This window comes from Budorcas taxicolor, chromosome 5, assembly GCF_023091745.1.
Source record: "Budorcas taxicolor isolate Tak-1 chromosome 5, Takin1.1, whole genome shotgun sequence".
NCBI lineage: Eukaryota > Metazoa > Chordata > Mammalia > Artiodactyla > Bovidae > Budorcas > Budorcas taxicolor.
In genome coordinates, this window is record NC_068914.1 from 119,442,532 (window position 1) to 119,513,020 (window position 70,489).

General features: G+C 52.9%; 1 protein-coding gene across 1 annotated transcript; it reads left to right on the forward strand.

Annotated features, from left to right (window-relative positions):
- Positions 1-7,391: 7,391 nt before the first annotated feature.
- Positions 7,392-36,343, forward strand: CYTH4 (cytohesin 4). Its single transcript, XM_052640135.1, has 14 exons — positions 7,392-7,491; positions 16,623-16,705; positions 18,581-18,645; positions 19,923-19,989; positions 21,486-21,604; positions 23,334-23,414; positions 24,993-25,105; positions 27,141-27,289; positions 32,169-32,280; positions 32,380-32,382; positions 33,660-33,736; positions 34,201-34,272; positions 34,801-34,955; positions 36,181-36,343. The coding sequence occupies exons 1-14, from the start codon at positions 7,473-7,475 to the stop codon at positions 36,251-36,253; spliced, it is 1,188 nt and encodes a 395-aa protein (XP_052496095.1). The 5' UTR covers positions 7,392-7,472; the 3' UTR covers positions 36,254-36,343.
- Positions 36,344-70,489: the final 34,146 nt, after the last annotated feature.

Consider the following 70,489-nt stretch of genomic DNA (forward strand, 5'->3'; position numbering starts at 1 on the left):
CCTCCTCCTTCCTGGGACCCTCTCCAGTCACAAACACCCTGGGTCCCTAACCTGGCCCAAGTAAAGTCACTCCCTTCTTTAAAGTGCCCTCCTCCACCCACCAGCAGACCCTACTCCCACTCTTTCCTCTCCAACAACCCTGCACTGCCTCCACTTCCTCAGCTCCCCTGCCTGCTGCCCTTGCCTGGCCACTTCCCACTCCAGCCACCCAGCCATAATGCAATGGACACTGAGGGACCTTCGACTCTGCCCCCTGACTCTGCTGGAGACACCCTCATCTCAGGGTCTCTGACCACACCCAGGTTTCCTTCTGTCTCTCCAGCTGCTCCTCTTCCATCCCCATGGTGACCTCTCCCTCCAAGGCCCCACAGGCCAACACGTTGGTTCCTACTGCAGCCCCTCCCTGGCTGGGAGAGCCCACCAACTACCTAGACGCTGCAGACACCAGGGGCTCAGTTTACCAGGATCCCTGGCATCCAGGTGTGAGCATGGGTCTGCCCTGGCTACATGGGATGAACAGAGCCCTGGTGGGCGCAGCCAAGTAAATATGAGATGCCTGGAGCTGCTGCAGCCACCTGGTGACCACGAGGGAGGGAGGACATGGGGATACACGGCCTCTGGCTTGTCTCAGACCTCAGCCCCATCCCACCCCACGATGCAGCCACCCAGGCCCACTGGAGACCTTCTGCTTCTTCCCTGTCCCCACTCCAGTGAACTTGGGAGGAAGGTGGCACCTGGGTCACCTTCTGCATGTGGGTTATACACACAGCGCCCTTGATTTGTGCACGTGTGTGTTCCTGTGCCCAGCAGAAACTTCTGTCCCGAAACTACTGCAGCCCAAAATGAGAAATCAGAGAAAATTATGAAGGATTGGAAAGGGGAAGTGGGAGTCAGGGAACCGCCAAGTGGAGGGCAGAGGCCTGGGAAGAGGAAGAGGGGCAGGGGAGGCGCAGAGCTCAGGCAAAACCAGATCCAGGCCTGAATTCATCCCAAGCCCCACCCTCCATTTTACCTCAGGCTTCCAAGCCTTGGCTTGTGCTGTTTCTTCAACACCCTTCCTTCACCTTCTCTGAAGCACAGACTCTTGCTTAAACTTCCAGAGGATTCTTTCCTTCCTTGTACACATACCAAGACTCCAGACCAGCATCCCTGCTCTGGGAAGCCCTCACTGAGTGCTGTGGCAGTGATTGGTCCAGGGATGGGCACGTGACCTAGGCCTAGCCAATCAAAGTCATTCCCTGAGAATCTTTTCAGGTACGTCCTCTTTCTGAACTCAAAGGTGACTTGATATGAACCTGGAGCTTTCTGTGGCCAGATTGGCTGCCCCACGGACAAAACCCATGAGACAGAAAGAGCTAAGACAGACAGAGAATGAGGGAAAGACAGAGAGAGAACAAGGATATTTTGAATTTCTGGCCCAAAGCCAATCCCATCCCTGACTCTCCAGAAACTGAGTCAGTATATTCCAGTTGAATCCAGACTGAGTTATGCTTACTTACAAACAAAAGATGGTTGAATTCTGCATTATCCTCACTCTTTTTAATGACTCACACTGACCCATCATCTGGGCACAAAATAATTTATTAAGCATTTAGTCCCTGATTTGCATTTTGACTCATCCCTGATTCCCTGGTTATCAGTGATACTGAGAGGAGCCTCTGTGAGCTCACTCACCCGTTTGCACATATGTGCAGTTATCTCACTAGAGCCAATTTCTAGATGTGACCTTGAATATGAAAGTGTGCTTCACTGCCCGTACACCTATACATCCACCCCTGTCTTTGGCTGCGCCATGGACCCTCCCACAAGTCTAGGTTCCTCTGTCCCTCTGTCCTATAGGCTCCCAGGAAGTCTTGTGGTCAAACCCAGATGAGGAGTGACAGGTCTGGTGGAAATCAGGCTTGTTTGGTGAGCCCATGGACTTTGAGAGCCCTGCTTGCTGCTCAGGTCTCACAGGGCAGACCCCCAGCAGCCCCCAAATGCAGGACTGCCCCACCCACCAGACCAATGCTATCTCCAGCTACGAGTCATGAGAAAAATGAGAAATCAGAGAAAATTGTGAAGGAGAGGGACTTCAGAGATGATTCATCCCAGATACTCACCCTACCCACCACATCCCACCCAGTCCAGCTGACTTAACCACTTGCCCCATGAAGGCCAAGACTTTTGTCTGTCATGTGCCAGTGCCCAAAACAGCACACAACACATAGCAAGTCCTCCATAAACACCAACTGAATGAGTGGACAAATGGATGGATGTATGGATGGGTGGGTAGATGAATGGATGGATGAATGGGTGGATGGGCGGATGGATGGAGGGATATATGGATGGATGGATGGAGGGTGGGTAGATGGGTGTGTGGGTGGGTGGATGGGTGGGTGGGTGGCTGGGTGGGTGGATGGGTGGGTGGGTGGATGGGTGGGTGGGTGTGTGGGTGGGTGGGTGGTGCGTCAGTGGGAGGATGGAACACTCTGTGCAGCATGAAGGGTTTCAGGGGCGGGTTCTGCCCCTTCCTCTAAGTCCCCTCCCTCTTCAGGTCTCAGTTACCTTATATGTAAAATGAAGTTATTGAATTAAACCACCTCTAAGCTCCTAGCAATCCACTCCAGTACTACTGCCTGGAAAATCCCATGGACAGAGAAGCCTGGTCGGCTACAGTCTGTGGGGTCGCAATGAGTCGGACACGACTGAGCAACTGCACTTCAAGCTCCTTCCAGGTCTCTTTCCCTGAGCCCACTGTGTTCAGATGCGGAATCCTGAGTGTTGTGGCAAACAAAGGTGTTACCCACATAGTTTTGCTACAATTTGATTCAAGTGCTTTTTGTCTTTTCCCTAAGGTGTGGACAGGATGCTGAATTTCATTCTAAATGTTCAAAATGATGCTCGCATAAATTCAGAGTGACCATGAAGTCAGCACAGGACTTGAATCTGAGTTTTGCCTCTTCCTGGCTGCATGACCTTGGACAATTCACTTAACCTCTCTGAGCTCAGTTTCCTCCAGTATAAAACAGGAATTGTAACACACTTCACTGAGATGTAAAAAGGATTAAATGAGATGATATGCACTCAGCACATCGCCTGACAAGTAGTGAGCCCTCCAGAAACGGTTGTGTTGGTTGTTTGGGGATTGCTGTGTGTTGTCCCATAACCAACTATGAACCTTCACCTAGTGTACATGAAGGAAACAGAGGCTTCTAACATCAGGTCAGAAAGAACTTCAGGAACAGCCCTTTAAGGGGAGCCCTTCTCATCTTCACTCTTCTTCCTAATCTCAAATTCAAGCATAACAGCTAGAGATCATGCGGCCACTTTGGACCATGAGGAAACCTCAAGGACAGAAGCAGTAAGTTAGAAGGAGCCTGCATCACTGATTACCAGGCTTCCATGAGGGTAGTCCTGTATTACCTACCTCGGGCTTCTTTCTCATAAGAGATAAATACCTCTGCTGCTGCTGCTGCTGCTGCTGCTGCTGCTAAGTCGCTTCAGTCGTGTCCGACTCTGTGCAACCCCACAGACGGCAGCCCACCAGGCTCCGCCGTCCCTGGGATTCTCTAGGCAAGAACACTGGAGTGGGTTGCCACTTCCTTCTCCGATGCATGAAAGTGAAAAGTGAAAGTGAAGTCTCTCAGTCGTGTCTGACTCTTCGCGACCCCATGGTCTGCAGCCCACCAGGCTCCTCCGTCCATGGGACTTTCCAAGCAAGAGTACTGGAGTGGGCTGCCATTGCTATACCTCTAGTTTCTTTAAACCAGTGTTATTTGGGTTTTCTGTTTCATGTAAACAAACTTAGTCTTAACTGTCCCCATTTTGCAGATGACTAAAAACAAGGCTCAAAACAAGGGAGAAGTTCACACAAGTGGCAGATGTTGAGTCGGGATTTGAATCCAGGTCTCCATAGTTCCCCTACTGTTGACTCTACCAAACCCTTTGCCACTCATAGTAAGAGAACCTGAGCTGCAAGAGACGTGGGTTCAATCCCTGTGTCAGGAAGATTCCCCTGGAGTAGGGAATGGCACCCGACTCCAGTATTCTAGCCTGGGAAATCCTGTGGACTGAGGAGCCTGAGAGTCGGACGTGACAGAGCAACTGAGCACACACACTCCGCCACTTCCCCTTTCGTAGCCGTATGTTTGTTTTCTGTGTCTATGATCTTCTTCTGTTTTGTAAATGAGCCCATTTGTAGCAATTTTTTTTAGATTCCACATATAAGTGATTGCACATGGCATTAGTCTTTCTCTGATTTACTCCACATAGTATGATAATCTCTAGGTCCATCCATGTTGCTATAAATGGCATTATTTCATTCTTTTTATGGCTGAGTAATATTCCTCTGTGTGTGTGTGTGTGTGGAACATCTTTATCCATTCATCTGTTGATGGACACTTGGGTTGTTTCGATGCCTTAACTACTGTAATAATACAAGCAAGTCTTTTAAAGGATAACATTTTCAGACCCATTGTTAACACTTTTTTGCACAGACAATGGTACCTTTCTCCCCATTTCTCTTTTTGAAGTGACCCAGGAAATTTTTTTTGTGCCTGAGGCCCCGATTTGTTGAGAAAGTTCTAGTTTATCATGAATATAAGCTCAATAAGTTTCCTAAGAGACAACCTTGAGTTAGGCAAGAACCAGTGGGCAAGGGGTGGTGGCATGGGGACAGGTCTGAAGAGTCCTGAGAGTTCTAGACCAGTAGTGAATAGGCCCAGCCACTGGTCCTGAGCTGGCCACTCACTCAAATTCCAGCTTGGCCAAGCATCTCACAGAAAGGAGCCCCAGTTTTCTCTTTTCCGCATGTCTCCATCCTCAACAGGCCACCCAGGGTGGCTGGGCCACAGGGCTTCTTAAAACCTTGCCTCGAAAATCATGTAATATCATTTTGCCACATTCTAGAGGTTGAAGAAAGACATAGCCCAGCCTAGATTCAAGGGGAAGAGAAGCAGACACCACCTCTTAGTGGGAAGAATGGCAGTGTCACAATGCAAAGGGTGTGGAGAGAGCAAATGGTGGGGATCTCAGCCAGCTTTTGCGTCAGCCAGGCCATCTCGACTGTGTGCCCTTCACTCACTCATTCATTCATACATCCATCCATTCAGTGTATACATGACCACCTACCAGGCTCCCAACACTTCCCAGACATGGAATACAGAGGGGACCTTGTCTTCATGGGGCCTCAAGACTGATGGGGAAACAGATAAGCAAGCCAACATGCACCACAATGTTACAAGGAATGGGTGTTTACAGATCTTTATTTACACCATACTTTTTTTCTGATAAAGGATTGAATCAGCCTATCAAAAAAGGCACAAGCAATAAAATTATGCATTTTAACCCCCAAAGAAAACTGAAACCAAAAGGAGAAAGAAGATTGTGTTTACTGAATAGCCAAGCACCTCACACATATTCTCTCCCTCCATCTTTTTCATAAGCTTGAGGAAAGGATTCAGTTCAGTTCAGTTCAGTCGCTCAGTTGTGTCCGACTCTTTGCGACCCCATGAATCACAGCACGCCAGGCCTCCCTGTCCATCACCATCTCCCGGAGTTCACTCAGACTCACGTCCATCGAGTCTGTGATGCCATCCAGCCATCTCCTCTGTCGTCCCCTTCTCCTCCTGCCCCTAATCCCTCCCAGCATCAGAGTCTTTTCCAATGAGTCAACTCTTTGCGTGAGGTGGCCAAAGTACTGGAGCTTCAGCTTTAGCATCATTCCTTCCAAAGAAATCCCAGGGTTGATCTCCTTCAGAATGGACTGGTTGGATCTCCTTGCAGTCCAAGGGACTCTCAAGAGTCTTCTCCAACATCACAGTTCAAAAGCATCAATTCTTTGGCGCTCAGCCTTCTTCACAGTCCAACTCTCACATCCATACATGACCACAGGAAAAACCATAGCCTTAACTAGATGGACTTTAGTCAGCAAAGTAATGTCTCTGCTTTTGAAAAGGATTATTATACCCCTTTTATAGTTAAGTAAACTGAGGTTCATGGCAGATAAATGACTCACTCAAGTTCCCATGGGTCCTGAATGGCAGGGGTGAGTCTCACTGCTGAGTCTGGCCTCAAAGTCTGTGTGTGCAACAGAGCAGCTGTAAAAGAGCTTCAAATTTGATGGAGCTTCCTAGCAGCCTGGGGGAAAAGGGAAACTGAACATATTGCCCAGTTCAGTTCAGTCGCTCAGTCGTATCAGACTCTTTGCGATCCCATGAATTGCAGCACGCCAGGCCTCCCTGTCCATCGCCAACTCCCAGAATTCACCCAAACTCATGTCCATCGAGTCAGTGATGCCATCCAGCCATCTCATCCTCTGTCGTCCCCTTCTCCTCCTGCCCCCAATCCCTCCCAGCATCAGAGTCTTTTCCAATGAGTCAACTTTTCGCATGAGGTGGCCACACTACTGGAGTTTCAGCTTTAGCATCAGTCTTTCCAAAGAACACCCAGGACTGATCTCCTTTAGAATGGACTGGTTGGATCTCCTTGTAGTCCCAGGGACTCTCAAGAGCCTTCTCCAATTCCACAGTTCAAAAGCATCAATTCTTCAGTGCTCAGCTTTCTTCACAGTCCAACTCTCACATCCATACATGACCACTGGAAAAAACCATAGCCTTGACTAGACGGACCTTTGTTGGCAAAGTAATGTCTCTGCTTTTGAATATGCTATCTAGGTTGGTCATAACTTTCCTTCCAAGGAGTAAGTGTCTTTTAATTTCATGGCTGCATATTGCCCAGTGGATACCTAGATGAGAAAAAACTAGGTATTTCATTGAGGGGAGGCAAAGCCCTGCTTAGCACTGAATTAATTTTTCTTTGCTCAAGGAAGAGTTGGTGAAAGAGAGTTTATGGGGTGGAATTGATGGGGTTCAGCTTGGACCATCTAAGTTGGATGATCCTTTTTTAAAAAAAAAATTATGTATGTATTTTGCTGTGCTACGTCTTAGTTGCTACTCACAGGATCTTTGTTCTTCATTGCAGCATGCAGAATCTTTAGTTGCAGCATGTGGGATCTAGTTCCCTGGCCAGGGATTGAACCTGGGCCCCCTGCATTGGGACTGGGAATATTAGCCACTGGACCATGAGGGAAACCCCCTGAATGGCCCCTAAGTTTATAGGCAGGGAGGTTCTGTCCTCCAGTAAGCATCTTCATCTGTGTGTGTGTGTTTCTCTGTGTCACTGTCTTTCTCTTTTCACCCACCCTCTCATCCCTCTTTCTGCCTCCTTTGCCTCTATTCCGCCCTTGCCTACACTCGAAATGCAAAGAATCCCTACCACTCAAACTGCTGGTTTTAGGAAGTACTGCTACGTCAAGAGCCTGCGCACCAGACCCCAGCAAGATAGGACTTCCTCCCCAGGCTGTGCTGGGCGGGGCGAACGGGAAAGGGCCTGGTGTGTCTGAGGTGACACAGCCCTGCCTGAGCAGCCCGAGTGGCAGCGGGGTCAGCGGGCTGCAGGAGCGCAGGCCACTCTCCCCCAGGGGCTTCAGAATGGACTTGTGCCACCCAGGTAAGCACCTGGGCCGACCTGGCTGGGCCTCACTTTCCTGTTCTATAGTATGGGGGTAATAGTGCCTGCCTCACAGGAAGCAGCATGTATAAATAGATATAACACAGGTGGGACATGTAGAAGCAGGCGACAGACCTTGATGAGCTCAGGCTAGGCGCCAAGCTGTGTTGCAAGTAATGGGAGTCCAGCAAACCAAGCAGGCATGGCCCCTGCCCTAATGAGCTTACACTCCAGAGGAGGCAGACAGTAAATATATGAATGTGCTGTCAGATGGTGACAAGCAGGATGAAGAAAAGTAAGGTGAGATAAGGAAGATGGGAGAGGGTGGCCAAGAAGGCCTCAAGAGGAGGCACTATTTGAGCAGAGACTTGTAGCAGAGAAGGGAGTGATCCATGTGAGTTTCTGGGGAAAGAACATTCCAGGCAAAGGAATCGTCAGTGCAAAGGCCCTGAGGTGGAATTGAGAAAGGTCGTTTGTGTTGAAGATGATGATGTTGGTGAGGATGATAACTGTCTGGGTGACATAATAACCCTGCAGCCCGTTTGGCCTCTGGTGGGCGATGATGGCCTTTGGGGAGGCTGAGGACACCAGCTTTGCCAGTGAAGGGACCGGCAGGGTTGAGCAGCAGGGGCTGTGGCTGAGAGTCTGCCTGGTAAGCAGGCAAGGAGGCTGAGCAGCTGGTATGAGAGCAGGGCCAGGGTGTGTTGCGTTGTGTATCTGTGATGCAGAAAGGATTGGGACTAAACCTCTGTGCCCTGCATCTCAGAATGTTCCAGCATGGCCTGGAACTCCAGAAGACATAGGCTGCCTGGAGCTGTCTAGTTCGCCAGGTCCAGATGACATGAACCCTGTTAGCAACAGAACCCTTTCTTCAAACAAAAACTAAGACAGAGCATTCTGACCCCGCCCACTGGGCCTCCCCTTGCCCCAAGGGTGCTGGGGAACACAGTTAGAGAACCACTGATTTGTTTCAACAGCCCTCCTTTACTTGTGTGCTCAGTTGCTAAGTCGTGTCTGACTCTTTTGTGACCCCATGGACTGTAGTCCGCCAGGCTCCTCTCTGTCCATGGGATTTTCCCAGGCAAGAGTATTGGAGTGGGCTGCCATTTCCTCCTCCAGGGGATCTTCCCAACCCAGGGACTGAACCCATGTCTCCTGAGTCTCCTGCATTGGCAGGCGGGTTCTCTACCCCTGAGCCACCTGGGAAGCCCTCATTTACACATGGAACGAAAGGGGGGACACAGTCTTGCTGAGGCAGGATGACTCCATGCCTCCCGGCTGCCTGTTCAGCACTCTCACCGCGGCCCCTGTGCTTCTCCTGGGGGCTTTTGGGGCCCGGTGGCTCATGGAGTGTATGTCTTCAGTGAACACATCTTAGTGGCAACTAGGGGGGCAAGAGGAGCCCCAGGAGGAGCAGTGCCAGGCTCAAGGTCACTCAGCAGCTGCGAGGGTGACGGGAGACAGTGAAGTAATTCCTGCCCCCCAACTACCTGCCTTTGCACCATTATTCCTGGGGTCTTCAGACACAAAAATCTTTAGGATGGTTTGTTTCCACCACGCGAGGAGGTTGTCCTCAGGAGACTGAAGCTCACAGAGGTGAACTGGAGGGCAGGATGGAATTGTTCAAAGTCAGGCAGCCAATAAGTGGCAGAATAGGGACAAGATCTGAGAGGAACGAGAGCCCCAGTTTAGCCTGGGCTGTGGGGGAGGGACGGGAGGGGCGGGGCCTCCCAGGGAGGCCAAGAGGTGAGTCTCTGCTTCAGGCTGGTCCTGGAAGGACAGGGATCCAGCGGAGTCACTGCAGGCAGTCTCTTGGGAGATCTGAGGATTCCATTGATCAGTTCGCCTATTCATTCATTCATACAATAAGCAGTCCTCTGGTGTGCAGGTCCTGGGCTGTGTGATGCTGGAGATAGCAATGACCAGGCCACAAGCCCAGCCCCGAGGGAGCTGCTGGTCTGGCATGTGGGGCAGAGGAAGAAAAATCCTGCAGGACGGTGACCCAGGGCAGATGTGCAGAGGGGCACAGACCTGCAGCCTGGGAGGGAGACACTTTCCACCCAGGGCAAGGGCGATCTGGGAGGACTTCCTGGAGGAAATGAAGGGAAGAAAGGTCATTTCTCTGCTACCTAGACTGGGTCTTTATTGGAGCTTCTTCACAGCCTGGTGACTTTCCCTCTCTGAGCTCAGGTGTGTCATCTCTAAGTGGGCACCATCATCCCAGCAAGACCTAGGGAAGCGACCTGGTTCAGATCCCACCTCTGCACCAACCTGCCAGTGGTCACAATGGGCCTCTTCCTTCTGTGGGTTTCAGTTTCCCCACTCGTACAATGGATGGGATGGTGGTGAAGGGGCTGCCTCCCCACCTCCAGCTGTGGGTGTTTGATACCCGCAGGTCCCCTCCCCCGGGTCTGCTGAAACGCTGAGCGGTCTGGGCAACAAAGCCCCGGTGTGACCAAAGGCAGCCGTGGGGCTGGTGCAGCAAGACTGCAGGTTAAAAATAGAGGCAGCTGGGCTGGGGGAGGAAGCCACACGATGCGATGGGCGCACAGGGCCTCAGGGGCTGGGGCGAGTGTAGCTCTGCTGGCCGCCCCCCACCCCAGATCCCCTTGCTGGATTCAAGGCCCGTGGATCGCACCCCCTCCTGCCCTAGAAAGGGGAAGCGGGTCCAGCTGTCCTGGAAGTGGGGCTATGAGCAGATTTCTAAAAATATGCTGGGAAAGAGGAAGGACAAAGGGGAAGTAGAGAGGAGCTGGGGAGCTGGTTGGGGTGGCACCTGGGCACACTCAGCCGGCCTGGGCCTGGGGCACAAGAGGCGGGGCGGGGGTGGGGGGACAGCCCAGCTTGGTGAGAAGGAGTCGTTGGCAAAGGCGGCCTTCCAGAGGTATGGATTTACAGCCCGGTGAAGGGTAAACAGATCTCATGGCAGCGGCAGTTGTTACTAATATTTTAATATTCTTGTGTTTTTTATCGTTACTGTCACTATTTTTATTATTATTAAAAATCCATCTGCCGCGAGCCGCGCCAGTGCCTGAAACTTCGTCATCACCTGAACTGCAATCAGCAGTGACCCCTCTCAGGCTGCGCCCTTGCCACCCTTTCTGAACCTCAGCGCCCTCGGCTCTGAAATGGGGAGAAATCCCTACCTTTAAGGAAACAGGTGAAGCGTCGGAAAGCCCCTGTCCAGCACGTGAGGAGAGCAGCAGGCTCTGGTGGTCTGCACTGCTTCGGGGTTGGAGGGGGGTTAGACGTGCTTGGCCAGCCTCCGGCTATCTGGGTCAGGACCTGACAGAAGGGGACGGTGACCTGAGAGAGTTCAGGGACACACCTGCCAAACCATGAAAGGCGCTACATGAATAAAAAGGCAAGGCCTCCTGGCGGCCGAGTGGTTCAGACTCTGCACTTCCAAAGCAGGTAGCACGGGTTCGATCCCTGGTCGGGGAACTGAGATCCCGCATGCCATGTGGCCAAAAAATTTAAGTCATTAAAATAATATTGAGCCTTAAAAGAAAAATTTTTTAAATAAATAACCTCTCACTACCCCCTTGTCATTCCACTCTCCCAGGTGGAAAAAAATAGCACTTTCCCCAGCTCTATAATGTTGGCCTCATTTTATTTTTTTTACCCCAAAAGAGAAGGGGCCTTAGACTGCGGCCATCACCCTGCACCTTGTCTTCATCCTCCTTGGTGGTCAGCAGTTCTGGGTCAGAAGATCCACACTTAGAGTCTTGTGGGGGTTTTGACGATCTGTACAGAGATGCCTGGCTGCAGAAGATGGGTGTCAAATTGGGTATCAAAGCTGTGGCCTCAGGGCCCCAGATGGGCCGGGGTGTGAGCCACAACTCTGCCACCTTCCAGCTGTGTCCCCTTGGGCAGGTCACTTAACCTCTCTGAGCCCCCAGTGCCTCATCTATAGAATGAGATTTAGAAATACCCGGCTCCAGAGTCAGGGTCAGGATCAAACAAGATAGTGGATGGCAAGAGCCTGGAGTGCCCAGGGCCTGCAACACAGTAGGAGCTCAACCAGCATGTCTTTCCTTTGCCAGCAACTTGGCTTGTTTGTGGAGCAAGATCCCAGATTTGCAGTGGGGATAGAGGGGGTTGGTGGTGCACAGATGGAGGGCCCCAGAGGAGATGGAGAGAATGAGTAGGAGCTGCCAGGCAGGGAGGAGAATGAAGGGCATTCCCGAACCAAGGAACAGAATGTGCAAAGACCTGTGGAGGGAAAGAGCAGCCAAGAGGCCCTCAGGCCAAGGGCAGGGGTGGGTGCAGTGTGAGATGAGCGTAAGACTTGGGGTCTTCTTTTTAAGATTGATTTATTTGGCTATGCCAGGTATTAGTTGCTACACGAGGGACGTTTAGCTGCAGCATGCAAACTCTTGGTTGCAGCATGTGGGATCTAGTTCCCTGACCAGGGATCAAACCTGGGCCCCCTGCATTGGGAGAGCGGAGTCTTAGCCACTGGACAATGGGATGTCATGGGAGACTGCATGGGAGGGACAGAGTGGAGGCAGGGAGGATTCAGGAGGCTCTAAGTTATCTGGAGAGAGTAGCCTAGGGTCTGGGTGAGGGTGGAGGCTGTGGAAACAGAAAGAAGATAAACAGGGCTTGGTGATGAAGGACACACGAGGCTGAGAGTGAGGTGTGTCAAGGTGCTTCCTGGGGTTCTGGCCAGGGTATCTGAGGGGCCATTCCCACAGCTTCAGAACTCAGGAAGAAGGCCAGGTTGAGGGGACATTCTAGGAGTTCTGCTTTAGTCGCAGAGACAAATGAGCTGATGGTCAGAACACAAGAGGGGTGGAAGGGTCTGAAGCTCAGGGCAAGGAGTTGGAGCTGAGAGTATGGGTGTGATTCCTTGGCCCAGGAGGAGAGGGGGTAATAATGAGACCCCACAGGAAGAGAGGAGAAGTCAGCCTGGGCCCCAGCCATGGGATCTCCATGGCTCATCCTTTACCATCTACCGTGGGGAGCAGCCACAGGAACATGGAATTCCTTCCTGGCTTCTATCCAGCAAGCAGCCAGTCAGGAATTTACTTGGCCTCCACCAGCAGGTGTACCCTGGGTGAGAAACGGGCCTTCAGGACAAACCCCTGCCAACAGGAAAACAATGAAAAGCAAACAAACACAAAAGTTGGATCTTTCACTCCAAAGTCAACTTGAAGTGAGTGGGTTTTTCCACCGTGGAACTCAGCCTCCCTCCACTCCTGACGGAAGAGTTCCAGGTCCCAGTCTCTAGCACCGCCTCCCCGCTGTGGCCCCGCTCCAGTCTCCATGAAGATGGCCCCTCACTCTGTTCATCCCTGCATGTTTCCAAAGGCATGCAGAATCTACCTCTCCTGGGATGGAAGCTCAGGTGTGGGAAAACTAGGGTTCTGATGCCAGCACTGCCACTTCCTGGCTGTGTGACCCAGAGCAAGTCACTTCACCTCTCTGAGTCTCAGTGTCTTAAACTGAGAAAGATCCATTTAGAGGTTAATGAGACGCTTACTTTGTCCCTTGGTATAAGTGCTACCTCCCCTCACCTCCACCCCACTCCCACTTGGAAACCAGGATCTCTAGACCTCACAGTTGCAAGGAGAGAAAGGAAATCTCCCAAGGCGGTCACTAGAAGGGTGGTACCACTCCTGGTTCCTGAATCCCAGTAGATTACCTCTTGGGAACAAAGCACCATCTAATGGTTGTTGATTTAAGGTGTGTAGTACATCTTCAAGGATGGTGCCCCATCCAAGCAGTTTAACACCTCCAACTGACAGCTCAGCTGCATCTTCAACAGGCTGCTCTGTGGCTCCATCAGGCCAGCATCTTTCAGTGGTGAAATGTGTGAGAGGACCATTGGGTCCTTAGGCCGCATGCTCCTCCCACACCTTCTTCAGTGTAAAGAGGGCTCCTTGGTCCAGTGGGATGTTTTGCTGTATTCTGGGTCAGCAGATTGAGCCCTTGGATAATGGTGCTGGCCCAGGCTCTGTGGGCAGGAAAAGCCACCATAAGCAGAATGAGGGATCCAGTTTAATAGATTTGCTGCCAAGTTGCTGGCTGCTCTTGTCGAAAAACAGTGGGTCTCTGTTGCTGGCAGGTCTGAAATGAAATAGTGGCAGTAGCTTGGGGACCCTGGATGAGTGAGTCCACACAGGGCCTCCAAAGAGGCCACATGGCTGCTTCATCCATGTACCATGGTACAAGCATTGGGCTATCCAGGCAGAGACTGGCTGATGTCAACTGGCTGAGTCATTCTCTCTGCCTGGTGATTTAGTGACTCCCTTGTGGTGGCTGTTTCCTGGGGAACATCAGTGTGTTTACAAAAATCTTCACACTCTGCCCACTGCCATCAGGCCACCGGCTTGCCTCTTCCCCAGGCCTTTTTGTTCTCAGTCTTCTTTCTTTCTGAACAGTCAAGGCACCTTCTTCTACTCATGAATGCAGGTATATTCTCACTTCACACTGCTTCTCTTTCCACATGAAATAGATGCCTCATCTTGAGCAGGGTTGTAGTTCAATAGCTATTCGGTTTTACTTGTAGCCAAACCCTGAGCTATCCATCCCAGAACTAAGTGCAGCCTTTTCCTCCTTTGTCATAAGGTCGCAAGGGACCCATCCGTGAAGACACAGTATGAGCTGGGGGACCTGGTGTAACAGCAGTGGATGACATGGGGGTCTGGGTCAGCTGTCCCTGGGGCTTCCTGGATCCTTCTGTCTCTAAGGACTGCTGTTGGGCTCACTTGACTTTATCACTTGGTGGGTCAGACAGACCTATTCGGCTGCTTGATGAGGGGATCATTATCGTATATTCTTGATACAGTGTTGCAGAAGCCTTCCTTCTCTGGGCTTGGCCTCTCCTTCAGTCAATAGGGCTTGGGTCTAAAAACTGGCTTGGGCCCTGACTTTTTATATAGTGACTGCCCAATGGGAGCAGTGTATCCTTGGGTGAGGCAGCTCCATTTGGGCTGAGGTAAGTTCTGAGGAGGGACTCAGCTGCGAGTCCTCAGCAGGTCACACACGCCCACACCAGCCACTGGGGGAGTGGGTGCCTTGGTCCTGCAAGGGAGAACCAGGAGGCACAACGTGGCATCCATTATATGTGTGTTGTACCCTTACCATATGCCACATACTCACAGAGTGTTTGGCCAAAGTCAGCATTTTCAGTCCTGACAACCACCCTCTAGGTTGTGGTTCATGTTTCAGAGACAAGAACACTGTGTTAGCTGTTTCACGGTTGGCTAATGTAACAAAAAGGCTCAGAATAACAGAGAGTGAGACATCCTCAAAACTTCTCTCTCTCATTGAAAAATGATTCTTCTCCATATGGATGCCTGGAGCCCAGATTCCTTCTAGCCTGATGCCCTGCCATCTCAATACCCAGCTGACATCTCAAAGTCCAAGATAGCTGCTCAGTCGACAGAAGGGGGACGTAGGGAAAGGGACCCCTTGATATTCTCTCTGCTTTTATTTGGAAGAGATCATGTCTGTACTCGCAAAACCTTTAAGAAATGTGATCAGGCGCTTCCCAAAGCGAAGCCTTGAGAGTCGAGAGGATTTAGATGAGCAGACAAGAAGAGGCATCCTAGGGTGGAGGAGCTATAGAGGCCAAGGTGGGGAAGTAAGACTGTTAGACCATTTGAGGGCAGGCTGCAGTGGTGGGCTCTTGTTGAGAATGGTGGGGAACAAGGCTGGCTGGAGAGGCCTGGGAGACTGTGGTGGCCTCAGGACCAGGACAAAGACTTTCTCCTCTAAGGAATCAAGATTCCATGGAGATTTTGACCAGGAGAGTATTATGGGACAGAAAGCACAGCAGGGTGAATAGCAGTGGGTCAGCTGACCCAGGCAGGGAAACGGTCATAGCGCCTTGCACAGGACACTGGAGCACCCACGTCTCCTTTCATTCCTTTCCAGGTGAATTGTAGTCACCCCCACCCAAGTCCCACCCTGGCAGCAACTTGCCCCTTTGGAACCCTGGCCAGTCCCCCTCACCTCTCTGAGCTTGAGTGAAATGTCCCCCCAAATCCAGTTTCCTCATCTTTATAGTAAGGATATCAGGACCACCCTACTAAAGGCTCATTACCTAGCCTCTCCTGAAGGTAGCTGTGGCCATGTGACAACAGGTGGCCAATGGGATGTCAGGGAAAATGATTGCCACTTCCTGGTCACACAAATACATGAATAGATGAGAGATACATGATCCAGTGAAGGAATGAAGTTACGGTGAAGGATGAATGCCTCTGGCAAGTATGGCACTGAGTGCTTGCTGTGTCAGCCTCTTTCTAGGTGCGGTGTGTGTGCTCAGTCATGTCCAATGTTTTGTGGCCCTGTGGACTGTAGCCCACCAGATTCCTCTGCTTGTAGAATGTTCCAGGCAGGACTGGAGTGGGGTGTCATTTCCTCCTCCAAGGGATCTTGCCGACCTGGGAATCGAAACCTCGTCTTTTGGGCCTCCTGCATTGACCGGTGGACTCTTTCCTTTTCTTTTTAATGTATTTATTTTGGGGCTTTGCTGAGTCTTGGTTGCTGTGCAGGCTTTTCACTGGTTGTGGTGAGCGGGGGCTGCTCTCTAGTGCTGCTCAGGCTCCTCACTGCAGTGACGTCTCTTGCTGTGGAGCGCGGGCTCTAGGGTACAGGCTCAATAGCTGTGACACACAGACCTAGCTGTTCCGTGGCATGTGAGATCTTCCCAGATCAAGGATTGGACCCGTGTCTCCTGCAATGGCAAATGGATTCTTCGTCACTAGCGCCACCTAGGAAGCCCCTTACTAGGTCCTGAGGATATAGCAATGAGCAAAATTGTTGAAACGCCTGTTCTCACGGGGTTGAGTGGAATGAGTAGAATACAAACGATGCAAGTGAACAGATGGCTGAGCAAGTCTGAGTGAGTCTGTACCCAGAGAGGCAAAAGAAACAAAAAGCTGGTGGAAGGCGAGGGTGGGGCAAGAACTGCTTTAGACAGAGCAGTCAGGGAAGGCCTCGTGGAGGAGGTGGCGTCTCAGCCAAGGCCTGAGTGAAGAGGGCAAGCAAGTCATGGGTTTCTGGAGGGAGAAGAGCCCTGGGGAAATGAGAGCTAGCTGGGTGGCTAAGGATGGAGCTGAGGGATGGAGGGGAGGGCTGGGAATGAGCCAGGGAACCACTAGCTCTTCTCTCTCCAGACCCAGGGGAGCTGAGCAGCGGAGAGGCGGAGGAGCTGCAGAAGATCAAATGGCACCGGAAACAGCTTCTGGAGGATATCCAGGTGTGTTCACACTCAGCTCACAGTACACACGCTTTTGTCCACACTCATGTTCATGCCCTCGAACTGCACCCACACATGAGCGAACACCCTTACTCACTCCTGACGCAGCCAGGACCAAGAGCAGGCCTAGATTCCAGCCCACTCAGAGCCTTGGCCTTGGCCCTTAGGAGTGGGAAGGACAGAATTCCCAAGGGGACTTCCCACTCCTGGCTCAGCTTCCAGGGCCTAGAGATAGCCACGAGAGGAAGGCAGAGAAAGGGAGCAATTGATTAAGCACCTACTATGTGCAGAACCCCACCTTCGTGGCCTCTATCTGGTCTCATCCCCACCCTGAGCCTCAGCTTCCACCCTCCTAACATGTAGACCATTTAGTCAAGATAATGCCAGTATCTGCCTAGCGCTTTGCCACCTCATCAGCTCTCAGACATTAGCTCATTGATTCCCAGAAGCCTTCTGAGGCAGGCGCTGCTTCTGCTCCTGGAATGGGCCATGCAGCCCAGTCCTGCCCCTGGGCCTTTGCGCTCACAGTTCCCTCTGCCGGATGCTCTCCAAGCCTCCTTAGAGCTCCTCCTTCTCCTAGTTCATTCTTGGCTCAAATGTCTCTCCTCTTAGGGGCTGCCCTGTCCACCCTGGCTGTAGCTGCTGGAACCCTACCCTCCACCCCACCACGCATATACCTAGGATTCCAGAGAAAGACAAAGGCACAGGCTCATTCCCTCAGCAAGTACCTACCACCTGACAGGCTCTTTCTAGACCACTGCTTTGATCATGTTCTGTGTGGTCATTTCAGTTGTCCCAAGATCCCAACCCCACTGGACCGTGAGCTCCATGTAAGGGGAGCCTGGGTCTGTTTCCTACCACTGCATCCCCAGCCCAATGGTAAGAGCATAGTAGGTGTTCAATTAATAATTTTGCATGAACCCACCCCTCATTTTATTTGTGGAGAATTCACTCAGTGACTGGGCCAAGATCACATGGACTTAAAAGCTCTAGGTTCCACGCTGCCCCTAGGTCCCAGGACAAACCCCTAGGAACCACCCCCCCTTCCAAGGTCTTGGTGGAGGAGAGGCAGGGCCGGGGTGCCTTCAGGGGCTATTTCCAGGTGCTCATGCTGCAGGGATGCTGGACAAGCTGCCACCTCTCCCCATCTACCCAGTGGTGGTTGTCGGCAGAGTTAGGGGGTCTCCTGGAGACATGTTGGACAAATGATCTCATCTCTCTGGGCCTCAGTGTCCTCTTCTGTAAATTCCGCTGGAATTGCAGAGTCCACGAGAAGAGAGCCTAGGCTGTCTTGTACCATAGTGCACCCAGAGAATCTGGCTTGTAGTGGCCACAGAGTCTAGGGTAGGGTAAATGGATGGAGGGAGGGAAACCAGAGAGGAGTTGGGCCCTGATCACAGGGCAGGAATTTGTCCTTCCTGATGTGGAGGTAGTAGGAAGCCATGGACAGAGTTTGAGCAGAAGAAGGGCCGGCACCAAACCCTGCTTCAGAAAAATGGCAGCTGGGTGGAGGAGGGCGTGTATGGAAGGTTGGACTCAGGGCGGGACACCTTACAGCGGCAGAGGCAGGAGATGGGAAGACTGGAAATAGAGTGTGGACTGGGGACTCCCTCACCCTGAGACAGGAGCCCCGGGAGAATTAGATACAGACAGAGGCAGTAGGGTTGGCTTGGGGTTTTGAAGATAAGAGACATCTGGAAAAGGGGTCTTCCTGGGGAGGGACCCTTAGTGACCGCTCAAGACAGAGGTCTGGGAGTCATGCCCAGGGTGAGAGTGATTGTGTTGGGGGGGTGATGGAGAGGGCTGTGAAGCCCACTTTGTCCTGGCCTCCACCCGCTGACTCTCCCTCTTTGTAATGCCCCTGCCACTACACAGAAGCTGAAGGATGAGATCGCAGATGTGTTTGCCCAAATTGACTGCTTCGAGACAGCAGAGGAGAGGTGAGGGGCCGGCCGGGGACCCAGGGAAGCTGCCACAGTGGTTTCTCAAGGATATCACATGTCAGGAGTGAGAGTGAATGAGCCCAGGCCCTGGTGAAACTGGGGATCAGACCCCCAAAGGGGAGGCTTCGGGGTGAAATAGGAACACGGCAGCTCTGACAGTCCATCCTCTGGTCTGCTCTGGTCCTTGCTTCCAGACTGCCCCCTCTCTTCAGTACCAACCCCCATTCTCCTGCCTCCTCCATCCCAAGTCTCTCCCAGCCCACCTGACCCCACCCCTGACCAATCACTGGCCAGGAGTATCCTGGGAAAGGTCAGGGAGGAGGAAAACTCAGCCCCGAGGATGAGGACTAGCAAGCCAAAGGCCTTATGGGAACAAAAGCCACGCCTGTGGTCAGGCCGAAGCTGGTCCATCCCACCCCACCCATGGGTGTCATCCACTCTGCCCCTTCTGTGGGAAGATGCCCTCTGGCTCTGAAACCTGCGGTTGGTCCTCTCCTTTCTCTGGGCTTCAGTTCCCCACTTGTGCAACGAGAAGGTTGGTCTATACGTAACCCCTAGGGCCCCAGGGCACTGACTCCTACGTTCGGTGTCTCAGAAGATCCCCACCCTGCCCCTGCCAGCCTCAGTTCTCTGATGCCTCTGATCTCCACCTTCCAAGCAGGACACACACACGCACACACGCATGCACACTGATGCACACACACACATGTGCACAGCCCGCATGTCTCTAGATCCCCTGCTCCAGCCCTAGCAATGACAATAACATAATAGTTACGCAGCTCCTACCTCCTACCAGGTTCAATGCTTTAACCTCTCAACAGTGCTTGGGGTGCCGGAGGTGGAGTCACCCCCATTTTACAGAAGAGGAAACTGAGTCCCAGAGAGATGAAGTGACTCCCCTTGAGTGGCATCTGCACCAGGAGTCTGGCTCCAGAGCTTATGCTCTCCTCACCCTCCCCCACCCTACCCACCAGCCTCCTTGTTATGTTGCTTCCACTCCAAGCCCTTCTAAATCCTCTCCCCAGGAGCATCTCTGGCTCCCGAGGTCACAGCTTCAGAACTGGTTAAAATGCTGGTGCTGAGCCCATTGGAAATTGGGTTTCCTGGCTCAGGAAGCGGTCCAGACCCTGCATTTCTCACATTCTCCCAGGTGACTCTGACCCCACTTGGAGGTCCTTAAGGAATACTGGCTCTAGCCAAGGAAAGCGTCCTTGGGGATTGGAGGGGTGCCCTGGGGTCTAGGGGCGTCCAGGCTGATGTCTTTCCATCTACAGCCGCATGGCCCAGAGGGAGAAAGAGCTGTGCATCGGCCGCAAGAAATTCAACATGGACCCCATGAAGGTGGGCAGTGTGGGGGCTCGGGCTGGGGGGCCAAGGAAACTGCACGCTGGGCATCTCCACAGTCTCTCCTTCTTCCCCTCAACTGACACAATTACCTACTTTCCAGAGGAGGAAACTGAGGCCCCGCTGGGCTCAGCATCTTGTCCAGTGCCCCACGCCATCAGGGCTGGGGGCTCCCCCACCCCACAGCCAAGTAGCCCCGGGGCCTGAGGTGGGAGCCAGGAGGATGATGGGGGCTCTGCGATGTCTATGAACTTGGGGTCCTGTGACTCTGGGCCCCTGTCTCCCACTCTGTGAGTAGGACTTTGGTTGGTCAGGCCTTTGGACTCTGGGGCTCAGTCTCTGGAAGTGTCTTTTAGTTGCTCAGCTTAGGCAGCCTGTCCTGAGATGCTGGCATAGAGCCCTGAAAGCTCAGATCTCAGCTATGGTTTAACCCCCATCCCCACTGGTCTCAGAGCAACCCCAGCCCCCACCCCTCGCCCAGCTAGGTGGCAGCTGGGCTCCTTTCCTGCAGGAACCGAGACAGGAGGAAGCCACAGCTGACACAAGGAAGTGGGGTCAGGGCATCCACGGGGTCCCTGGAAATTTACTGCTCTGGTTTAGAAGGCTGCCTCCTGTGCATCACAGATCTCCTGTGTTCCCAGACACAGAAATGGACCCCTGCTCCCATCCACATGGACCACACAGACCACACACACACACACTCACATTCCTTCCTGAGTGCCCCTCATGGAGGGGCCTCTGAGGGGTTTCCCGGACCATCTGCCTATCACACAGAGCCTTCCACAGTCTATCCCCCCTCTTCCAAGCAGCCTCTTCTCCAAAAGAAACAGGGATGCAAAGGCATCATCACAGAAAACCAGAGCCCAACCCCTCCAACTCCTAAAATTAGAATGACAGACTTTGAGTGCCTGGGTTGTGAGGTAAGATGTTTTGATACTGTCAAATCTGAAAAGTGGGGCAAGGCACACTCCCATTTTCATGTAGAAAGGGGAGGAAAGGCACTGCCGGGGAAAGTGTCTACCTCTGAACCATAGCAATTTCCTCTCCTTTTGATTGAGCTGGGATTTTTTTCTAATTTTTATACAATGGACGTAGATTACTCATGAGACAAAAATGAAACACTATTTTTAAATAATACAAATAATAAGGGGACAAAAGGAATAGCTGAATCATTCAATCTTAAAATTATAAATTCATCAAATCATCAAAGCATATGATCAGAGAGTGGCAGACTGAGGGGGACCTGGGGGAGCAGCTGGCATGAACCTGGTTCATGGCAGGCACCCATGTTTGTTTGCACACCTCTGCTGATGGGGAACTCATCACCTTACAAAGGCAACTTCAGTTAAGGAGGGTCACAAATTCCCAGAACAAGCTGAGCCAATGCTAGAATTCCAGGCCCCAGGGCTCTGGCCACAGGCGCTCCCTCTCTCCCCATTCCCAGGCCGGCTGCTGGGTGGGGGCTGCTTACAGGCTCTGTGTACCACCTCCAGGGCATCCAGTATCTCATTGAGCACAAGCTGCTGACCCCCGACGTCCAGGACATCGCCCAGTTCTTGTACAAGGGCGAGGGCCTCAACAAGACAGCCATCGGCACCTACTTGGGGGAGAGGTAAGGAGGGTGGAGCCTTAGGAAGGCAGGGAATGAGGATGTGCAGCTGTGCACAGCTATGTGTGAGGGGTGGGTTGTGTGTGCAGGTAACTAAGGAATGAAGCATGTTAGGAAGGTCGTAACTCCTGAGGCTTGAGCAGGTTAAGCCATCACTCTCCTTCCAGACCTTGAACCAAAGCATGTCTGCCTTCATTCCTTCCTTTATTCACTTAGAAAACAAGTAGATATTTTTAATATCTACTGTGCTTCCTGCATAGCTTAGTCGGTAAAGCATCTGCCTGCAATGTGGGAGACCTGGGTTCAATTCCTGGGTTGGGAAGTTCCCCTGGAGAAGAAAACGGCAACCCACTCCAGTAGTTTTGCCTGGAGAATCCCATGGACGGAGGAGCCTGGTAGGCTACAGTTCACGGGATTGCAAGAGTCGGACACGACTTAGGGCTATCTTTACTCGGCTTATTAGATGCACCAGGCAGTGTTCTAAGCCCTGGATTTACACCAGTGAACAAGACAAAACTACCAGGGTCGGGGAGTGGGGATAAATTGGGAGTATGGGATTAACAGATGCAATACCATACATAGCAGATTAACAACAAAGAATTACTGTGTGGCACAGAGAACTATATTCAATATCTTGTAGTAAACTACAATGGAAAAGAATTGAAATAAAGAATATATATATATATATATATATACACAAATCATTTTGCTGTACACCTGAGAATAACACAGTTATAAATCAACTATACTTCAATTAAAAAGAAAAAAAACTTCTGCCAGCAGGGAAGGTACATTCTAATGGGGAAGACAGGTACCAAAATATGTAAAGTAAGTTAGAAAAAATTAAAAGTTCTTTGGAATACCAACAAGCAAGAAAGGGAGATGAGAAAGTTCTGGGAACCGTGCTTCAAAGGTGTGACTTTAAATAGTGTGGACACAAAGGGTCTCACAGAGAAGGTGACCTTTGGCTGAAATTTAGAGGAGGTAAGCAGTGTGGCTCTGGGGGAACGGCATTTCGGGTAGAGGGAACAATGCGTGGAAAGGCCCTGGGGCAGAAGCCGGCTGAAGGACCAACAAGCCATTGACACAGGAGCAGAGGGATGGAGCATGGGAGGAAGTAGTTGGCGACAGGTGGGGACCCCTGAGAGGGCCCTGGGCCAAGGGGCACTCTGAGGGGATCCCTCTGGCTGCTGGGGGAAGGCACAGACTGTGGGGGGCAGGTGTGGAGCTGGGCCAGCAAGCCAGCACCCCCTCTCCCAAGCACCTCAGAGAACACTCTCCTTCTCCTAAGCAAGCTGGGAATGCAGCTGGCAGAAGGGCAGGGCTTTCTGATTTCAGATCTGAGACCACAGAGGAAGTGGGGGTGGACATGGTTCTCTCCATTTTACAGATGAGAATACTGGGGCTTGGGGAGGTCTGGTGGTTTGTGAGGGGTCACCCAGACAGGAAGTGACTCAGGACAGGCCATTCCGAAGCCAGAACCCCACTCCTGACTGAGGTCAGTGCTGGTAAGCCAGGAGCGTGTGGGGGTCTGCTGTGAGTGGGAGGACATGGGTGTGCAGATAGCGGTGGGAGGATGGTGATGCAGGTCAGACATGTGAACAGACCAGAGGGTGGCTGGATTCAGAAGGAGGATGTCTCTCCTCTCCTCAGCCTCCCCAACCTCAACCCCCTCTAGAAGGGGGTACAGATGCTCAAATGTGTCCCACCCTCCCTTCTGTCTCCTCTCCAGAGACCCCATCAACCTGCAGGTCCTCCAGGCCTTTGTAGATTGCCATGAGTTTGCTAACCTCAACCTTGTCCAGGCCCTCAGGTGAGTGGTCCAGGGGGCAGGGGCCTGACTCCCAAGGGGCTGGAGGGGTGTTGGGGGCACCATCATCCACATGGCTAACAGCACAAACAAAGCATCAAGAGCGAGAATTAATTAATGAGGGAATTCCCTGGGGACCCAGTGGTTCATACTCAGTTCTTTCACTGCTGAGGGCTTGAGTTCAATCCCTAGTCAGGGAACTAAGATCCTGCAAGCTGTGCAGTGCGGCCAAAAAATTGTTTTTAATAAATAAATAGAAGCAATTGATGACAGTATCCCCAAAGAGAGCTGAGGTTAGATGAGAGAACAGGCATGGACTGCCTGTATCAGCACCTGGTTTGTTACTACTACTACTAATTATTATATTACATCATTATTGTAATAATATTTAATCACTTTAATCACTATTACTATTATTATGACTGCTATTCCCACTGCTTTTTAAATTAGTGCTTATTTTATTTATTTTATTAATACAGCTTAGTGTGTACTACTTTTATTATTACTTATTTTCTAATTAGGATATTATTTTTGCTACTCAGTTTTACAATGATGGGAGGCATTAATATGTATGGGTAAGGAGCCCAAACTCTGGAGCTAGACTGCACAGTTCATACCCTATATCTGCTACTCACCCCTGGGGAAAGTCACCAAAAAAAAAAACAACACAAAACAATAACACACCTCTCTGTGCCTCAGTTTCTTTATCTGTAAAATGGGATTACTAACAATACCAACCTCATAGAACTAAGTAAGAAAGTGCTTAGAATTGATCCATAGTAAGGGCTTAGTAAGTCTTGCTGCTGCAGATGATGTCTGGAAAACCACCTCCTGAGTAGGGGCATTTGATCTGGGTTTTGACAGATGATTAGGAGTTTGCAAGGGAGAGAAGGAAAAAAATCACCATTATCTAAGCAATGTGGCCTTCCCTCCAACTCTCATGTTTTTTAAAGGAGAGGGGTAGGTTGGGAGTCTCCAAAATTCGTTCGTTCATTTACTCATTTCTTCATTCTCTCACTCACTTAACAAGCCTTCACTAAGCAGGCACTGGCTCAGTAAACACAGACCCAGTGTTCAAGGCTCAGCGGGAGACGTGAGAGGAGCGGGCATGGTCCTTGACCTTCGCGAATCCAGTTGGAAGATGTGGATATCATTCAGTTCCAAGAAAAGGAAGCTCAGCCAAGGAAAGACAACCTCCCTGGGGTCCATGGATCCCAGGGCCCAGTGGCCAGGCACAGAGAGGCCTTAGAACCTGAGAATCTGCATTGGTCCCCTTATGGGCTGGGGTGGACTGGCCCACAAGTCTGGGCCGCAGATGGGCAGAGAAGAATGTCCACTAAGCTCCTGTTTTCTAGAAGGCATTTCTTGGTGCCCTCCTGCAGACTTGGTGCTCACAGCACAGATTCCACTGACCCTTCCCATGAGTCTAGATGTCAGGTGCGGAGTCTCCCATTTATAGGATAAAGAGACTAAGCATGAGCGAGGCAGAGCGGTTTCTTGAAGGGGAGGGACGGGGGCCCTCTTGCCCCCCTCCGAGAGTCCTCCACTTCCACGGCCCATGGCTCTGTTCTCTGCCCCCAGACAATTCCTGTGGAGCTTCCGGCTGCCAGGCGAGGCCCAGAAGATTGACCGCATGATGGAGACCTTCGCCTCCCGATACTGCCTCTGCAACCCCGGCGTCTTCCAGTCCACAGGTGCCTACGTGGGAGGGGACCCTGCCAGGTGTGAATTTACCTCCTGAGGCACCAGGTCTCTCCCAAGCACCCAGACCCTGGGAGCCAGATCCTGTCATCAACCCTCACTGAGCACCATATCCATGCCAGATCCTCTGCTGGGTGTGTGTCAGGCAGAGCTGCCTACATACACATCTCCCAAGGGTATGATCCTTGGGAGAGAAGGCAGGAAATAATGGCATGGGGTGCTAAGGTATCAGTGTCTCATCTGAGGGTGAGGATGGGGGATTCAGCATGTCCAGGCTGGCTTTCCTGAGAACCTGATTTCTGAATGGGGTTTTGAAGGATGTATAGGAGTTCTTCAGGAAGTCAAGGGGAGAAAGGGCCTTTGGGAAAGGGGTTCTAGTTTGAACAAAGGCACAGAAGCATGAAACAGACTGGGCAGGATGCAGGGCGCCCGGGTGGATAAGAAGGATATCAGCAAAAATCGGTCCTCCACACTTCCCAACAGGGTGGGAAAGAAATGATGGCAGGCTTGTCTTGGCTTCTTCTCTGGATCTGAAGGTAGCATAGCAATAACCAAGTCCAAGTACTAAGCACTCCCCAGATGCTAAGTGCTTTACCTATGCAAGTCATGCAATCCTTACATCTACTCTGCGAGGTCAGCAGTGCTCTCATCCTTTCAGATACAGACTCAGAGAAGTTAAAGGGACTTCTCAGCAGTGCATCCATGGACGAGTCCTACAGAGCATTTGCCCACCTTTGCTTGCTTATCATCTATCAGCCCCACAATTTTAAACAACCCACAAGGGTGGGGACCATTTAGATTTTTTCACCAGTGAATCCCCATTCTGTGGCATTTATTAGCTACTCAGTAAAAATTTTAGGAAGGAAGGAATTTTAAAGCACCAGATTTGAATCACTGTTGAACTATTTAATCTTGTGACCTGAGACATGTAACTTACTCTCCCTGTGCCTCAGTTTCCTAATCTGTAAAATGGGTGGGGGCAGTAACAGTGCCTCATTAGTGTTGTCAGGGGATGTAAAGAGCTTAGCATAGGGCAAGCACCATCAACATTAGAGCCACTGTTACCAGAGGTAAAACCGCTAATGAACATGAAGCTTTGTCAAAGTTAAACCTTCTAAAATATTGCAGGGGCTTCCCATGTGGCACTAGTGGTAAAGAACCTGCCTACCAATGCAGGTTAGACATAACAGATGCAGATTCTATCCCTGGGCCGGGAAGATCCCCTGGAGAAGGTCATGGCAACCCACTCCAGTATTCTTGCCTGGGGAATCCCATAGACAGAGGAGTCTGGCGGCCTACAGTCCATGGGGTCACAAAAAGTCAGACACATCTAAAGCGACTTAACACACCTCATATTGCAGATGGGGAAGCTGAGGCTCTGGGAACTCAAGTACTTTTCAAGGTCAGTCGGAGAGCTGGGGTCACAGCTGAACTTCCCTGGCTCTGGACTCAGGGCTTTAAAATATCACAGAGTAGCGAACATCTCCCTCCCAAACGCTCGCTCAGCCCAGCCTGGCTCCTGAGCACAAACACGTGAAAGTCTGAATAACAGAACAGGAGCTCGGCTCTGGGAACCCCACAATGCCAGCAAGATTACCAAGCAGCACGTGACCAAGCCCTGAACAGGGTAACAAACAATGAGCATCCTCTGAGCTCCAAGGAGGCAGAGAACAGAGTGGGCAGGGGGGCGGGCAGGGGGGCAGGCAGGGCTCCGCGGGGAGCGGGGCTGGAGCAGGAGGGTTTAAATGGGTAGAAAGGGGAGAGGAGGGCGTGCTAGGCAGGGAGCCCAGCAGGAGCAGAAGTGCCGGGTGTGAGGCACACAGGGGCTCGGGCAACTGATAGTTGAAGCTTGTTTGCAGCAGGGGGCTCCGGAAGAGTGGGAGGTGAGGCTAGGACTTGAATGCCAAGCCGGGAGGACAGGGTGCACCTTCAGGGCATTGAGACAGCCAACCCTCCGCCCCTGAGGGGTTAGGGTGGAGGAGGGGGCGTGGCCAGGCCCAGGACTCTGACCGCTGTCGCGTCCCGCAGACACCTGCTACGTCCTGTCCTTCTCCATCATCATGCTCAACACCAGCCTCCACAACCCCAACGTCCGAGACAGGCCGCCCTTCGAGCGCTTTGTGTCCATGAACCGTGGCATCAACGACGGCAGTGACTTGCCTGAGGAGCAGCTGCGGGTAAGAGGGGCGTGGCCCCGCCCAGCAGGTCTCCAGGCATCCAGGAGGAGCCTGCCTTTGGGCGGATGACCCAAGAGGGGCTCATCTAAGAGAGAGCTCTCCAGGAGGGGGCCCTCCCAGGTCAATAACTGTCTTGAGATGTGCTAAATTGCTTCAGCTGTGTCTGACTCTTTTGCAACACTATGGACTGTTGCCAGCCAGGCTCCTCTGTCCAGGGGATGGACAGTCACAAAAGAGGTTGGTCCTGAAATGGGCTTTCACAAGCAGTCCCATCTTAAGAAGGAGGTCCAAGACTGAACACCCAGGAGGGTGTTTCTGCCCAGACCTCAGCCTTTGGGGAGCCCTAGACACCCATCACTCACACCTTCCTCGAAAGGGTGCCTCACCCCACCTAGTCTATTTCTTGGAATCTCAGAGTCTTAGACTCTCAGTGGGTCAGAGGAGAAAATTCCCAGTCTCTGCTCAAACCCCTCCCTCTTCCAGAGAGGAAGAAACAGGTCTTCCATAGGCTACACATCAGCTCGAGAGTTGAGCGGAACCCAGGCTTCCTACCCCATCCCAAAAAGCCCCCACACCTGCTACACTGCACCAGGCTCTGGCCTGGCATGGGCCACCCAGGGATGATTCAATCCAAGTTCAGGGTCTGGTGAGAAGATAAAACACATGTGAATTCCAGCCCTGTCTGATTCATGTTATGCTGACCATAGGAACCTAGCTATGGAGACCCAGAGGACAATATTATCAGTCTCCCAGAGGCAGGGAAAGGGTGCCATCCTGGAAGACTTCACAGAAGAGGTGACTTTTGAACTGGCCTTGAAGGTTGAGTGGGAGTTTGCCCAGAGGAGAAGCAGGGAAAGGACATTCCAGAAAGAGGAAGTGGCCAGCACTTGACCTGGTAGGGAAAGGGAGGGGCAGCTGGAGTAGCCATCTGGGTACATGCAGACAGTGATGGGCACCAAGGTGGGGCCAGAGCGTCCAGGGCTTTGAACAACAGCCTCCAGAGTTTACTTGCTTCCTATGGGCAACGTGGAGCTGGGAACTATCTTAGAAAGACAGGAGTGAGATTCAAAGCCCGGCTCAGCAAAAATGAACGGACAATTCATTTCTAGGATTAGAGGTGCCCAGAACTCTACAGAGTTTCAGTTCCCTCTGGGTCAGAGTCTGGCAGGAGGGGAGAAGACTATGTGAACTCCACCCTGGCAGCTTAGCACCCTGTGTATGTCCTGCAGCAGAAGTCTGGTGGGGGCGGGGGAGAGCCTGGATCTGGAATGACTCCGGTGCTCTTCAGTGTTTGAAAACAGCCATGCCCTTTAGCCCTTCACCCTCCTTGATCCCCAGAGAAAATTTATTTTGATTGGGGGCATGATATAAAATGAGGGCTTGAGAGTAGATTAGAGCTCAGGTCAAGTCCCATCTCTCCCCCCCGCCCTGCCCCACCCCCGTTGTTCACCTCCTGGATGACCTTGAGTAATGACTCACCCTCTTGGGGCCACCATTTATTTCCTCAACCAGGAGAATGGGAATAATGACACCTGCGTCACAGAGCTGCTGTGAGTAGTAATTTTTAAAAACGTAAAGGGCATAGCCCATGCCAGGTACATAGCACAAGCTCTAAACGGTAGCTTAGGTCGCTATTAAGAATCATTAATAATTATTTAAAATCCGCAGCCCTTAGTAAACTGCCTGAAATGTGAAAGGCTTTTGAAAACTCATCTCACTGTGGTACTTGGAGCAGGAAGCTGGACACACCTGGTCTGGCAGGTAATGAGTTAACAGCCTGCCAGCACCAGTCCTGTTGGATCTCCCAGGTGCCACTTTTTTTGCTTCTGTCCCAGGAGAGCCTCCTTCAGCAGCTCCCTCCTTAGGCATTTTTCCCAATTCAAGTCTTTTGTTAATAACAATGCGCTGCATTTGTATAGAGCTTGTAACTTTCTTTTCATAGGGCTTTTGGGTCTATTATCTCAATTTAGCTTCAAACTCTGCCTGGGAGGTCTGGAAAGGGTTTATTATCCTCCTTGGCAGCCAAGAGGCAGGGAAAAGAACAGAGCGTTGGAGTCACAGCCACATCCAAGTGCTAGCGCCTCCATTTTCTAGTTGTGTGACTTTAGGTAAGAGGCTTGACCTCTCTGAGCTCCCAGCTTATGGGATTAGTGTAGACATGTAAGGTATTTAGCACAACACCTATGTCTCTGGGCTGGTTAATTAATCCAGAAGCTTTCAGGGCACAAAGTGAACCACACTGGCCTAGTCTTTGCTCTTCAAGGCTTTTACAGAAAGCTGCTGTGGACTGCGGGGTCTTCTTGCTTTCTTCTGGGGCTTCATCTTCCCCATGTGTAAAGCAAGGACTCAGCTTTAAGTATCTTTAAGTATGTTTGTGGCTTTGCGGAAGGATATATAACATTTTTAAGTGACCTGCTTTATGAAATTAAATTGACACAGACACATCACCTAAAGAGAGGTCACTCTGTGACCATGAGGGTACGCAGGTGGGAGAGGCTTTGGAGAGGTGCATGATGGGAGCAGGGGCTCAGGCAGGTTGAGCAAGTCTTGCCCTGGCCATCCTGATGGGGACAGGACAGAGTGTCTAAAAGACTCAGGGCAAAGGCACAGGGTGTGGACCCAGAGGACAGGAGAGCAAATCCCAGCTCCGCCTTTATGGCTGAGTGTCCTTGAGTGTGAGCCTCAGTTTCTCCATCTGCAAAGTGGGCTGATGACACTGACCTTACATTGTTCTCCTGAGAAGCAGACAAAGCACCTCAAGTGCCTGGCTCCACTCACCATGACAGGGCTGCCCAGAGAGGGAACTGGGGTGGAGAACGGAAAGAAGCAGAGGGGACCTCTGGTGTCACAGGTGGAGAAACCAAGGTCCAGCAAAGGAAACAGTTAGTTCAGGGCATCTTCTGCTTGTGGGTAGGGCCAGACCTCCTGGGTTCTTGTCCAAGCATCTCCATCAGAAATGAGTGTATATTGGGCTCCTTAAGTTCTCCTGACAACCGCAGGCATCAGGTACCATCCCCCCGCCCCTGCCAGTTTACAGCAAAGGAAACTGAGCTCCAATAGAGGTAGCTGGCCAGGAGGGCTCAGTTTGTGAGGAGTCCAGGTTCAAACCCACGTCTATCTGAGCCTTTCCCTCTGCAGAGACCAGAAAGCAAGATTTGGCAATGCAGATTTTGACTTGTTTCCCAGCTTCCAGTTTCTTCCTTGGCTGGAGGAATTCTCAACTCATGTCAATGAAAAGATGGGGGACTGATGGTCAGCTTAGGTTTGGCTAGATCTGGGTACTTCATTGAGGTCAGGGCTCAATCTGGTCTCTCCATCTCTGAGCAACCTCCTCTTCCAAGTTGGCTTCCCTCTTAAACAGGCTTTCCCCCAAGTCCCCCAGAGAGGACCTGGGCAACTCCAGGCTTCCATCTTGCTTAACAGTGTAGAGTCCCAGAATGAAGGCTTATCGGCTGGTGTGGGTCACAAGTCCCTCTCTGAGTCAGTCGCTGTGGCCAGTGTGATGAAATGCTCTAATTAGCCAGCTGGGAGTCATTCACTGTCTCCTGGAGCCATGAGGGGTGCTGAGTGAGCAGTGTCAAACCCCTGAGCAACCTGGACAGAAAGTAAGGGGGTGATTCTCCAGAGGAGAATAGAGGGGGTGGGGAAGGATGGACGCAAGGCCAGCGCAACCACTGGTGAGTGGCTGTTGTCTTTCTGACCGCGTCTACCCAGCCAGGAGAAGACAGCCTGATTTGGTGGTGCAGGTGCAAGGGCGTTTTCTTACAGGGGGTGGGGGGAGCCTGGTTTTACAAGGTACAGGAAATGTGGGTGAACAGAGCTTCTTTCCTTGTGGGGGCAGAATGTGTAGGCTGTAGAAGGCCCTCAGAAGCTGCCAGGGGGCTCCCCGTAGGTGTCGTGAAGGATGAGGACCTGTCTGTCCCCCTGCTTGCCCCCTTGGGCCTTCAGAATATTTGTATGGGCTGCCAGCTTTGCTGACATAGAACAGGCCTTAGAGAACAGAACTCCTTCAACCAGCTGGCGCTACTAGGGAAACCTCAGGGCCAGGCTGGGCCAGAATGGGAGAGACAGTAGGTCTCTCTGGCTGCTCTAGGAATGTGGGGGCTCCAAAAAGGGAAAGTGGTCCCTGCCCTTCCCCACTCACCCTGCCTCAGCCAGCTGAGTCCTCTCCATCAAACCCAGGAAAACCTGCTACAGGCCAGCACCCTCCTCCCCTACTCTCTTAGCCTACCACCACTCCTAAGCTCCTGGATCAGAAAAGACGTTTAAAAACCAGCAAACACCATTTCTAAAACTTTGGGGAATCGAACAGTATTTGTGAAATTTTTCATTTAACATTTCGAGGAAACCATCTGAACAGCAGCACACACAAGCACAAGAGAAGGAAATGATTTCATTATGTCGATGATGGAGACCCAGCATTGTGCCTGGTTTTAATCAGCAGAATTAGACAATTTAGAATGTTTTTCCCAAACAGTTGGAAATCTGGGCAGGTTGTCCATGGAAGGCAGTGTCCCACAGCAGGGGGTTCAAAACAAAGAGGGATGATCATTGCCAACATCTATAACTCTCCCACAGGGAATTCTCAGCCCTGGCTTGCATACCTCTGGTGACAGGGAACTCCTTGTCCTACAAAGTTGCTTCTTCCATATTTCAGCAGCTCTAACAGCTAGAAAGTCCTTCACAGAGAACTGAAATCTGCTTTCTGGGAAATTCCCATCCCCCAGAAGAGATCTCTGGTCTCTGCCTAGGAGAGGGGCCTGTAAGAGGCAAGATCAGCATCCCACTTTGAGGCATACAGAGTCAGAGGCCACATAGGCCAGACCCAGGCCCTGGGTGAACATCACAGCGGATCTTTCCTTGTCTTCTCTTGGGGCAGAACCTCTTCGACAGCATCAAGAGCGAGCCCTTCTCCATCCCAGAGGACGATGGCAATGACCTCACCCACACCTTCTTCAAACCCGACCGCGAGGGCTGGCTGCTCAAACTGGGTGAGACGTACACTTCTGCACTCTGGGGCATGTGCACTGATGTGCCTGCAACACACGCAACACAGCTGACACACGCACCCATTTGACCTGAAGCCTCAGGTGGTGGAGTTGAGAGTCTCCTGAGCCCCAGGGCAGCCGTCTGCTTGCCCCAACCCTCCCTCCGTCTGTCCTGGGGATGAGGGGACAGTGAGGGTTGGAACAATGAGCAGGAAGGGAGACAGAAACCTGACAGATTCATAGATAAGCCCTTCAACCGCAGATCTTTCTTTCTGAAGTGATTCTGAGGAAGCCCAGGCCCAGTGAGGTTAAGGGACCAGCCCAACCCACATAGCCAGCCAGTGGCACTGGCTGTCCCTGAAAGAGGGGGTGGGGGGGGGTGCGGGAGTGTGAGAGGATGTGGCTTGGGGAGCCTCTCCTCAACAGGACTGGGGGCAGGGAAGGCCTTGGGCCTGCAGAGGGGAGCTGTGGTGGGTGCCTCAGCAGCAGCCGCTGCAAGTTCTAGCAGCGGAACTATAGGACCCGGCCATCTGAGCCTGCCACCCTCACACATGCTGGGCACCTCTGGGCAGGGGCAGCCAGCCAGGCACAGAGGCTTTCCAAGTCAGGGGAGGACAGACGCTGTATGTGGGAGCAGGGCCTGGCCTGCGGGCCCATCCAGACCCTCCATCTCTCCAGGCCCACCTCCCAGTCCATCCACCTGCAGACCGCAGCCTCCTTTTCTTGCCCAGCTGATAGTTCTCAGCCCCAGGGCAGCTCTTAGTCACAGGTCCCAGCTCCTCCATCCATCCTTGGCCTCAGTTTCCACAGCTGTGAAATGGTAACAGTCATCCCTGGGAGGATTAAACATGTGGGGAAATGACCATGCACTTGGGCTCTGGGGCTCAGACACTGGGGTTCAAATCCCAGCTCTGGTACCAGACCTTGAGCAGATGACGTACCCTCTCTGCCCTGCAATCTCCTCATCTGTAAAACAGGGTTAATAATGGTCCCCTCCTCATAGGTAGTCATAGGGATTAATAAGTGAATGTTTCTTGAATCCTCTTGAACATTGCCTGGCAAATGAAAGGCTTAGCATAACACCAGGCAGGGAGCCGGCCAAGGGATGAACAGAGTGGTGGGGGCAGGAGGAAAGTGCAGGAATGGCCAGCCTGCCCCTGGTGCCGGACTAGGGAGGAGCTCTGGGGCAGCCTGGAGGTGATGGAACCCCTCAGGTTTTAAGTGGAGGAGAGATAGATAAGGGGGAGGTGTGGCAAGCTAGGGGCTAGGGGGCTAGGGTGGGGGCCCAGAGGTGGGCATCGGAGGCCCAGCTCTTCCGTGGAAAGAAGTGCGGGAGCCCAGGGCAGAGGAGGGTTAACTGACTCTATCCCTGGTTCTCGCAGGTGGCCGCGTGAAGACCTGGAAACGACGCTGGTTCATCCTGACGGACAGCTGCCTCTATTACTTCGAGTTCACCACTGTGAGCCTTACTCTACCCTGTCCCTCTCTTCAAACCCTTTCCAGATTCTCACTAAGCAGTCCATCTTAGAGCTGGGGCCTCTTTGAGATCATTTGGTCCTCCTCCACACGCATCTTACAGATGGGGGAAACAGCTACAAAGAGGGAAAGAGGCTGGGCCAAGGTGCAAGGCAGAGCTGGGGCTTAAAGTCCGGCCTCCTAACTCCCAGCCAGGGCTCTTCCCATGCTGCTCCCTTGCCCTCTCCAGGGCTGCTCAGAGTCTGGGGAAGATGGGCACACTCCTCTTTGGGGTCTGGGGTGCTGCTGAGTTCAGACAGAGGAGCCTGGCAGTCTATAGTCCACAGGGTCACAAAGAGTTGAAGGCAACTTAGTGTCTAAACAACAACAAAACTTCCAAGTTCACTCCCTGCCCTTGACTCGAGACTCCCTTTGCTGATCCCGGTCTTTCTTCTTATTCTCCTGCAGGACAAAGAGCCCCGGGGAATCATACCCCTTGAGAATCTCTCAGTGCAGAAGGTGGACGACCCCAAGAAGCCAGTAGGTGTCAGCGAGGTGGCCTCAGGCCAGAGCAGCTGTAGGAATTTCCAAAACAGAGTGCAGGGAGAGGGCGGCTGTGCTGGGCTTCTCCAGGAGGCGAGGGCATGTCCATGACACCTTCCAGTAGCTCAGGCTTGCCTCAGCCTCCCTTTTAGGGACGGGGATCCTGGCGTGAAGAGGCATCGAGAGGGCCTGGCCACAGTGTCTCTCAGAGCCTGGCCCCTGATACTGGCTCTGGGACCTTCAATAAGTCTCTGCTCCTTTCTGAGCCTCCATTTTTCCATCTGTCAACTGGGGATTTTAAGAGGAATCATGGATTTAGGTCAAGTCAGGCACATAGTAAGTTCTTGACATAAGGAGCTGCCCATTCTCCTCTCGCAGGAGGGCCTGGCAGTCAGGTGTGTCCTGCTGCTTTTCTAGATGCTGGTCTTGCCCAAGTGTCTAGGCCTCTCTGAGCCTCCCTGAGAGCCACACAGCTGCCCTTTCCTCCCACCCCTGCCCTGCCCTCACCTGGCCACTTCCCCACAGTTCTGCCTGGAGCTCTGCAACCCCAGCTGCCGGGGCCAGAAGATAAAGGCCTGCAAGACTGACGGCGATGGTAAAGTGGTGGAGGGCAAGCACGAGTCTTACCGGATCTCAGCCTCCAGCGCTGAGGAGCGGGACCAATGGATCGAAGCCATTCGGTAACGGGTGGCTGGGCTGGTGGGGAGGGGTCTCTGGTTACCTTTCAGAAGTCCCTGTTCCTCTCAGGGTCCTGTTTCCTTGCCTGTAAAAAGGGCTAACTCCAGAACTTCCTTCCTGTTTCTGGCATGCAAATCCCTTCCACCATGTTCCATGACCATCCTCTCTGGGCCAGGCCCAGAACACAGAGGAGCAAGGCACAGAATTCATAGGGATGGTGGAGATGTTACGAGTAAAGCTCTTTGCCCAGTGTCTGTTAGCATCAGGATCCTAAGTGGTCCTGGAAAGGCCTGGTACAGGTGGGGAGGAGGACTTTCTAGGTGGAAGGAGCAATGCAGGCCGAAACAAAAGGGCAGGTCAGGCATAGGGTTGCCTGGACATCTTCCTGGATAGCTGGTCCTGGGCAGCATGGAACCAGGCAATGCCGGGCAGTGCAGGGGTAGGGCTATGTGGGGACCAGGCAGCGTGGGGGCTGAGCCTTGGGAAATGAGGCTGCAAAGGATGGCGAGGCCTTGGTGGCCTTGGTGGCCATGGCAGAGAGCTCAGGTTTCTCCTGAGTGTGCTGGAGAGCCACAGACAGGTGTGATCAGGGGAGAAAGACCACCATGCAGGGGCTGGGGTTCGACAGGTGTGATGGGCAGTGGAGGGACAGGAGGAGGGAAGCCAGGTGAGGGGCAGGATAACACCTTGACTCTGAGTCTATGGGGAGATACCAGTGAGGGTGAGTCCTCTTAGACAGAGGGAAACACGGAAGTGGTCAATGGGCCGGGGACCAGGTATGTCCCACAGACTTGTAGGGTCTTTTCCCTTCGATCTTGCAACAGCCCTGTGAGGCTGCCAGGTCAAACCCACTCTCACCTTCATTTTACAAATGAGGACTGAGGTGCAGAGAGGGAAAGGACTTGCCCAGGGCTACACTGCCAGAGGAGCAGAGCCAGAACTGGCAAGCAGGTCTGCTGGTTCCATCTGGGCTCTTGTCACCTCCTTCCAAGTCTGACGGGGCCTGGGCAGGCGTCCAAAAATACGTGGGGGCAGAATTCCCGAGGCTCTCAGGCCTGCCTGTGGCACACCCTGGCTCGGTCCTTGTTGGGGTCATCAGGCTTTACCCTGCAGTGGGGCAGGCCAACCCTGCCCTGGGAGAAGCACACCCTTGTTACAAGCCCTGGGAGATGAGATCCCTCTGCCAGCCCATCCAGCCCTGAAATCTTTTCACTACCCTCACTCCAGAGCCAGCATCACTCGTGTCCCCTTCTACGACCTGGTCTCTGCTCGGAAGAAGAAGATCGCCAGCAAGCAGTGAGCTTCCTTGGAGGTGGTGCCCGGTGTCCTGCGAGCCCCATGACCTATGGTACCTGGAGACCCACTCCCACCCCAGGGCCCGCACACATCCTCCCTCAACCCCCTTCACTTCGACCTGACAGTGGGGGCGAGGGTGGGGGAGGCAGGGCTCAAGAGCTGGAGTAGGTGGGAACCACCAAGGGCTCAGAGCCCAATCATGAGGCTGCTGGCCCTGGCCATCCAGGAAAGGCCCCACCCTTGCCCCAAGTCCACTACAGGAAGGGGTAAGGAAAGCGGCCATAGCCTGGCACCCTGCCTTCTCTCTGGGCCTCAATTTCCTCTTTTGTTAGAAGCCTCCTTGCCCTCTGAAATGCCATCAGCCTTCAAAGCAGGAGGGGCCTGAGTGCTTCCTACCCTCCACCATGGCGAAGCCTCCTCCTTCTGCTCAGGGGGTTCTCAGCCAGCCCCTCCCCATCCTCAGTGGGAGCTTGGCCCTCCCTGCCCAAGGGACACAGGAGACACATCTCAGATCCATGGACATGACCTCTGGGAGACCCAAGAGCACTGGACTAGGAGCCTGGACATCACAGTCTCAGTCCTAGCTTTGTCTCAACTTGCTGTGTGCCCTCGGCAGAGTCACACTCCTTCTCTGGTTCCTGGAAAACTGTGGTGCTTGGCTAGGAATGTCCCAGCCCTTCTGGTTCTGCGCACTCCACCCCTCAACCTGCCAGCAATGGCCCCTCTCAGACTGCTTCCTGTCTGTGGAAGGATAGGAATGTGCTGGGTCTCCCAAGGAGCTTCTGGCTGGAGATGTCTACACCTGTTTACTGAGCTGGAAGGGACTCTGGACTGAAGACTGCTGGGAGGCAGAGAGCAGAGTGGGCCCATCCTCAAGGATGTTCATTTTAGAGAAGGGACAGGTGGGACTCCTCAAGCAAATGGCAGAGACATACAGACATACTCAAGCAGAAATGGTGGTACAACCAAGAAACCAAGATGAGAGCTTTGTGATCTGTGGTTACCAGGAGGGCTGCCTGGAGGCAGCAGCCATGCCATGAGTGACGTACACCCTTGTAGCAGAGTCCCTGCCACAATTTCCCTGCTGGACCACTGCCCAGGGCTCCTAAGGTGATGAGCAGCTGCCCCAACTGGGTCCTAGCATCCTGAGACTCTCTGGCATAGCACCATCAAGCGTGAAGCTGGCTTCACTACGCACAGGCAGGCAGTTCCGTCTCCAGGGAGGCCCCAGCCTGGAGGAGCATTCCACAAACAGGTTTCTTCTCAGTAGCATGACTTACCCTGCCACACAGGCCCTGGGGGAGTCCCTAGAGGGAAGTTCCCTTGCAGGAAAACAGGATATGGGGTTACCTCGGCTCGACCGTCAGCCTGCGTAGGTGAGCCAGACAAGGTGAATTTCCCCAGGGAGGGGAAGCAACCTTTCTTCCCCCACCTCACAACATATACACAACACAACACACACACTCTCTGTGGGGTCAGGACAGAGTAGCTGCCTTGCAAGTGGTGAGGCCACTGTCTCTAGAGGTGTTCAAGCACCTCATAATGATACTGCACTGAGGTAGATCTGTTTGGGTGTGACAGGAAGAAGATTTACAGGACCTTTGAGGTCTTCCACAGGCCCCATGGCAACATGGGAGCTGAGTGCCACATCTGCTGCCTTTTTTGGCCCTGAAGGGGCAGCCAGGCGTCAGGGGCTCTGAGGTCCTCTCCTGCCACCGGCTGTGCAATCTTAGTCCACTCTCTTCCCCTCTCTGGTCCTCGGCTTCCTCCCCTGTCACTGAGAGGGTGGAATGGGGGATTTTCTGGGCATGAGTGGCTGTTCTGGGAATCACTCAGAATAGAGAATAAAGCTCATGAGTCAACTCGTGGGTGGGGCTCTGTCCTCTCCATGACCACATCTGCCATCCTTGAGGCCAGCGTAGACCCTTCACCCTCATCCCTTTCCCAGCTGGATACCAGGAGGGCCAGATGGGGAAGAGTGGGCACTCAGCAGACCCTGGACCCTCATCCTCTGGCCACTGGGGGCTGCCACCTGGACAGAAATCTCCAGGAGCTAAATTTGAAGCAAGGGTCCCTCTAAGCAGGGATAAGAGTGCGCTGGTTCTGCCAAGGCCAGAGGAAAGCAAAAGAACTTCCCAACAGGCCATGCTGTCTGAAGACAGAAAGGATGCTGCTCAGAAGATAAGTAGTGAGTTCCCTGTCCGAGAAGGGATACAAGTACAGATTGGACCCAATGATCACTTGGGGAGTCACAGAGGGTCTTGAGTTTGTTACTCTTCATTCATACTTTCCGCAGTCTTATATTAAGTGCTTTGTTTCAAGCACTGGTAGAACAAGACAAAAGCCATGCCTGCATGGGGCTGACGTTCTGGTCGTCCTGAGTTCTAGGCAGCCCCTTCAGATGTGCAGGCCACTGAGATGGCCCCCACACCTTAGTCCAGCCCCTTGTCTGAAATGCCACCATTGCGTCACTCTTTGAAGATTTTAAGGCGTTGAATTTATCAACTTTCATTCGGCCCAGGTTTTTGAAGCACCTACTATGTGCCAGGCTCCACACACAGAACCGAGGATCCAAAGATGATCAAGGCAAAGCCCTTGCCCTCGAAAGGAACTCAAGTCTAGTGGGGAAAGACAGCCCATTTCAACTCATGCTGTTACACAGAGTGGAGCACATGGGCCGGTGGAGGGCTGAGCTGGGCAGCCAGGCAATCCTGGGGGCTTCTCGAAGGAGCCGTACTTGAGTGTCGGCAGCCAGGTGGGAGAGAAGACACACACCTGACACTGCGGTGAGCTCACTTCAGCTCTGCCCCTTCCCATCACACACATCCTGACTGCGAATTCCTCACAGGCCAGATTGTCACTGCTCGGTGCCTGGCACACAGGATGCGCGAGAATTCTTTGACTGAAGTCAACTGAGAAGACTCTCTGGGCCTCAGCGTTAACTAGTGCAAGTATCTAGAGGCGCAGGGAGCTGTGGGAACGGTGAGCCGGCTAGGTGGGGGCGTGGCTAGATAGGTGGGCGGGGCCACATAGCAATCTGGTCCAGCTCTGCCTTGCTGGCCCAGGACTCACCAGCTCCGGTGGCCTCTGCCCTCCTTCCCGTCCTTCTGCCACTCCTCGCTCTGGGCAGCAGGGGGCTCCCACCACTCGTGGATGAGAGGTTCCACGACGCAGCCAGCCGGGAGCTGAACTGGCTGCCCCTTGTAGGAATGAGGCCTCGGCCCAGAGTAGAGCCTTGACGTCGGCCTCCTGGAGAAGGATGCACCCGGTCGACTAGGACCTGTGGGCTCCAGCAGCCCCAGACACCTGAGGGCACAGATGCCCATCGGCCTCCCCCCTCTCTTCATCTGGGGCACAGTCACCCTGCTCAGTCTAGGAGTCGGGATACCCTGGCTCTCTGAGGGCTTTCTGGTTGTGTGACCCTGAACTAGTAGCTTGCCCTCTCTAGATATGATCTTCCTTCCTGAAGGGTTCAGACAGGTGAGTTTCTGGACATAAAACTTTAATGGGCACTTCCCTATACGTGTCAGACATGGGTACCAGGTGGCCCCTGCCCTGAGATGAAGTGAGGCTGGTGTGTGTGGTGGGGTTGGGTGGCAAGTGAGAAGGTGCCACAAAAGCCCCTTACTGTGATAGGCCACAGGGGGCAGTAGTGAGGTCATGCTGGGTGGCGGGGGTCGGGGGGCGGGGGTCGGGGGGTGGGGGGATGGGGGGATGGGTTCAAAGCCCAACTCTACCCTGCGTCTTAAGCAAGTTTCCTAGGCATTCTGAGCCTCAGATTGCCCATCTATAAAATGAAAATAATAGACTATATGCAAAATACTTAGAACAGTGTTGAGTACCTACTCAAGATTAAGTGCCATTATTATTATTATCACTTCAAGGCAAACTATATACATGCTTTGGTGAAGACACAAAACAGGCTGGACCATTGGAGGAGGAACTATTCATCCAGAGGTTGCGGGGGTTGTAGATCTGGGAAAGCTTCTTGGCAGAGGTGCCCATGAAAGATAAAATAACCGGAGGCCTGGGTTTTCTAGCCAGGAGGAGCCAAAACAAGGATGCTTATTCTGGGACTCCCTTGAGAGTCCCAGAACAAGCCCCCAAAGCAAGAGGGTGCAAGGTTGAGGGGCTAAGCTGTGTGCCCCAAATGTAGTCCCTTGCATCTCCAAGGCTATTTTGCCCTTTGTCATGAAACTCTGACTGGGGATCCAGTAACATGGCTGCTGAATGAGGCCATCACAGAAAGAGAGAGAACAAGCTTGGCACCGGATGGCCTGAGGTGGAGTAGGAGTGGGTAAGGAGGACCCCTGTCCAGAGCCTGGAAGCGTGGAGCTGGTCCTGGGGCCCTGCGCCCCGCTGCCTGGGGCCAGGAAATGGGGAAGGGGCGGGTGCCAGGAGTCGAGCGGCGGGTGTGAGAGACCTGGAGAAACCGATTTCTTAGAGGCTGTGAAAGGGGCTAGATATGTTTGCCAGCTCAGCGATGACTCAGGCTTTCCCCGGGGGTCCACAGAGTGTGAGCATCAAGGAATCAAAGTCAGGCCTCCTCCCACCCAGGCTCTGCCAGCCTGGAGCCTGTCCTTTGCAATGGAAGGACCACCCAGAGTGCCCTGACAGCATGGTCCTCAGGGGCAGCAGAGACCTCACCCCTCCAGCCAGCATCCCGTACCTGCCCCCTTACCAGCCAGACTTCTCCAGAATGGCTGAAGAATGAAGCTTCAAAGTGAGACATATCTGGGTCAAAGACCTAGCCTGGCCCCAAATTGCTGCGTGATCTTAGACAAGTGACTGACCCTCTCTGGTCCCACATTCACCAGGAAGGACAGATCCCCACCAAGTCAGGGCCCTTCCTCCATCTCCCTGTCTGGCAGTGTCATTCCTACCCAATTTGGCTTCTTCCAGACAGCTGTGAACACAGCCGTCTCTGCCTGAAATCTACCAACTTCCCTCCAGGAGACAAGCCAGATTCCACAGGGCCTCATTTCCAGAGAACTCGCTCTTCCGGTGCCGGGTTCCCGGCTGGTGCTGGGCTCTGGGAGAAACAAGAATGAATCAGAGTCAGAGGCTGGAGGCAGGGCAGACAAAAGAGGAAGGAATGGTCTCCTCGTGGGGCGAAGGGCTGGGGGGCTGCGGTAAGGGGGTGGAAAGGGGACCTGGGAGGACCAAAGGAAGAGGGGCTGTCAGGGGAAAAAAGGGTCAGTTGAGGGGGCGCTGCAGGGACTGCTGGGGGAAAGGCGTGGATCCCCTGCACAGCAGTGAGCATGGATGGGGCAGACCAGGCGCAGTGAACTGTTCATCCAGCATGGAGGGGCCTGCGCCTGGAACAGCAGAACCAGGGAGCCAAACAGAAGCGGGGAAAGACTGGCCAAGGAGCAGTTAGCACCAGGGGCTGGGGAAGGGGTCACAGCAGGAGACAGGGGAGCTAGAGGTTGTTTCCAGGTGGTCCCTCTGGCTGCTAATAGGGACAGATTAAGGAGGTACATGAAGGCAGGGGCATGGGATGCTGGGGGAAATGACTAAGGGGGCTACAGCATGGAACCAAGACCATCTGACCTGAGACCTACGCAGATTTTAGTCATCAAATTACCAGCCAAAATGGGGCCCCTTCTGAGAGCACTGGAATGCCAGATGAGAGTGGATGGTGGGACAGCAGTAGCAAACGGGGACTGTCCCCGGTCCCCAAGACATATGATCACCATGGATACTGAACATACCTACTAGGGACCAGCAAGGAAGTGGGGACATACAAGGTGGACCAATGGGCTGGAAGGAACATGACCCAGGGTTGCTTAATCATGGACGAGCAAAGGCAGCTATTTCATCTAGAGCAGATGGGGCTCTACCACCACCTAATTCCAAGGAACACTTCCCCCTTATGAGTCTTCCCAAGTCCTGTCCCAAAGGGGTGTCATATGGAAGGATCATGAATGTAGCAAGCCTGCATTTGTATACCAGACACCCTCTGCAGAAATTTGAAGCCACTGTTGTATGAGAGTGGAGTCTTTCTTGCAAGACTGAGAATGGGGATTCTGGACAGAACTGCCACAGGTGTCAGGGGCTGCGCATCCCATCCTCCCAGCCCAGCTGAAGACCCCCTCCTGCAGAAAGTTGTCTCCGACTACTCCAGCCTTTAGGGCTCCTTCAAGATTCCCAGAAGTTTCAGAACACAGGACCCCTAGCCCCAGGACCTACGAAGGGCACTCAGTACCTACTTCTGTCTCAATCTTAAGTATTCACAGTTGTGGCTTTTGGAGAGCTGGCTTCATGGTCTGGTTCTTCCAGGTTCAACAGAGGGTATAAGATTTGATTCTGCTGCTGGACTCCAAGGCTCACAAGCCCCTTCTCCCCATCTCTCTACTTCTGCACAGAGAGCCTCCAGCTTCATTCACAAATGCCTTGGCCTGTAAAACCATCTTTCTTCTTCATGAGGAAACTGAGGCTCACAGAGGTCAAAGGGCATGTGCTAAGGGGTCACCCACCATTGAGGCTCCATGAGAAAGACAGAAGCAGAAAGTACCAGTATTTATTGAGCATCCTTCATCTCATCTGATCTTGTAGCTCACAGGGTAGACAGGATTATTTCCATTTAACAGATAAGAATGTGTAAGCTCAGTGAGTCTGTGACTTGCCCAGAATAACATGTTCAGGAAGCAGCATCTGATCGGATTGTTTTTGTTGAGCTGTTGAGGCCGGGAGGACCCAGGAACCTGCAGGGAGCTTCTAGCAGAAGTAGAGGATTAACTCTGTGACCTTTACAGTCCCCTTGATTCTTTGAAACTAACGCTTAACTTTCTTCTCTTCCTGCTGCCTCCAAAAGATCTTCATTTAATAAACAAGAGCCCAGAAAGGACCTAGCTTTGACCCAAGGAAATTATGTTTTGAATAAAATGTCTCCTATGAAAAAGGAATAAAACACGCTCATTGGAGAAAATTGGGAAATGCAATGATCAAGAAGAAAAAAGCTTAGATGAAGAATTCTTCAACCTGATATCATGAACATTTCAGATTATTTCTACCACACTTATACACTTTATGTGTCAAATCTCTGCAATGCTTCTACTGCATAGACAAGTTTGTAAAATCCTTAACACGACAGAAGCAATATTTCCCCAGTTGTATCAGTCAGCTCAGGCTAGGTTATGCTGTAATAACAAATAACCCCTAAACCTCAGCACCTTCACACATAAGAGTTTATGCCTTGCTCACACTGTATGCTTAGTGGGGGCTGGACAGGGGCCTCTGTTTATCACAGTCACTCAGGGACCCAGACTGGGGCAGTGCCATCCTAACACGGTCCATCCAGAGTACTGTCGGGACATGGTATCACTTCTGCCTACATTTCATTGGCCAAAGCAAATCACACAGCCACTTAACTTCAAGGAGCCAGTGAGTTACCCTCTACCACCAGCCTACCAAGAAAGGAGAACAGAAATACTTGAATTGCAGCACTAATGCCCATTATAATTAGGATGACCAATTGTCCTCATTTGTCAGGACCAAGGGCTTTCCTGGAATGCAGGACTCTCAGAACCATAACTGAAAAAGTCCAGAGCAAACCAGGACAAGCTGTTCACCCTCCCTATGCAGTGTTACATATTCTTTACAAACTCATTTCTCAATGACTGCACAACAGTCCATCTAGTAGATGAGTCATGGTTTTTCTCCCTAATCCCCTATTGTTGGAGACTTAGATTGTTCCCAGTTTTACACGTTTATAAATCCACTGTCTTAATAGCTTCATGAATAAAATCTTGTTCATACAGCTTCTCAGAAGTGCAATTACTGGCCATTTTTCAGGCTCAGAATACTCACTGTCCCTCCATATTTCAAAAGAGTTTGGAACAACATGACTTGCCTTCTACAGCAGAAGCAAGGTCCACTCCTGAACACTCACCCGGAGCCCTGGGCAATCATTCTCCAACCTTTGCAGCAGAATCCCCTGGAGGGCTTGTTAAGGAGGGCTTGTTAAAACAAACTGCTGGGCCTCACCCCCAGGGTTTCTGATTCAGTAGTTCTGCTACTGCTGCTGCTAAGTCGCTTCGGTCGTGTATTTCTAGCAAGTTCCCAGGTGATAATGGGGGTCTGAGGCCACACTTTGAGAACCATTGCCTTAGTGGTTCAGTGTCCCTGCTTTGTAATCTGACAGGTGATGCTACTCAACTACACACCATCTGTAATTGGGGAAACTGTGTAACTGATCTCTCTCAGCTCAGTTTCCTCATCTGTGAATTGGAGCCATCGTGAGGATGAGTATAATCAACATTTGGAGAGGTTTTAAAAGCATATTAGGGACTTCCATGGTGGGTCCAGTGGTCAAGACTACAAGCTCCTGATGCAGGAGGCATGGGTTTGATCCCTGGTTGAGGAACAAAGATCCTGCATGTCACTCCACGAGGCCAAAAAAAAAAAAAAAAAGCTGTTAAAGATGGTTATAGTTTTCAGCAATAGATTGAATAACTTCATGTTTTAAAATATTTGTTAATTTGAATAGAATTGCAGTTATTAAAGTCTTCGTGCCTTTTATGTCTTGAGTGGGAATGAATTTTTTTCCATGCAGTGATGTAGCGTTTGTATTTCCTTTTGAATGTGAATTGTCAGCTCCTGTCCTTTGCCAACTTACCCTCAGGTTTCTCTGTCTTTCCTCATGGTCTGCCCTAGCTCATTATAGAGCAAAGATAACAGACGGACCCCATGGCTGAGCTTGTTTGCTACAAAAAATTCTCCAGGGTTGCTGCTTGCCTTTCTACTGAGGTCATTTTTCTGGTCATTTTACAGAGTGGCCAAATCCATTTGACTTTTCCGTTTTTATTTCCTCTATCACTTTTAAGCTGAAATTGTCTCCCTTCCCCTGAATGTGAAAAATATAAAGGAACTGGATTGTGAATGATGGAATTTGGTGCACACTGACAGTTGGGGGTGGAGTGGGGAGTGAGAAGAGGGTGCCCTCCTGGCCCATCTCAAGCCCTCTGGTTTATGCCTCTGGGCATATTCAGAAATCCAGGGCTTCTCAGCAACACCCACCACCGGGCACTCTCAGTTATGCCCCAGATATAGCCATGTTGTCTGTCTGCCCAACGTCCCCCCCGCCACCCGCTAGAGAGGCACTGGACAGTTCAAGTTTGGATGGAGCCACTGAAAACTGTAAACTGCCCATAGGCCTTCGACAGCTTCGGGTTCAGATCCCTCAAGTGTTTGCCCTTAAGCTTTGCCTAAGTCTCTATCTTCTCACCTTTAAAATGGGATTGATAATACCTGAAATTGATGGTAAATTTCAAATAGATCACCAGCCACGGCGTGCTTAGCACACTGCTGGGTGCAAAGAAAGTGCTCAAGTAAATGGGACTCCTGCTGCCCAATTCTGTTTCCAGGGCGGGGGCATGAGCCCCACAGCCTTTCCACCCCAGCCTTTCCTCTGTGTGGACTGAAAATACCCAGCACTGCGAGCCCCAAGTCCCCAGGTCTCTGCAGAAATGAACCTCAGTGCCTCGAAGCAATCGCGCGCCCAGCTTCCAAGCGCGACCCCAGACTCAGCCCATCAGCCCTGCCCACGCCCCCGGGCTCCCGGGCTCGGATAGGCCAGGCGGGTGCCGGGAGGGCAGAGGCAGCTGCGCGCCCACCCATATCTCCCCCGGGGGGCTGAGCTGGTCTCGGGAGCCCAGCCGCCGGCAGATGAGCCTCGCGCGCCTCCTGCTCCCGCGCCACCGCCACCAGGCGCGCTGCTGGGGCCTGATTTCCATAATAATCAGCCACAGATCTTCCGAAAAGGCCTGGAGCGGCAGCCGCCGCCCACCAGGGATGCTCCGGATGGCGGCCCCCCCCACAAACATACCCCCTCCCCGACTCCCCGCCCAGGAGGGAGCCTCATTTTTAAAAGCTTACAAGAAACCGTGCGCGCGGGAGGCAACTGCGAGACACCAGGAACGTCACTCTCTCCATTAAAGGGGGTGGAGGTGGGGGGCAGCAGAGAGGACTTCGAGCTAGTGTAGACCAGCCCCAGGGACAGGAGCAGAGGTGGGAAACTGGGGAGCCAAGGGCGGAGGCAAATCTTCACTGCGGCCTCACAGAGCCTCTGAGAGTGGGTTCTCTGCTGCGGCTGCTGCTGAGTCACTTCAGTCGTGTCCGACTCTGTCCGACCCCATAGACGGCAGCCCACCAGGCTCCCCTGTCCATGGGATTTTCCAGGCAAGAGTACTGGAGTGGGGCGCCATTGCCTTCTCCGGGGTTCTCTGCTAAGACTCACTTTACAGATGGGGAGACTGAGGCCTGGAGAGGTTTCAGGTCTTCCCTTTGATGAGTGGCTGAACAAGGACCCGCTTCGGGGCTGGCGGATCCAGAGCTCGAGACTTAGCCTGCGGTCTCCTCCAGAGCAGGGTGCGTGTGCGCTTCCCAAGATGAGCCGACCTTGGAGACAGACTGCACAGAGCCCACAGGAGGAATGCCGAGATCCTGCACTGCACCTGGAGCTGATCTGGTCTGGAAGTTCACGGGCTTGCCGAACTGAATTGAACCTCAGCTCTATCACCTACCAAGCAGGGGTAAGCAAACTGCAGCCCGCCAGCCAAATCCTGTCCACCACCAGGAACCAAGCATAATATTTACATATTTTAATATTTTAAAAAATCAAAAGAAGAATAAGATTTCCTGACACGTGAAAATAATATGAACTCCAAATTTCAATGTTCATATATACAGTGTTATTCAGTTCAGTTCAGTTCAGTTCAGTTGCTCAGTTGTGTCCGACTCTTTGCAGCCCCATGAATCCAGCACACCAGGCCTCCCTGTCCATCACCAACTCTCAGAGTTCACTCAGACTCACATCCATCAAGTCAGTGATGCCATCCAGCCATCTCATCCTCTGTCGTCCCCTTTTCCTCCTGCATTAGAGTCTTTTCCAATGAGTCAACTCTTCGCATGAGGTAGCCAAAGTACTGGAGTTTCAGCTTTAGCATCATTCCTTCCAAAGAAATCCCAGGGCTGATCTCCTTCAGAATGGACTGGTTGGATCTCCTTGCAGTCCAAGGGACTCTCAAGAGTCTTCTCCAACACCACAGTTCAAAAGCATCAATTCTTTGGCACTCAGCTTTCTTCACAGTCCAACTCTCACATCCATACGTGACTACTGGGAAAACCATAGCCTTGACTAGATAGACCTTTGTTGGCAAAGTAATGTCTCTGCTTTTGAATGTGCTATCTAGGTTGGTCATAACTTTTCTTCCAAGGAGTAAGCATCTTTTAATTTCATGGCTGCAGTCACCATCTGCAGTGATTTTGGAGCCCCCCAAAATAAAGTCTGACACTGTTTCCACTGTTTCCCCATCTATTTCCCATGAAGTGATGGGACCAAATGCCATGATCTTCATTTTCTGAATGTTGAGCTTTAAGCCAAATTTTTCACTCTCCACTTTCACTTTCATCAAGAAGCTTTTTAGTTCCTCTTCACTTTCTGCCATAAGGGTGGTGTCATCTGCATATCTGAGGTTATTGATATTTCTCCCGGCAATCTTGATTCCAGCTTGTGCTTCTTCCAGTCCAGCATTTCTCATGATGTACTCTGCATATAAGTTAAATAAACAGGGTGACAATATACAGCCTTGATGTACTCCTTTTCTTATTTGGAACCAGTCTGTTGTTCCATGTCCAGTTCTAACTGTTGCTTCCTGACCTGCATATAGGTTTCTCAAGAGGCAGGTCAGGTGGTCTGGTATTCCCATCTCTTTCAGAATTTTCCACAGTTTCTTGTGATCCACACAGTCAAAGGCTTTGGCATAGTCAATAAAGCAGAAGTAGATGTTTTTCTGGAACTCTCTTGCTTTTTCGATGATCCAACGGATGTTGGCAATTTGATCTCTGGTTCCTCTGCCTTTTCTAAAACCAGCTTGAACATCTGGAAGTTCACAGTGTTATTAGAACAGAGCTATCCTCATTAATATTGACCACTGAAATCATTGCTTTCCACTACCATGGCACAGTTGAATCGTTCTGATGAAGAGACATGGCCCGTCAGGTCAAAAATATTTACAACCTCACCTTTTCCAGGAAAAGTTTGCCCATCTTTGTACTAATGGGACAAGTGATGAAGTCTCTGAGCCTCAGTTTCCTTGTCTGAACAAATGAGGACAACATTAAATGATGATTAAATGAAAAGACATCATTAAATGCAAGGCATCAGGCAATTAGCTCCTTTCTAGGCCCAACTTAGAAATACTGGTTTAGCCAAAAATTTTGTACTTGCAGAATTTTCCATAACATGAAAAACCTGAACGAACTTTCTGGCCAACCTAATATCTTTCATTTTCTTCTAGCCCCTCCCATCCCAAATCTCAGCTACTTGAATGAAGTGAAAGTTGCTCAGTTATGTCCGACTCTTTGCAACCCCATGAACTATACAGTCCATGGAATTCTCCAGACCAGAGTACCGGAGTCAGTAGCCTTTCCCTTCTCCAGGGATCTTCCCAACCCAGGGATCAAACCCAGGTCTCTCGCATTGCAGGCAGATTCTTTACCAGCTGAGCCACAAGGGAAGCCCAAGACTTCTGGAGTGGGTAGTCTATCCCTTCTCCAGAGGATCTTCCTGACTCAGGAATAGAACCAGGATCTCCTGCATTGCAGGCGGATTCTTTACTTGCTGAGCTACCAGATCAATGCACCTTCAACTCAAAGTGTTCACCACCCACTGTCTAACCTTGCTTGCCCTCTTTCCATTCTTACCAACTGAGCCCCCAGCCCTCATCCAATCAGTGATCAGGCCTTACTGGCTTCCCCTCAGCTCCCAGCACAGTCCCTGGCTCACAGCAGACGCTCAGCAAACACAGTCTAGATAAATGGATGGGCAGTCTTTCCCTTGTTTCCATTCCCTCTGTTCTGACCTCCACCATCTCCTGCCAGGTCTCCCTGGCCCCTTCACGCTCTCTCTGGTGTCGCACCTCCCCCTGGCTCCTCACTGCTGCCTCTATTCAAGCCATGCTCCTGGTGCAACATACAAGGTGCTGAGTTACCGGCCTTGTTCAGTCTTACCAAACATCTAAACTGCTAGGACTTCCCAGAACCCCAAAGGTTGGATCTAGCCTCCAGGTAGTTACTCATGCTATTCCTTCTTGCCTGGATTCTTCTTCCTTACCTCCGTCCAATGGGCCTGGCATCCTCTACTAGACCCTTCCCCAAGACTCAGTTCAGTCCCAAAGTCCTCCTGGAAACTTTCACCCACCTCCATGGCCTCAGTTTACAAAACTACTCAGGCACCAGTGGGATTTCAGTGCCATTATGAATATGCATGAACATGAATGCTTGAATATGCATGCTCCTTGTGAGCCCTTGAGTCCCCTGAGGTCTGAGACTGTGACTGGCATTTCTGTATCATCAGTCCTAGCAAAAGCATGGCCCAGAGAAAGTTCTTAGTAAAATTTTTAGTAAATGCAACAATGAAGGCAGGAAGGAATTAAGACATATGGGATCTTGCCCTTCCCTTGCTCAGCAACTTTCAGTGGCTCCCCAGTTCTCCTCTATAAAGGCCAGGCACCCAGCCTAGTCTTTAAGTCTTCAAGCCTTATAGGCAGTGACTCTGATCACACACCCTGATGAGGGGTGGGAAAGGGGGTGGGGGAAGCGGGCAGGAATAGAACTGGATCCCCCAGGTCTGTCTTCCCTAAACAGCCCCAGTCTCCAAGCATTTGCCCGTGCATTTCCTGCTCCCTGTACATCCTCTTGACTCACCCCCATTTGTGCCTATGGGAGCCCAGGCTTCAGGGACGCAGAGGCACCTGAAGTAGGGAAGCCAACTACCATCACATTGCCCAGATCCCACAGCAAGACAGTGAGCAGGAGGCCTTGGGTCCAGGGTGAATCTTGCCTTTACTATGAGGACATCGCTTCACCTTTTGCAATAAAATGGAGAATAACATTTGCCATGTAGGGTTGCTGGAAGGTTAGACATGTTGTGGTTTAAAGATTCTGGCACACAGTAGGTGTTCAATAAACAGCAGCTCTTCCAGGCCTGGTGGGAGCTTTTCTGCCCAAGAAAGGGCTGGGGGAGCAGACCTACAGCTCCCCTCAGTCTGCAAACCCAACCTCTCTCTTCCCCTCTCTCCTTCACCCCCGACAGCGCCTGCAGCCAGCAACTGATGCTGCCGTGGACAGAATGACAATGAGGCCAAGGCCTAAGCAAGCCCATCTGGGAACTCAAGGCTCAAGGATGAAGACGAGGCAGGGACAGGCAGGGGTAGGAGAGGGGTAGCCAGTGGGGGAGAAGTTCTGGATGAAGGTGCGGCAGAGGCTGCATAGGAGAGGGCAGGGCAGGGCAGGGCAGAGCAGGGCAAGGCAGGGCAGGGCTTGCCAGAAGTACGGGATGGGGCTGGGATGAGGCAGGCCTGGGAGAGGAACCAGAATGGCTGGAGCAGGGTTGGGCTCACTGGAGAGAAGAGGCTGGAACAGGGGTCCAAACAAAAATGACACCACACCCATGGGGCAGACTGTGAGAGTCAGGGGTCCTCCCAGGTCAGGAGTGAGAAGAAAGCAGTTTGAGAAAGAGCTGGAGGAAAAAGGAATCTAAAAGGCAAGTGTGAGCAGGGAGAGGACAGGAGGAAGCCACAACACTTGAGTCCTGGGGATAGCCCCACTTGTGCCAACTTCCTCCCTTGCCAGGTGGGGCCAGTGAAGCCAGAGAAGGCCAAGGACTCACCTAACCACCCCCAACCCCCCTCCCCAAGCCCAAAGAGGAAGCTGAATAGAGATCAGCTTATCTCCAGACTCAGAGAGGAGGCAGAGGGAGTGGGTGGGGCTGAAATAGTGGGCAGGGTGGGACCAGTACAGACTTCTGGGGCTAACAAACCAGAGAGACCACAGCCATTCCTCTCAGCTGATGCAAGCCCACATCACAGAAGGCTGGTCCGATTTCTGCCATCTGCCCTGCTCATCCCACCTCCTCACTTTTGCTTAAGTCAGTGCCCCCCCACCCACCCCCTGCAAACCCCTGCCCCAGGGGTGCCTTTATCTCCTCCACTCCAAACACTTCATTCCCTCCAGTCTCAAATCACCATCCCCTGTCCATTCACCTTGACTCTTCAGGCCCTCAGACAGTGCAGCCCTGATCTCCCTCAACAATGCCTTTCTCTCCCTCACCCTCGGGACTTGATGCTACTGGGGTTACATTCTGGTGATCCAAAGTGCATGTTGGTCCCCCATAAATGTGCTTTAGTCCTCACAAACAGTTTGAGATTCCGCCTGGCCAGGATCAAGTCCCAGCAGCTTCATTTTCTAACTGAATTTGTATTTTGTATTGGAAGCACAGCTGACTTACAATGTCATGTTGGCTTCAGGTGTTTAGCAAAGTGATCCAGTCATGCATGGGTGCTCAGCTGCTCACTGGTGTCTGACTCTTTGTGACCCCATGGACTGTAGCCCTCCAGGCTCCTCTGTCCATGGAATTTTTCAGTAAAGAATAATGGAGCAGGTTGCCATTTCCTCCTCCAGTGGATCTTCCCGACCCAGGGATCAAACCCCGTCTCCTGCATTGGCAGGTGAATTCTTTACCATCGTGCCACCTGGGAAGCCCTGATATGCATATATCCATTCCTTTTCAGATTCTTTTCCCATATAGTTATTACAGAATATCGAATAGAGTTCTCTGTGCTATACAGTAGGTCCTTGTTGATTATCTATTTTAGATAGAGTAGTATGTATATGTTAGTCCCAAACTCCTGGTTTATCCCTACCCTCCACATTTCTCCTTTGCTAACCATAAGCTTGTTTTCTAAGCCTGTGAGTCTGTTTTGAAAATCAGTTCATTTGTATCATTTCTTTAGACTCTACATATAAGTGATATCATATGTTATTTGTCCAGCAGCTTCATTTTTGTATAGTAGCTGCTTCATAAGTACCAGCCCCTTCCCCTTCGGACACACACACACCCCCACACAGCATGTGACCAGCAGCAGCTCCTGGACTGAGCCTAGGTGCCCTTCTGTTCCCAGAGGGTGTCTCCCCTGCCTTGGCCTCTCAGCCCTAGCCTAAACTGTCCAGCTTGGGAGAAAGGCCCATTGCTCATTCCCCTTGAGTTTCTGCAGCTCGGGCAATCAATCGGTCACCATAGCAACCAGCGCTCCAATCAGAAGCAGACACTTCACGGGCAAAGCTAGAACCACCCACTCTCTCACCCGCTCAGGCCAGGCTGTACAGGTTCCTTGCCTAGGACTACCTGGGCTCTGGCACAGTCTGGGGACACCTGCCAGCACCCTCAAGACCCTGAGATCTCCAAAGAAAGTGCATTTTCTTGGGGGGAGGGGGGAGTGACAGAATGACCACTCCATCTGACCTCTTGATTTTCACATGCTTGGTTTCCACATGTTCCTGCTGTCAGTGCTCAGAAGAGGCCTGAGAGGTGGGCATCATTAGCACCCTGGACAGACAGGAAAGCTGAACCCAGCTAGAGAGAGAGCGCTGAAACTGGGTATATATTCCCTCTTTAAGACCCTACCTTCAACCCTCTCCTTCCTGGCCAGAATGGGAGTAGGAAAGGGGAAAACAGAGAAACTCTTGGCCCCACTACAGGCAGCACCTGCCTTCCCACTAAATCTGTGTTTAATACTTCCAGTGCCCACGAGCACCAGGCCCACCAGGGATCACCAGCCAAGATCTATGGGCTCACCCACCCACACTCAGCTGTGGCCTCCAGCCCCAATCACCCACCTTTCCCATGGTGCCAGCCAGATGGGACAGAGCCTAGACTCTGAACCAGAAAGGCCCACATTTGACAACTGACTCCTTGTTGTTGAGCCTAAGCAAGCCAGGTAACCTCTCTGAGCCTCAGTTCCTCTGTTGGGAAAGTAAGAATAACTATCCGTGTCTTACAGGGGAGTGGTAGAGTCAAACGAAGTGTGTAGAGACCGCAGCACAAGCCACAGAGTATGTAGCTTGTACTCAGTGAGTGGAGGGAAGCCCCTCTCTCCATCCCCATTGCCCCTCTCAGTGCCCAAAACCATCCCTTGGAGCTGACCTAAGGCTCCTCCAGGACACCCTCACTAGGAGAAGGCAGGAGGCAACTGCTGTCATTATTAATAACCAGCCCAGGAGAATGTAAGTTACAGGGGAGATTTAGAAAAGGCAGTGCAAATGCAATCAGAAAGAGGCAGGATTCAAACCTAGGTCTGTCCAGTTGAGATCCGAGCCCTCTCTTCTGCAGCCCAGGCTCTCCTGGTCAGTGCAGCTGCAGCCAGAGCCCAGCACCCTGTGCCCCTGCTGCCCAGCTCTCCCCAGTGTTCAACACTGATTGAGGACCCGCAGTATGCTTGGCTCACTAGGTACCCACCATGATTCACAGGGCTACAGAAGCGAAGTCAAGGGGATGCTGCGATGCACTGGGGGATCCAACCTGTTTTAGGGTGATCGCGTAGGCTTCTGGGAGTAGCACCACACAGGTTGCTCCTGCTACCCACTGGAGTTTTTGCCCCTCTGCCTAGAAGTTTCCCATTACCGTGCTCTGTCTTCCAGGACCTAAAAGGTGCTGCCCAGAGAGCCATCTGGCCCACCATCACAAGCCCAGCCACAAGGGTCAGTTGTCTCAGCCCCACCCAACCTGACTCCAGCTTCCTTCTCCATCCTGCCAGTTGGACTTCAAACCCAAGGTTGTCTCTTGTCCCCTTTCCTAGGCACCTACTATGTGCAAACACTGCAAGGGGCATATTTACAAATGTTAGCCCAGCCACTCTGCTGGGCTGTCACCCTCTTGAAGAAGAGGAAATGGAGGCAAAGAGAGGTAAAGTGGATTTCTCAGGGTCACACAGCTGACATAGTCCTGAACTAGGATTTGAACTCAGGTCTGTGAGACTTCAAAGGTCTATATATCAGTGAAAATAGCTGAAAGAAGACACCAGGACCCCACCTTTTGGATCTGCCTCTTCTCCCTGCTCCCCTTCCTAAAGACTCTTGTAGGACAGGATGGAGCAACTTGATTCAAGTTATCATATTTCTGCTTCCCTCTTTCCTCCTCCAGAAAACAAACTGATTCATCAAATTACACTTTTAATCTGTCCTGGGGAAGGTGAGGGATGAGCCTCAGCCTCCCCAGGAGGAAGCATGGCTGATTGTCAGCCCACCCATCCATGTGCTGGGAATGTTTCCCCATGCTCTATCCTCCCATGATTAAACACTAATTGCCACCATGCTCTCAAATTGAGGACTTTAATTTCCCGAAACGAAAAGTACATTTCAATCAGTTCCTCTCTCAAACCATCCCTCCTAAGAGGAGCCAGGACCAGAACACAGGCTCCTCAACGCCACAGACAGATGAACCTACTTCCTATATGCCTGTCTTCCCCTTCCCCCACCAGCGCCACATCTGTCCTTCCCAGGTACCACCCAAGCCTGCGTGCATGCTAAGTTGCCTCAGTCATGTCTGACCTTTTGCGACCCCATGGACTATACCCTATCAGGCTCCTCTGTTCATGGGATTCTCCAGGCAAGAATACTGGAATGGGTTGCCATGCCCTCCTCTAGAGGATCTTCCTGACGCAGGGATCAAACCTGTACCTCTTACGTCTCTTCCGTTGGCAGGTGGGTTCTTTACCACTAGCATCACCCGGGTACCACCCAAGAGATTCCTACAATTCTGGGTTCAAAAAAGTGAGGCAGGGCCCCCAGCGCTGAGGTCAGAATCAGATGACAGGAGCAAAGGAGCGTCAGCCACAGGCAGGGTGGCGGTTGCTCCCTCCACTCTCACTCCCGCTTAGATGCTTCAACTCAGCCCAAGAGAATGAAATGAAGGCTGGACAGGGGGCCCAGTAGAAGAGACTGGGAGGAGGGCAGAAGACCTCCCTTCTCTGGGTCTCAGGGTCTGCATCTGTCCCAGAGAGACTGGGGAGGGGCTGAATCAAGAGCTAGAAGGCTCTTTGGTCTGTGCCTCCTAGGGACCAGGACTCAGCTTGCTGCAAATCCTCTTACACGGGTCCTGAGGTACTAGCACACCAGGTCGGGAAAGGGGTCCAGGAGCTGACTTTTTTTTTTTTTAGGTTTTTCAAAAGACACTAATATACTGCTGGAGGATTTGGGTACTGCCAACCGAGGGTAGTCCAGCCCGTTCCGTTGACAGATGTGAATGTGGGCCCAGAGAGGAAGAGTATCAAGCTCATTGTCACCCAGCAAACTAGAGGATTAGACCAGATGACCTAATGACTCTTCCAGTTTAAACACTTCAAATAAAGTGGCAAAGACAGAGTGAAGGGGGCTCAGGTGTGGCACCCACTGCCAGGGAGAGGAAGGGTTGCAGAGGGGTCCAGGGCTGAGAACCCTCGAATTTCCACTCGGAACCACATCCCTTCCCCAGTGTTGGCTGTGATCCTGAGCAAGTCACGCATCCGTCCCTAAATGGAGAGGGGTCTGGGGACTCACATGAGGTCTCTCCAAAGTCCATTCTGGCTCCAGAGTCCTCCAGTCAGGCCAGCTGGAGTCATCATCACCACCATCATGGTCATCAACCTGGCAGACATGTATTGAGCATTCCCTGAGTCCAGACACTGAGCTAAGCAATCTGCATGGCTTGGAGTTGTCTGTCCACCCCACCATCCTAGGAGGGGTTCTCTTGTTCTCCACCCTCTCCCTGCCCCCACCAACCCTTAGAGAGTAGCAAAATGAGACTCAGAGACGGGTCTTTCACAGGAGAGCAAGCAGGGAGAATCGGTCCTGTCGGGATTCGAACCCAGTGCCAGTCAGTGGCGTCAGCGCTTCAGGCAGTGCAAGGAAGACCCGGCAGGACAGCGCGCACCCGGGGCCCGAGAGTTCATTAGCCGGGCGCCACGCGGGCCTTGGTTCAAGCTCAGCTACTGGAGGATGCCCGCTGCGGCCCCACCCAGGCGCTCCCGGCACCCAGGGCGGGAGAACTGCTAGGAGGGGAGCGCGGGGTGGGAGGTGGAGCAAGGTCCCCTACCCTCGGGGACCGCCCCTGTGCAAGCGCACTGAGGGAAGAGGAGGGGGGAGCCCTTCAAACTGGGGGGCAATGCCAACGCAGAGAGAAGCCCTGGAACGTCCACTTTCCCCCACACGCTTTCACTCGTTCCCACAGGCACCCACCCACCCACGCCACACACCCATTTTACAGGTGGTTCGCCCGAGGTTGCGAGCGGGAACGAAGTTGCTCTCCGCCCCATCTCCAGACCTGATCTAGAGCCTAGGGATGAGGGGAGGGGGCGAGGACATGACCCGCACTTAGAAGAGGGTTTGGAAGGGGTGTGGGAGGACATGCTGAAGGCGCCGGTACCCGCCAGAGCGGAAGCGGCAGGAAACCGAGCCTCTCGGGCCACAGCGCCGCCGCAGCTCCCTCTCACTCCCGGGCTCGCCTCCGTCAGCCTCCTCTTTCCTGGAGCGCTCCCCTCCTCCTCCAGACTCTCTTTCCGGAAACATGTCCTCTCCCCGCCCCGATCCCCACCCGGCTGGTTTACCGCAGTCTCGGCCCACTTCTGCGTCCTGCTGTGTGACCCTAGATGAGTGTCTTAACCCCTCTGAGCCTTAGTAGTGTCCTCCGTTACAGATTTAAGTGGAAAAAAAAAAAAATCAGAAGACCCCAGTGATGAAATGCCATCCTTTAATGGGTTAAAAAGGGGAAAATGTACATGTTTGCTTATCTCTGGGCGGACACCCTGGAAGGAAAGTGAAGTCGCCGCCAGCGTAGCTGGCTGTCTGCCTCCAAGGACAGGAGCCTGGCCTTCTGAGGGAAGGGATGAAAACACAGAGACCCAGCATTGCACACATGCATCTTTTAAATATTGATATATAAATGCATTAGCAATTCCAATGAATAGGTTAAATAAAAGGCAAACATTTACAAAATTGAACTTTAGAAATAATACTGGTACCCGGAGGTGTTGTGAGATGTGTGTATGTGTGAAGCAGACAGACACATGGAAATTTCAGTGAACAGTCTCTATTTTGGTTGTCGCTGCCGGCTCACTAGCCAGCCCTCTCCTGCTCTCAATTTCTGTTCTTTTCTCCCCCACCTTCTCCTGGCCTCCTGTTGTCTCCCTCCCCTCGTTTTCTTCTCCCTCCAAGCCTTTCGGGTGCAAAGCACCTTGCCGCACACCCCCAGCTTGTCTCAGCTAAGCGCCAGGGACATTTGACAGTGGAGCCAGGGGGCGGAGATAGGGGGCAGAGGCCCCTCCCACCAGCCCGTGGCAGCATCATGGGGACCCCTCAGGCTGCACACTGCAGAGCCTGGGACCCCTCACACTCCCTCTTCTCCTAGGTTCCTCCCCTCCCCAGCCTCCTCCAGCTCTCCTCTTGGCAATACAGGCAAGACTGTACCCAGAAATGGCAACAAGCAATCAGCAGGTGGGCCCAGTCTGAGGTGTGCCGGTGTGGCCTCAACCCACAGCAAGGTGAGGCTGGTCCAGGAACTGGGAACCTTCCAGAATCTCACTAGCAGCACCTCCCAGAGCTCTATTGCAGGGGGCAAGGGAGAAGGGATCACCCTCGCAGCCCCAGGAAGGCAGGGTAGGGACGGTTGGGGACCCCTAGAAAGACCTTCCTCCCTAGTCTCCCTCTCTCCAGGCCACCTCCTACAATGCGGTCTTACCCCTTTCATAGATGAAGAGGCTGAGGCTCAGAGAGGTTAAGAGACTTGTTCAAGATCACATAATCTGTGTTTCCTGGGCTCCCATTGCAGTTGGCTTCCAGCTGGATTTGGCCAATGGCTGGGAGCCTGGAGGATGGGAGGAAGGAAGAAGTCTGGGTCTTTCTGCCTACCTGTCTGCCTTGGGCATGGCTGTGTCTCCTCCAAGGCTCCAGATCCTGCTGGAAATGCTCAGCCTAATCCTAAGGTTCTTGTCATCATTGTTCAGTTGCTAAGTCGTGTCTGACTCTTTACAACTCTATGGACTGCAACACACCAGGCTTCCCTGTCCTTCACTGTCTCCTGGAGTTTGCTCAAATTCATGTACACTGAATCAGTGATGCCATCCAATCATCTTACCCTCTGTCGCCCCCCTTCTCCTCCTGCCTTCAATCTTTTTCAACATCAAGGTCTTTTCCAATGAGTTGACTTCTCATCAGGTGACCAAAGTATTGGAGCTTCAGCATCAGTCCTTCCAAATGAATATTCAGGATTGATTTCCTTTAGGATCGACTGATTTGATCTCCTTGCAGTCCATGGGACTCTCAAGAGTCTTCTCCAACACCACAATTGGAAAGCGTCAGTTCTTGGATGCTCACCCTTCTTTATGGTGCAGCTCTCACATCCATAATGCCCTTAAACTGCAGTAATTCTACCTCTCCTGTGTCCCCCTGGCCCACGGGAATCTCTTCTTGTCACCCCCTAACTCTTCTAGGCACCCTGTGTAAGCAGCCCCCTGTGACGGGTCCTGTGTCTAGACCTCAGCTCCATTGCGTGCACTCTCTGTCTATGGTTGCTGCTCCGGCACCTCATGTAGGCTCCCCAGTCTCTCACCAGGTGCTCTGGGCCCTTTCACATGCTGTGCCCTCTGCCTAGGACAGTCTTCCTGAAGCTCTTTGCCTCACTGGTCCATCCATCCCTCTGCTTAGCATTTGCTTAAGGAAGCCCCCTCTACCTCCCAGTCTTGCTTCTTTTTCCCTCACAAGGCCCCATCTTCTCCTTCAAAGCCCTGGGTGCTGCCTGTGGCTACACACCATCTGATTGTTTGCTAAATGCTGGGTTTGGCCCCTGGACCACAGGCTCAGGAACTCCTAGTGAGAAGGCATGTTTGCCTTCTGTGGCCATGGCCCCAGCATTTGTTACTATTCCTGGGCATAGCCATCCTCAGTCAGTAATTGCTGAATGAATGACTGAATCTATGAAAGGGTCAGTGTATAGTAGGATTTGCAGATGGACACAGGGGCCAGGCCAGATCACCAAAGGCTTTAAGTGTTGGACTACAGTAAGAAGGTGAGTGGGACCTGAGGAAAATCTTTCCACCTCCTCTTTTTCTCATCAGATGCCTGACTTGTCTGATGTCCCCAAGCTCACATAAGAGCACAGTAAATGGGTTTCCCAATTCTTCAAAACTCTCCAGCCACCCTGACCCTTTCCAAGCACACACATACACAGCGTGGGAGGCCCGAGAGGGAGGCACGGGGGACTGCGTCAGGCAGCGTGGGTCACCCAGAGCCCAGAGCCCTGATCAGTCTCCTCGGCTTAGAGCGGCCCCTCAGGCCATGTGGCTCTGCTAGCGTGTCCCCTTCTTTACCCTGAGAGCCCCAGGGAGGGGTGATGTCAGCACAGCCCAAGGCAACCCACAGGGTCTGATCACTGGGTTAGTCTCAGGGAAAAGAGACGTTGAGACCTGAGAACAGACGTGGCATGATCCCCATCCAGCCCCGGGAGTGATCCAGCCCCTGGCCCCTCCTGAGGAGAGCTGGGGGGCTTCCCTAACTGTGAGCACTCTACTTGGAGTCACTCAGCCCAGGGATTCTTAGCCTCCCGGGGCCTCAGACCTCATAGTGTCTCTTCCTCCATGAAATGAGGGCATGCCAGGTGAACTGGGACACTGCCAGGGCTGTGAGGGAAAAGAACAGAGGTGGCAGAGAGGACACAGGATAGAGCCCAGCCTGGGAAGTCCCATGGCCTCCCTGTGCTTCAGTTTTCTCTTTTGTTAAAAGAGGCCATCTGATTACGCCAAGGGAAATAAGCCAGACCCCAAAGCATAAATATTGGCTAATTCCACTTATATGGAGTATATCAAATAGGTGAATTCATACAGAAAGAAAGTAGACGGTGGTTACCAGGGTCTAGGGGAGAGAAGGAGAATGGGGAGGTGTGTCTAATGGGTAGAATTTCTGTTTGGAAAGTGAGAAAGTTCTGAGGATGGATGCTGGTGATGGCTGGGTAGCACTGTGAATGTCCTTAGCATCACAGAATTGTACACTTTAACAAGGTTAAGATGGTAAGTTTCATGTGACATCTTTCTATCACATTTTTAAAAAAATACAAAGTAAATAAAGTGATCAGCCCTTATCGTGCAGGGCTGGCTGGGCCCCTGCTGGGAAAGGGCATGAGATCTGAGTTCTGAGGGGCTGTGTTGAGCCCAGGGCAGTGGAAGAGCTGCCGGGACCTCTCCTCTGCCTTCTTCCTCAGGCCTGAGGCAGGCAGGCCCTGAGCCCAGGGCGAGTGGAGAGCAGGAACCCGGGGACCCAGGGATGAGCCAGGGAGACCCTGGGTGCTCTACCAGCCAAGCCCATCACCAGGGTGTGTCCTTGTTGTCTGCACCTCTGTTTGCGACTCAGCAAAACTCTGTCCCTTTCCCAGGGAGTCAGGGCATGGGTCATCAGGCCCATTTTCCAGGAGAGAAGACTGAGGCCTGAACAGACTCAGAGACACCCCCACAGTTCAACAACCTGGGCTAGAGTTGGTGGAACCTGCAACCTGACTCCAGAGCCCATCCAGCCTGGTACCTGGGAGTTTTTCTGAAACAGGCACTGTCTGGTATACATCCTGCCCAGACCAGGCCCTCCTCCCATCTCTAAGTGCCCGCCTTAGTCAGTAAATGCCTCCAGAGTCTCCCTTCCTTCCCTTCCACTGCAGCCCACCCTGGGAATATCCTCAAAGTGTAGAAACAGGCAAAGGAGGCTCTGAAAAAAAGCCAAATAGCCCCGTGAGAAACTGCTACTAACCTCCTGGGAGGCTTCAGGGGAGAAACAGCAGGAGTAGGGCACTTGTCCAGCCTCCCCCACTATGGTGGAGAGACAAGGAGAGGCGGGTGTCAGTGTCAGGCGGCGGGTAGGCGGCAAGGCGCTCGGAGTCCAGTGAATTCTATCACAGATCCCATCCCCGTCTGGCGGCAACTGCAGAGCGAGCACCTGCTGAATGCTCTGGGGCTTCTGTAGGAACGGTGAGCCTGGAGAGGCCAGCACCAGGGATATTAACCCCATTGTACAGGTGAGAAAAGTGAGGCCCAAGCAAGGCCATGGACAGTTGGTCCTGGTTCCACAAAGGTCATACAGCTGAAAAACTCCTGAGCTTGGGCTGAGGCTGGGAAAAGCACATCCCTCTGAAGCTGAAATCAGAGAGACAAGGGCAGATGGACAGAGAGAAGGAGGGAGGAAGAGAGGGAGGAGAGAGGGGCAGAGAGAAATGGAGAGATGGGGGAAAGGTCAAGCAAGAAGTATGTGAGGAGAGAAGCCCACTGTCCTCACCAGCAGCCCTGGGAGCAGCCATATAAATGGAAATTAGGTGCTGAGTGGAGGTGGAGGACTTGAGTTGGCCAAGCCTGCCTCTGAGAGCTCTAACCGGGGAGACCCAGGAGCTGAAGGGGGCTCAGTGCCTCCCCCTCCACTGCTGTCCACTTTGTAACCCGCTGCCCATCCCTTGGCTGGTTACCATGGCACTCGCCCTCCCTCGCTGCTCCTCCAGGGCCCACCCATCCAGCCACAGAGCCAGGGAGCTGTCATCGCAGCAGGGCAGTACCCACCTTTCCTGCCCAGCTCAGAGTCAAGGAGCAGAGGAGTCTGAAGACCTGAATCTTGGTCCCTACTCTGCTACTGTTCAGCCTCAAGCAAGTCACGTTCCCTCTCTGGGCCAGGTTTCCAGGATGGTTGAACATTTCCCAGCTGGTTCTGTTTCTGGGGTTTTCATGCTAGCTGACAACATTGCCAGCTCAGGGAAAGCTCTTTGGTGCCATCAGAAGAGCAGTGATTCTGGAGTCCAGAGGAGAAGTTTCAAATCCTGCCTCTCATCCATCCCTTAAGCACCTACTATGTGCCAAGGACTGGTTCAGAAAGACTGGAAATACTGAAATATTGCTTTCTTTCATGACCTATAAAAGTGAAAGTCAATCAGTCGTGTCCAACTCTTTGAGGCCCCATGGAATTCTCCAGGCCAGAATACCAGAGTGGGTAACCTTTCTCTTCTCCAGGGGATCTTCTCAACCCAGAAACTGAACCGGGGTCCCCTGCATTGCAGGCAGAGTGTTTATCAATTGAGCTATCAGGGAAGCAATTCTGAACCTCGGCTTCCTCATCTATAAAATAGACTGGTGATGGAGAGCTCCTCCTGCAGAACAAGAAAGAGGCACAAATGAGACCATTTATGGGAATTGCCCCTAGACAGACCACTGCTGTGATCCTCTTCCTGCTGGGGCTCTATTTCCCCCAGATCTCCGCTCAGAGTCAGGCTGGGTCGCTTACCACTTGTGTCACCCTTTGGGGATCCTCAAGATAATCCAGTCTGATATGCATTGAGTGGGTGCCTCCCCCAACCTCCCTCCCCCGACCCACTTGCTCCATGAACTCCCCAACCCTCACCCCATCCCCAGAGGATTCGGACTTGGGTCCTCGGAGGCCTTCCCAGGAAGGTCTCAGATCTGAAAGGGTGCAGAGCAGTCAGATGAAATACAGCTTTCTTCACACCTGTTTCTCTCCCCCCTCTCCAAAACCTTCTGTGGCCCCTCATTGTCCTCCAAATGAGCTTTTCTTCTCTGGGTTTTCAGGCCCTTCAGAACAGGAGCCCACCTCCTTTCTGTCTTGATCTCCACCATCACTGCCCTGGTTCTACCCTCTCTTCCAGCCAGGCCTGCCTCCCCCCTCCCCACCCTCAGAGCACATGTCACCCTGGTTTATTTTGGCCATTCCAGCTGGAAGGGACCAGCCAGTGCAAAGGCTTCCAGTGGCGATGAGACCTGCGCTCAGCACACTGTTCACTGTGGCCAGCCCCTTACTCCTCCATCCCACAGTTGCCCCTGATTTTTTTCCACCCTGCTCCTCTGAAAATCCATTGACATTTCTCCGGGGGTCTGGGAGCCTCTGGGCTTCACTGTTGATTTTTCACAAATGATTATTGGCGGCAGAACTTGTCACCTGCACAATGAAAGGAAAATGAACCTTTCATCAGAGCCAGCCTTGGGCCCCTGCAGAGGCTTTAAGAGCTGGAGTAAGGGGTGGTGGGTAGGGTGTGGGGGAGGGGAAGGAAAGTGAAGGGAGCCCCATCCTGGTCCGTTTTAAGTCCCTCCTCATTGGAGCAAGAGAAAACTGAGAAAGAGAAAGCTTGAGAAAATTGCCCAAGGTCCCACAGCAGCTAAGGAACAGTCTTGGGTAGGGAGCTTAGCTGTGCCCACTCAGCACCCCATTAATGCTGGCAAGATGGGTCTCATGGTGTTCATGTCACAAAAGCTGAAGGAAATATGGTACACTGTCTGGTCCAAGGCCTCCTGCATTTCACAGATGTGGAAATTGAGTCCTGCAGAGGGGCAGGGACTTGCCAAGAGCACACAGTGAGGCCCTGGCAGGGTGAGACTAGAACTAAGGGCTCCTGCCCTTGGGCCAGCCTCCTTCCTCCATCCAGGGATCCCCGGTAGGGAGGCCCTGGTGTCCCCAGCCCAAAGGCCTGGACCACACATACCCGCCCCCTCCCTTCACTCTCCCTCCTCCCATGAAACCCTGGGCTTTGTGATCCCAGCTCCGACCGGAGGGTTGCCAGACCAGCCGTCTTCTCCAAGCCTCAGTTCCCCCAGGGAAACTGGGCACCACACCAGCCCATTTCTTGGCCTGCGGTGTGGACCTGGCACAGAGAGGTGCCTGCCTCCTCCCCCCAGGCCGCCCCCAGTCTGAGAATCCTGTCTCTCTCTCAGCCCCCGCGGCTCACTGTGTGTGCTTCCTGCCTCCTCCACCTCCACCTTGGCGGGCTTCCCTCCTGGCTGCTCACCCGCCTTGCCCCCTCCCAGTGCTCCTGCTGCTGTGAAGATGATCAAAACCCCAGCTGCCAGGCAGGGAGGGCGGGAGTGCGGTGGAGAGTAGCCTGGTTGGCACTTAGGATCTCGGCTCAGAAATTTCCGTGGTTGCCACCCACTCAGCCTCCCATCTCCAGCTCGAGTCCAACCTTCTGCTCTCACCATCCTCCTTCCAAGTCCCCAGACCTCTCCAGGCTCCCGACTCTGTCAGTTCCCAGTCTCCTCCAGCCAGCCTCTAGCCCCTTCCCAAACTCCAAGACCCCTCTAGCTCTGCCATCTCCCACCCTTTCTCGATCCCCATCCTCAGACCCTTCCAGCCCCTCAGCCCTCTCCAGACCCTCCCAGATGTCCCCAACCCTCTGCCCCCTAGCCATCCCGTTCTCCTCTAGTCCCCCGGCCTCAGGCCTCTGATCCCTGGGCTCCCCCAAACAGAGGGGTGGGCAGAGCAGTGGGGAGGGGTCTACAGGGTGGGGGGCTGAGCACTGGTCGCCCACCTATCTGGTAGACCGATTGAACCTGGAGGCTCTGAGAGCCCCTCTGCGCTCCTCCGCTCAAGTGGCACCAGCCACCCACCACTGCCCAGCCCTCAGGGCCTGACCTCAGTGATCTGGCCCGAAGCAGCTTGAAGCAGGATTTAGGTTCCCATCAGAGGTTGAAGTCAGGCCACGACACTGAGAGTGCTCAATCCTAGCCACCAGGCCTTGGCCTGTCAGCTGTGTAGAAATGAATTTTCACATTGAGATGGAAAGGAGTGAAGCAAGTAAAGTGTTTATTAGGAGGAAAAAGGGTGCATGTGCAGAGACACCTGGGTGGGCTCAGAGAGAGTCACACGCCCTCATGGTGGTTTGGATCGCTTACATGGGGCATTTCTTGTTTCCTTTGGCCAGTCATCTTGCTTGGTCTGGCTCTGAGTCTGTATCAGTACATCTCAGGGTCCTCCCATGGGTGCGTGGACATCTCCTAGCCAAGATGGGTTCTAGTGAAGAGGCTTTTGGGTAGGTTGGCATCATTTGCTATGAGATGACGCCCCCTCCCTTCTGACCTCCAAGGAGCCTTTCTGCACATGTGTAGTTGGGAAGGTCTCCTTGACTTCAAGAGTGAGGAGAATGTGGTCTTTTATCTCTTATCAGGGAAAGGTTCAGCTTCTCCTCCCTCCTGCTATTTTGGAGAATCTCTCCACAGGGGATGAACTCTGCACAACGTGGGGTCCATCTATCTCCTGCCTCAGGCCCACCACCCTCTCCCGACTCCGAGTGACAGACACCATCCTGCCCTGGGCCCCCTGTCCCGTGTCCACACCTACCTCCACCACCACCAGCAGCGTGCACACACACACATGCACGCACACACCGGGGAGCTCTAAGCCCGCCACAGACGCCCCTCCAATCCCCATTCTCAAGATCCAGGCAGACAGAGCGCTGGGAGAGGCATGGCCTGGCCACACACTAGAAAATTCTGCCTCGGAGCCCACCTCTGCGGCCACTTAACAGGCTCCTCCATCTCCTGGTCCTCCCCGCACTGCCTCCGCTGGTGCCTGGAGGGGACAATGGGACAGTGGCGCTGGCCGTATTGCCACCCCGGCTCCTTTCCTGAAGACTCCCACGCAGCCAGCCTCTAGGGGAGGCCCAAATTCCCTGGCATGGCCTTCACAGGTCCTCACACACTGGTCTCTTTCTCCTCTCCCTGCCCACACTGGTCCCCTCAGCCAGTGGGCACCCTGCCCTCCCTACCCTGCCACTCTCTCCAGCAGCACAACAGCGGGCAGTGGGGGGCAAACCTGTGTGCAGTGCCCACTTAGCCACTTCTTAGCTCTGCCTTCACTTCTCTGGGCCTCAGTTTCCTCACCTGTAAAGTGGGCAGGCATGGCCCCCACCTCATCAGGTTATTGGGCACCTAGCGCCGAGTAAGTGTTCAGTCAGCAAGCTGTCATCCCCACTCCGGCCACACCTCCATGTGACCTGCCAGACGCCCACCCTCCCAGGTGTCCCTTCTCTGCCCACTGAGCACCACTCTCCCATCAGGACCTGGCCCAGCTGCCTTTCCCCAGCACTCTGGGCCTCCCTCCACCTCAGCTCCCCCCAGCCGCCACTGACAGGGCTTCAGCGGGCCTGTCCCTGCCTGCGCCCCTCCGAACTGTGAGGCTCTTCCTAGTCATCCCACTTCCCCAACCCTCCTTGCCTGTCACTGTGAAGTTTCCTCTGCCAGGAACACCCTCCTGCTCTTCCCTCCCCAACATCCTTATAAGCCACCTCCCCCAGGAAGCCCTTCCCATGCTCTCCATGGTGACCCTGGGTGGTGTATAGGCTTCAGACCTGGGATGATCTGGGTTCTCTCCGTGTCTATGAGACCTCAGGCAAGTTGCTCCTTTTCTCCAAGTCTGAGTTTCTTGTGTGTAAAATAGATTCATAAATGCCAATGGCACACAGTAGGTACTCATCAAACCCTGAGGCACACACCTGTCCCCCATGAGGGGTCATCCCTGGACTCTTCTGTGACTATCCCTGGTACGAGCGCCGCCCCCCGCCCCCCCCCCCCCCCCCCCCCCCCCGCCGCCCGGACGCCTTTGACCCCCATACTGATCCTAGGTGCAGTGCTAAGCACTTCTGACCTATTCTTACTGTTCTCACCGGAATCCTCTCCACTATCCTCTCATAAAACTCCACAAGCCACAGTTTCTTTGTCATTAAAACAGATTAATATGAACCAGAATTTATATGAGAGTGAAATGAAAACATGGAGGCCACCGTTATTTCTAGGTTTGTTGTTGAAACCCATTTCCACCCCCAGAAGACCTCAGACCTGAGCATGACGTGGACCCTTCCAACCAGGTTGCTTGCAAAGGGTTGGAATGGAGAAGCTGGAGGAGCTGAGGTTGTCCCGGCTGAGGCTGGGGAGGAACCAGCAACCCAGCCAAGGGTCCAGAGTGTCCTGGGGCCTTTGCATCTCAGAGCCACAGCCAAGCCCAGGGACCGCCTTTCATGGGGAATGGGTGTGTCCCTCAGGGTTTGCTGAGTACCTACTGTATGCCGTTGGCATTCAGGCATCTATTTTACACACATGGAACTCAGGCTCCCAGAGGCAGAGCAACTTGCCTGAGGTCTCAAGGGCAGGGAGATAACCCAGGTAACCTGGGGCCAAAGCCCCCTCACCACCCCCTGCCTGTGGAGGCCCTGGCGATGGCTCTGACCCCACGCTGTGGCCTCCCCACCTTCCTCCTCTTATTTCTCTTTGGAATCACTTCTCCAAAAGTTCATTTTGAGACAAATCGATTTCCAAGCTGCTTGGAGATGCAATTGGGTTTTTCATTTTGAAGAAATGATTGTGAAGGAGAAGTTTGGACCTTTAATCACTGTGGAAGGCCACGGAAATAAAGAATTCCCCTTTCTTGGCCATAGACAGTGGGGCCTGTGTGCCCAGTTCTCTGAGACAGCAGAAAAAAGGTGTGCATGGGAGAGCATGGGTACTGGACACGCACATGTGCGCATCAGCACACATAAAAACCACACACAGTCACACACACAACACAGAAACATGCATGCATATGCACACACACACACACAATCCACACTCAGTGAACTGCCTGCACCCACACCTCAGGGACCCCCAGCCACCTCCTTGCAAATCCTCAGCAGGGCAGGGAGGGGCCATGGTTGGACCACCTCCATCCCGCAGCACTTCAGAGCATCCTGCTCTGGGACCAACCTCACTGTTGTTATTTCTGAGATGGACTGGCTTCCTTACCTCTTCCAGAGGTCCATTCCAGATCTGAAGCTGCAGATATGCAAAATCGGACATCACTACCTCATTCATTAACACTCATGGGCTCCCTATTACCTGACTGAACAAAGATCACAACCATATCCATGGGCATAAACACCCTCACCTCCCGGCACTGAAGCACACGTGCTCTCGATATCACACCTCCCTCAGCAGCCCCTGACCCACCAGGCAGTTTCTGTGTCTGCGACTGTGGCCTCCGTGTTGTGGATGAACACAGAGCTCAGAGAGGCTGAGGGGTTCACCCAAGGTTGCACAGCTGGTAGGTGGCCGTACACACACACACACACACACACACACACTCACACACACACACATCACTGGGCCTCCAATCTACATTATCATCCCATTCTTTTGCATCTGGAAGATTTCAAAGGTTTCTCTCTGAAGATGCATTGTGTCTGGAAAGGTAATATTTGATACTCTAAGGCCAGGGACCCCCAAATTCCTTAAACCTGAGACCAGGAGAAACCCTAAATTTCATCTAGTCCAACTCCTCTGATCTTCAAACTCCCTTCACAATATCCCTGCCTAGGCCCATTGGGCCTGTACTAGCACCCCTCCAGGCCTGGGGAGCTCACTCCTACCGGCTCCCTCCCAGCTCCTATGAAGGTTGAGGACCCTCTCTTATGCTGAGCTGAAAGCTGGCTGTCAGGGCCTCTCCCACCTTGGGTCCTGGGTCTCTTCACTGGGACTCCAAATCCTCTCCTTTTCTGGCTGCTGCCAGGCTCAGAGGACCTATAGAGGTTTCCCAGATCACTTCCCCCCCCCCCCCCCCCCCGACACACGTACACACTCACACATGTGAAGCAGGGGCCATCCCTTGAGGTGGATAGCCCCTGGGGGCACTGTGCAGAGAGGGGGTCCCAGCGGCGATAGACATAGGGCCCTGTTTTGAGGGTGGAAGGGATGAAGGGCTTCAGGAAACAAGAGGCGGCACAGATGAGCACAAGGACCCTGACTGAAGAGGAAGGAGCCTTTCTGGAGAGTCCCAGCCCATGGTCTGGGCCTCTCTCATTAAGGACAGGTTGCCTCAGGGAGCGACACTCGGGGACCTTCCCTAGGCCCTCCCTCTGCCTGCAGCCCCAGGTTCACTCATCAGCCAAGGGCGCCTGGGGCGGGGACAGGGAGGGGATGCAAAGTCAGACCCTTCAGGAGGTGAGGCCATGCTGGGGATGGGGACGATCCCAGCCATTTGGTGGGACATGAAGTGAACGGGAGTGATCCGCCTTGTTCCTGGGACTCATGGTGTCCACACCTCTTATATACTTACCCACTGGCTTACTTCCCTTTAGTTGTGCATCCCCTGCATGCTGAGGGCTTTACACCATCAGTGAGTCCCTAAGCATCTGGTTTTTTCTTAATTTATTCTGAGTTGCACCAGGTCTTTGTTGCTGCTAGGCTTCTCTCGTTGCAGCGAGCAGGGACTACTCCACATTGTTGCTGCTAGGCTTCTCTCATTGCAGCGAGCAGGGACTACTCCACATTGTTGCTGCTAGGCTTCTCTCGTTGCAGCGAGCAGGGACTACTCCACGTTGTGGTGCACAGGCTTCCTGTTGCAGCGCACGGGCTCTAGGCGCACAGGCTTCATTAGCTGCAGGGGGTGGGCTCTAGTGCGCAGACTCAGGAGTTGTGATGCACGGGCTTAGCTGCTCCATGGCATGTGGAATCTTGCTGGACCAGGGACCCAACCTGTGTCCCCTGAATTGGCAGGCGGATTCTTATCCACTTTGCTGCCAGAGAAGTCACCCAGATATTTTTTGAGCACCTACTGTGTGCCTGTGTGCCAGGCATTGGCCTGGGCTGAGTGGGTGACTCCGGCGGGCATCCCTGGGTCTCTGGCTCCCCCACAGCAGCGTGATGGCCTCGAAAAGGCCAAGCCCTCACCATTAAGGAGGTCTGGGTACAGGCCCCCAGCCCTGCCACCCCAAGCTTGTGGGATTGGAGATGAGTTACTTTGTCTCTTTGGACCTCGTGGTGGGTGGAGCCAGGAGCTGTGGTTTGTGAGGGGTAGGCCCTGACCAGTGGATGGACAGGGAGCCCTGCCCTGGACTCCCCTAGCGGGGCGGGCAGTAGAGAGGTGCCAGCGCACAAGGCATGGCCCTAGAGATCAGCCAGGCCACTGGCCCAGATTCCCTGCACCTGCCCCAGTTTGACGGACTGGTCTATTTCTGCTCAAGGATGTTTGGAGGTTCCTGAGAAGCATGTGGGGTTGGGGTGGGGTGGGGTTGGTGGTGTGAAGGGCTTCCCCACTCCCCCCAGCTCCAGCCTCAACTACATCTTAGACCCACACCCTGACTCCCCTGGCACCCACTCCTCCCTCTGTAGGAAGAAGCCGCTGTGGGTCCTGTGATTCAAGGGCCTGAAAGAGAGCCCCCAGCTCTGCCCACACTGAGGAGCATTTTGAAGCAGACCCAGGTCCCCTACTGTACCACTCCTCCCTTCCTTGTTGCCCTCCCGCTGCCCACCTCAGGTCTCTCTCTGGGCCCATCTGCCTTCCTTCCCTCGGATGGCACCCCAGCAGGGCTGAGCGTGTGTGATAACAGAGCCCACAGTCCTGTTATTAGCTCTGATTACCCCAATCAGCATCGTGGGAGATGGAGGGCGCAGCTCTGGCCCCCACCCCAGTCATCACCCCACAGAGTCAGAAATGCCAATCAGCTTGCTCTACACAGGGGGCAGACGCCAGTGCCCAGCAATTTCCCATGAGCCAGGGGCTACTCGACCCCTGAGACAGTCCCCTCTCACCTCCAATGGCCCCGGAAGCCCCCTTCCCTCCCCTAAGGATTCTCTCTCCCTCCTGTAGCCTG

Excerpts from the sequence above, each read along its gene's own strand:
- CYTH4 (XM_052640135.1), top strand. Across the intron at positions 25,106-27,140 it reads CGGCGTCTTCCAGTCCACAG|ACACCTGCTACGTCCTGTCC; the intron begins GTGCCTACGTGG and ends CGCGTCCCGCAG. Across the intron at positions 34,956-36,180 it reads CAATGGATCGAAGCCATTCG|AGCCAGCATCACTCGTGTCC; the intron begins GTAACGGGTGGC and ends CCCTCACTCCAG.